Consider the following 72,089-nt stretch of genomic DNA (forward strand, 5'->3'; position numbering starts at 1 on the left):
ATTCAGATTTGATTGCTAGATGTTAGATTTCTACATTCAAGATCAATTTTTTGAATTTTTGCGCACCTGCAATTCTCCACTGGCCTAATTTTTAGAGTTTAAATCATTTTTATTGACATGGTTTAATATGGGTTTAGGAGAAAGATTTTTAAGAAAGTACTACTGTTTTGCTTCTTTCTGCCTTCTTCATTTCCTCTTTTTCTTCCTTTCTTCTTTTCCTGAACACACACACACACACACACCAAAAGAAAAAGAGTGCACTCAAATTTATAACAAGGTTTTAAAAGCTAACAGTTCCAGTATGACCCAGCACTTTGTCCAATACTGTGAATTTCATCTCAGACAGGTAGACCTAGATATCGCTAAGATGAAATTCAAATTGGCAAAGGATAGAATAACTATTACACTAGATGGACAACAGAATTAAGTTTAATTAACATGATATTAATTCCTAACATTGTTTTTTCCTATCTATCCTACTAATGAATGATAAAGTTTTCAACGATGCCAGATTGTTCACATTCTAAATGATGCAGAGAAAGTCACAGATAATCAGCAAGAGGGAACTTCTCAATAAAAATAATGCAGTCTTTCGACTACAATTTGCAAGACAGAGGTTGTGGGATGCCATTTTTTGCCTGCTGTCTGCACAACAGCAACACCCCAGAATAAAAACCAGAATGAGAGTCTAGTTTCTTTTCAGTACTGGCTGTTTAAAGTATATTACTGATAGATAGTAGATAAGAATGGTTATAAAGATAAGAAAAGCAAAAGAGTGAGGTTTGGTTTACGGATTAAAGCCACAGGAAAAAATTGTGCCTTGGACATAATATGTAACCAAAGCTTGCTTAAGTTCTCTTTCCTTTCACTGAAAGGAAGCCATTCAGGAAAGTTCAAGCATTTTCTTCAGAACACTTTTCTAATTTAATTCAGTAGAAAAACTCCAATTAACCTTAGGGCAACATGATCTGACCTCTTGCCTGGCCACTATGCTGAGCTTGTTTGTTTATTAATCTGGCAGATTTAAGATATTTCTGGATCCATTATATTAAGATAATTGTAATACTCACTTATATTAGAGAAAGGCAATTATACCTTTTTTGACGGTCACCATCCTTTCAGGCTTTAGTAAGGAAGATTAAGCTGCTTCCTGTACAGCTATTTGCATGGCTACCTGAGCATGGTACTTCTATTGTGTGCACATCACACTTCTTAAGCTATTCATCACTTTTTCTGAGTACAAAATTATTTAAAATGCACATATCAGTATCAATAAATGAAAGGAAGCAGATGTTTGATATGTCTCTCATTGCACTGACAGGCACCACACAGCACTAAGACCCCTACTGTGTTCTCCAGGAGCTCAGCTTTTGGGTATCCATAAACACAGTTTGATGGAAAGCCATACAAAAGAGTGGCATGGCCTTTGGCCTTTTTATGACGTGGTGGTTTTAGAAGGCTTTGTCTGAGGTAAACCATTGTACAACAGTCTCTTGAGTTAACTGGCACAAGCCTAATTTCCCTGACATCAATACAGATTTCAGATAAATCTTTTCCAGTTAGGTTAAATGAAAGAGAATATCTTTAAAGAGAGGGACTTGGGGGTTTGTTTAGTGTTTTGTTGTTGCTTGGTAGTTGTTGTTGTTTTTGTTTTTGTTTTGGTTTGAGTTTGAGGGTTTTTTTACGTATACAGTAATCAAAACAAGATATCTCAGATTGTGCCATTACTTAGAGACAGCTAGAAATTGATTTGGAAATTCTCTCTATAGATAGATGTTCTTAGGAAAACTTGCTTTAAAATAATAATTCGTAAGCATATCTTTTTTAAATGTATGTTCTGAGAAAAAGGTATTTCCCAAATACTGCCTCCATAACACTTTCTGAATTATAGCAGCACTCTCCATTTTTCTCTTTCTAATCCCTACTTAGAAAATAAATGCAGCCATGCTGTGTCAGGCCGAGGATCATCTAACTCAGTATGCTTTCTCTAGCAATATCTGTAAGCAAATAGCTAAGATGAAATACGAATAAAACAAGCATACATGATACTTCCAGAATTCTCTCAGCCTCCAAAGATTTTCAGTTCAGTGGATTTTCTGAACTGCCTCTGGTTTCCACATAATTAGTAGCTTTAAATGACATTATCTTCCTCAGAGTATTTTGTCTCAAGTCTATATAAGCTTTAATTTCAAGGACATCATCTGACAAAAAGTTTTACAAGTCTTCTGTCTTTTTTCTTCTTTTTGAGTTCAGATACTGCTAACTTCATCAAAAGTTAATTCTTTTTGAAAAAGTGAAAGAAATAATCTACCTTCTCCTTAATACTCACCATTTTGTAGACTTATTTTGTATCTCCCCCAAATCAGTTATTTTCTGGGCTTGATAACTGCTAGTTTGTTTACTCATTTCTTATACAAAAGGTAGTCTATATGCTAGTTAACTCTTCCTTGTCTTTCAAAATTTCCCTCCAACTATTTTCTGCAAGTCTTCCTGTTCAACTCACCTCCTCCTACAATGACTCACATCTCCATAATACCTCTTATTACACCTTCGTCCCATATTTTTTCAGCTACCATTCTAAATATAGCATGCATTTCCCTGCTCTAGTTTTTGTTCAGCTCTTTCTTTTCACAAGGACTCCCACTTTTCAGATTTTCTGCCATTACACTGCTGCCACACCCCTTCATCACATACTCATCTCACACTCCTACAAGCTGCCAGTACATTGCTTCCTACCTACTTCTTCTAGCATTTCTCTACTGTCTGGGCAGGGAGGGGTAGGAAATTGGAAGCTCTGTGAAACTCAGAAAGTTCTTGACTTGCAGTTCTTGAGCTGTAGGATCTGCAACTGCTGATATTTTTCTCTGCCACAAACTTGAAAAGGGTGGAGCAAGGGTAAAAGCATAGGTAGTGGGATTAATTTCACCAGACTTTAGACTTCTATCCAGACATCTACCATGAAGAAGTAGTTATTTGGACTTATTGTTTATAATCACTGCAGAGAAAATATAGATAGTCTACTTAAAATCTGTCTTGAAGATAGTGTCTGTAAGATTTTCTCCACAGCATATTTAAAGGAAGGAGACCCTAATTTCCCCCAGTTTCTCTATCATATCAGCAAAATTTAAAGGTGCTACAATGGACAAAATCTTACCTTGCTGAAGTAGGTTTGTGCACATAGGAAACAGCTCATGGTTCAGTGTCTGTGTCTCCTTGTTTGTCAGCCCTGACTGCACATTTGCTATAAGAGCCCAGACTATGACAAGCGATTTCTACCTTCTCACAGGCTCACTGTGGTAGTTGCCAGTTACTGTTGTTAGAAACAGCAGAACCAACAAAAGAAAGCTACGAGGTTTTCCAGTTGAGGAAGTAGGGAACATGCACAGAAACTATCACAATTATTTATTAAAAGAGTAAAATTTTATTTATTTTCCAGTGACCACTTTTCTCTTTGCTTCCATGCCATCTCATCATTAATTAATCACCATTGAAATTCTCAGTTATTTATTTCCTAGATGGCACACAAGGAAATATTAAGTGGTTTCCAAATAATTATACTGAAATTTACTGAGATTATATTGGCGGGTGCTTTTTTTTGTTGTTGTTTCTTTTCTTTCTTTTTTTCCCCCCCTCATTATACAGAGAAGTGATTTTGGACTTTGAGAGTTTAGAATCCTTCAAATACTTAGTAAAAGTAGATAGAATAAAATATATAATTCTCTAAGTGGACTGAAATGACATTTTCTCTCCTATAGCATTAACAATTAGAAGGTAATTGTGATATTTCTTTCTACTAAAGCAAATGAAGCAATGGTTCAAGTAGAACAGAGAAAGTGATTCTTCAATTCAAATGCTGCTGCTGTGTATTTCTGTACTAAAAATTCATTATCCACTCTTGCTAAAATGTTACTGCTTCATTAACAGAAAAATCTGGAAGGGCACAAGTAATGTTTGCTTTTGAAATATGCATGATCAAAACCAATTGTAATTAACTGGAACATGCAATATGTCCAGTTATATGATTATTGCTGAATATCTAGCTAATATTATGTACACTGTTACAAATAATTCATCAGACTTATTAATTTCATGAATTTAAATTCGTATTTTTGAGGAATTTGACTGTGTGGCAATGGTGTTAGGGCAGCTATAGGGATCTTAGAGATGAAGACTTTTGTATGCCTAAAGCTTTTTTGTGTTTTTGAACAGTATCAGTTGATCTATTTAAAAATATTATTTTTGTCCTAAAACCTTCTCTTTACCTTTCTCTGTACATAATATGCTGATTTCAGAAAAAGATTTTAGCGCACATTAGCTAAATTCACAGTAACATAATATCAAGGGGGTACATGATCTACCTGAGAGAAGTGTATATGACTGAGCTACCAAGCCAGAATTTTTCTCTTCAGTTACAGATATTTGAAATTCTATAGTAGTCATTTTCTAGAAGTCTAGGGTGGTCATGATAGCTGTCATATTGAACATATTCTGCCTCTCAAAAACCAAACCAAACCAAACCAAACCAAAACAACAAAACAACAAAAACAAAAAAACCCGAACCAAACAAAAACAAACAAACGAAAAAAACAAACACAAAAAACCCCCACAGCTTCTTAAAAAGCAGTGTCTAGATTGTGGAAACGTCCACAGCTACAAATGGCTTCTACTCAGTAGTCACTGACAGCCCTGCTGAGATGCTGGAAGGAAAGCTGTATCTTTTTTCCTGTGCTCACATCAAGATACAACTGAGATACTACTGTGTGTGGGAGTGAAGGTGGAGAGAAAGAAAACAAAAATGTCAGTGAAGAGATAAGGTGGAAAACCCCCACTGAGAAGCATGCCATGACAAACAAATGGAGGCAGACTGTGAAAAAAAAGTAACAGAAAAGCATACACCCTGCATTTTTCGGTGGAACTGCATTTCAGAAAGTCACAAAGCTATAACTGCTTTCTCACCTAACAAAAGCTATTTCTGAAAGACTAAGTGACTTATTTTCTCCGACCTCTCTTTTCTGTGCAAAAGACTACCATAAGGCAATAGCTATTAAACTGAAGCTGGAAGGTAACAAAAAATTCAGCCCACAACCATTTGAAATGAATGCATAAATCCAAGGTTATGACACCTCATTACTACTGTAACTTATATATTCATCTCCATATTTCTTTCTCCTTGTATTTTTCTGTTGTACTATGTGAATTTTATGCTCCTCATCAAATAACTGGATTTTTTAAAATCTAAATCAACTAGAATATTTTGGCTGTCTCCATAGTTGTTTCTAAATGTGTGACTCTGAACCTACTAGTAATACATTGTCTATAATGCAAAAGTCTTAAAGACTTGTAGTACAGAAATTCCACAGATCCATGCTGAATATTCATTAATTTAAGCAAATTTTCTTAATACCTGTCATAGTCAGTGGAGAGAAACAGAAGTCTCTTATGTACTGATCATTTGACCTGCTTAGAGATGTGGACAAGGATGAAATTATTTGTGCTGTAGAAGGACTTACTACACTGCATTTAATTAAAGGAAGCCTAACTGATTAGCCTTGCATGTAGACAAAAACAATGTGGTATAAACCCGACACTTTACCCTTTTTTGTACAAGAAAAATACAAATGCACTTCAGCCTCATTTGACAGAGATCAGGTAACAGCGAGAAGGGGTAGCCAGGAATGTCCCTTTTACTGAAGCTGCTTTGAAGGCAGTGCCACACCTCTCAGCCACAGACAATCATATGGTGGAGAGAGTCATACTTGCTGGAGGACACCCACTTGCCCCCAGCCATCTAGAAACTGTCTTAACCTTCAGTCCAACCTAAGCTCTTTGGATGGCATATGAACTTAGAACAAAATTGATGAAAACTCTTTCCATTTAAGTCAATTAGTATATTTCTCTTAAATTCACTCTTGTGACAGATTTGCATTCCATTCTGCTTTTTTTCCTTGCACTTCTTTCATACCTTTCACTGATTGATGTTTCACTACTTTCATTATACCAGTGTTCAGAAGTTGGTAACAATAAGAATAAACTCTCACTATCACAATGAGAAGTATATGTCAGTAAAGTATAGCAGTTAATTGCTGTTTGAAATCTCAGACATCTGTTTTCTTACAATTGTTTTACAATACCATATGGAAACAAAAACCACAGGATGGAAATTACTTATCCAAAATGGCAGGTAAAGTTGCAGAATAGGGAGGTATGTAAAATACTTGTATTTTAAATGGAGGTAAGTCATTGTCATGAAATCAGATGAGAAAAAAAACCCTTTAGGATCAAATCCTGGCATTGGCTTTGCATTCATGACCCACTGAACCACACAGGTAGCACTGTGGGAGCATCATCTGAGATCTTGCAATGTGCTATACACCAGTTTTACATACACAAAAAAAATTTATCCAAACCTATTTGCAATATTTCATAGCTATGAAGCATTTTTAAGACAAAAGAGGTTGAAAAGATAAGACTTCACAGATGTGCAAATATCAGCAAAAAGTTGCTGCAAAATCTATTGTTAGATTGATATGGATTAAGAATAGCTTCCATTCTCTTAACAGCATCTGAATCATTTGAGGCTGGATAGATTTGAACAGCTTTCAGTTTAAATAAAGATTTTACAAGGTATGTCAAAGCTTCTTACTGTCCTTAGTAATTTTCCTGAATAAATAACTGTAAATGTAATCTACAGGTACCTATTATAACCTTTATTTATGTCGTTGAATCATAGAAGAAAATACAGGCAGCAGAAATCCAGAATGGAATATCTCTTAAATATATCTGGTGGAATCACCTTTCAAGAAAAAGGAGGAATATATACTTCTAAATATACATTTGAGCAAGGCAATTAGTTTGACAATTTCTACTTTTTATTAAATTAAACAATCCTAGAAATGTAGCTCTAATTTTACGTATTCTTTTAGCTTGATCCTGTGCAATAAACATATGTTAAAACATATGTAAGTGTATATGTGTCTTTAAAACTTGTTTATGCAAAATTTACAAGCACTGTTTGCAGGTATGTACAATGATTATCTTAATTGTTCTACTCTTACAGCACATCTCAGGTAGGTCCAGTAAGAATTCTCATTGTTGGGCTTCAAATCACAAAATCTGTTTAGAATAATGTTTTCATAATACCATATGTCAATATATAGTCACCTCTTTTGAGAACTTGGTTTGTGGGCTAAATAAGGAAGAAAACTCATGGGGGAAGGAGAGGGGAACCCAAAGTGGTTGGTTTACAAAAGTGATTTGCTTTGGAAGCTAGAGATACACCTGGAGTGATGATAAATCACTACATACTCATGACTTGGTAACATGGCAAGCATGCTGACAGAGCTTGCACTTGATACACAGCAGTAATAATTAATATTCTCACTCTGAAGAGCCATACTAGAATCTTTCATTAAAAATAAGAAGAAAAAAACAGAAGCTGAACAGATTTACCTCACTGTGTCTCAATTGTAAAAGTGAGGATTAAGATGAATGAAATTAAATTGAATTTTGACTGACATAAATAGCAACAAAATTTTATGTACTAATAATCACCAAATCTTGTCGATTTTTTGATTCCCTAATTTGTTTTAAGGTTTACTACACACTGAATGAAGTTGATTTATGTTGGGCTAAATGAACTTTGAATGACTCTTCACAGGTTAGAATCTCACCCTGTACATCCAGATGATCCTGCCATATCTGCTAGAACCGCAGAAGGAAAAAATACACCTCCAAGCATTAGCTGCATGTAGTCCAGCAGTCAGCCTAATGGAAGTGAGGGGCCAGAAGGAGTTTATTAGGGGCAATATGCCAATAACTAGTTAACAGAAGCACACAGTAAATTTCAGCTTTTGTTTAAGAAAAAAGAAATAAAAGGAAAAAAAAAAACACACCATCACCACCACCACCACCACCACAACAACAACAACAACAAAAACAAACAAACAAACAAAGAAAAGGACAAAGCATTCAAAACATTACTTTTTTTACTTTTTTAGTAAGTAAAATCAAATGCTGAAAGTGTCCTGAAAGTAGACTACTTCTTTTAAAAATAGTGTAGCCCTACAGCATTTACTCTTTACTCTTCTCCTTATTGAAAGGCCCAATTCTCTGACAGGGAAGGAGAAAGCAGACAATCATTTCTTGCACAGATGGAAAGAAGCATTGGACACAGAATGATATTACTTTTCTTGTTTATCTCATATCTAATCTGAGACAGCTCTTTCGGCTTCCTCAGTGTAGGAAGACAAATCAACCTCTGAAAAGATCTATATCTTCCCATTTACTGTATAAGGTACCTCTTCAGTTAGCTCAGATTTGACACATAAACATTTCAGAAGAAGATTTGGTTGATCTGTAGGCTGACCTGTTGGACTTTGCTTTCCAAAGTCAGCTGGGTATCTGGGCTGTTAACATAAAAATTGGCATCATATGCCAGAGCCTCAGGGAAAAGGGAGTGGTAATGGGAGCAGCTCACAGTGAGAAAGATACATGGGAACTGGCAGAGAGAACTAGAATTATTTTTTTAAAAGACACAGCAGGAGTGAAGCAAAAAGAAACTTTTAGAAAAGCAGATTGTTTAGTATGTTAGAAATAGATATGGCTGCAATGAGGAGGCAAAGCTGTGCACAAAGTCTTCCCTCAGCACATCGAGTGTATGCTGAGAAATGGTAATATGCACAAGGTACATTCCTCAGCTTTCTAGTAAAAAGCTCCATATGGTAATTTTTCACTATTTTGACTACTTCCTGGGTCCCTGAGTTATATTTTAACTGCAGGTTCCACAAGATCTGGAGGGAGTTCACTCTCTGTAAGGCCTCTGTAGCCACTGACTGAAGACATTAGAAATTGCCTTGCAATATCACAGAGATAGTCAGTCATAAGGAAAGGAATTCCTATTCCATATGAAAATGGATGCTATTTCCTTGTGGATTTTCAACAACCCTTTTCAGATACTTCTTGCTTTAACTTGTACTTGTAACTTCTTTCATGCAAGAAGCTCAGTGGATACAAAATATTTTATGTGAAAGTTCCAAATAAGGAAGATGGAACAAACATGGGATAAATTACTTTTGTCAAAAAGGAAGATGGGACAAACATGGGATAAATTACTTTTCTCAACTCATTAGTGACAGAGAAGCAAGCCTTTAGGCTTTATCCTCCTCTTTCAGAAATAATCCAGCTTTTACTTCAGAGAGAGAATCCTCTCTCCTCTGAGAGGATTTCTAGAAAAGCCAGAATCAGCTATACCAGTCATGATGGGATATGTTATGCACACAACAGTAGACGGTGAGCTGTAGTTCAGCCATAGCATAACAGCAACTGGAACCACATAAAATTTAAATCAAATCCAGGGCAGAATTAAATTGTGCGCTATCCTTTTCCCATTTCCCTTGCAGTTACATTTTTTACACTATTGAAGTACAAGGGCGATTGAATTCTCCAAAGAACCTCTCAAGTTTGAGGCAGAAATCCATGAGGATCTTCCTCCTTCCCTCCTTACTTTCTTGATGTTCTGGTAGAATATCTTGACCAGGGCTATTCTCAAGTCACTATGTGAAACTAAAATACTGGCACAAGATACTTCAGATTTTCTGATGTCATATTTATTGATATTAGAGAAGGATCATTAACAAAAGATGAGTTATAGAAAAACTGAAACCATTGCTAAACAAAACATTTTAAAAAGAAAAGAATCATGGACACAATCCACAGCAGTGCTAATGACTGTAGTGATAGTGCTGACAGCAATGATTTAAGCAGATGGAGAATTAGTATTTCTGGAAGGTGAAAATGACCTTGGCAGGTAGAGATTTGGTAAGACCAGGTATCTTGGACATAATTCTTCTTGGTGATGACTGTGTCCAGTCAATCTATGACAAATGGATCATTATCAGTGATACTGGCACCTCCAAAAACATAGTAGAAAAAATCCTGTTCAGTCAAGAGACTGAACATATGTGAAATAATCTTCATGGTCCTTTAGGAATGCCTATTTTTTTCCATTGTTTCTTTCTATATATTTTATACCTATTATAACATCAAGGCTCTCTTCATCTACAGACTATTATAATGAGATTTTGAAAGGAAGAGGAGAACAGCAGATTAATGAAATGTAATAAAACAAGAAATCAAGAAGCTTATGTGACACCAGTGTGAGGTTTTGCCACTTATTTTATTAGCACTGGGATTTACTCAACACCACTACAGAGTATCTTCATTTACACCAATTACAAAGTGGCTAACAAAAAGTCTAAATCACCCTAATTCCCCTTGAGTAGCATTTTTAACTATTTTTAGGCCTAAAACACTGATGGAATGTCCATGAAAATGAACCCAGTCTTATGGATCATCAAAGTACTACCTGAGAAGAAAGACCAGGACTTCTGAGTCTTTCTCTATTGACTGTTCATATATTTTATACCTCCTAAGTTAAAACAGATCGTCAAGATCAGAAATCAGAAAATCAGAAGTCCTGTACTGTGCCTAAGTCCTACCTACAAGGTTAAGTTGCATTGCTGTTTTTAATCTGAGTCTTTTAATACTATCACTACAGTTGGGTACATGTCTAGGTTGGATGGGGCCCTGGGCAGCCTGATACAGTGGGTGGTATCTCTGCCCATGGCAGGGGGATTAGAACTAGATGATTTTAAGGTTCTTTCCAACTCAAACCTTTCCATGATTCTCTGATAATAATTCTTAACTTGTTGGAATAATACAAAAAGCATCTGATTTTTGTCCTACTGATCTGGTATTTGATATCTCCTTGGCAGCTGCTACAGCTCAGGGGAAAAAAAAGTTTGGCTTTTCTCATTTAGTCAGGCTTTTAAGACTTTCTGAGATATGGATCCAACTTCAACTCAAATGCTCTTCTGACCTGGGTTTGAGAACCATGTCAAACTCTCCCCATCTTTTCTGCCATAAAAGAAAATATGACTGCCTCTACCTTGCATTCTTTCATAACAGCAAAACAGGCGCTAACAATATGAACTGATTTAGTGGTGGTTTTGTGGCTGGACACTTGTACCAACAATATATTACAGTATTTTAAAATATCACTTATAGAGGAGTGGCTTTTCAGGAGTCTCAGACTTAATACGGTGATTTAAATATTGCTAAATTAGGGTCAAAACTACTTTGAGAGTTTTTTTCAGTATCAAATTTGCTCACTTCATAAATATAACATAATACAAAAAGTCTTTAGAAAGAAAAAATGCGAATGACATAAAAAGGAGTAATTCAATATCATGTTAACTCATTCTATATGATACCAGTTAATACTGCATCATGACAAAGACATGGTGTAAAGTATTCCCATATGATTTTATAACCATTAATACAAGAATTCCATATTTTATAATATCAACAAACCAGATGAACCTCATCCACTCGAAGTATGGAACAGTGAAGAGAACAAATGTCTTGTGAGGAGTGGAAATAGGAACAATGTGTCTGAGTTTAAACAGTGGAAACAAGTTGTGGACGTTGTGCATGAAGTAATTATTTCTGCAGTGGGGTTCTGCTGCTCCTGCATTTAGTTTATAAGCATGTCAGGGCGCACAATCCAGGCATTTCAGAAAAAAAAGTCTGATTTATTTGACATGTAGAGAAAGTCAGATTTGAACACAAAGAATCCTTTTAAAAAAACCTTTTGAAAATGGAGGTTTTATTAGGAGAATAAAAGACAGAAATATATTTCATTTAAAATATACAGTGTTTCTAGTCTGAAAATATTCTGTCTGCAAGCCTCAGATGGCTTTCTCAAAACAGTGTGATATCTGAAACATAATCAAGTGAATACCAAACCTTCTGAGAACAAATAATTGTACCAATACCCCAAATATTCTCCATATGTCAGTGATATTTTTCCCCCCACATGAGTATCTATTTAAAATTGGCATTCAAATAGAAAGACAAAAAGCATGGTGGGATGGAAATGAAAACAAATAAGCCCATACTAAATAAGAACACAAGTAGAGGAAACACCAAATGCTCACGTCGTTGTACCAAAGGCAGAAATTAAGAAACTGATAAAAGCACCAGCAATATTTTAGGCAGTATTCAGAACGGCAGGAGCCATTATGTTCCAGAACCTGGTCTTTTTTAAAACCTCAGTCAAAGCTTTACTAAAGTTTAAAGAAAATTTAGATAAGGAATGTATATTTGGATGCTGAATGTAAACCACAAAATAAATAAATAAATAGTAAAAAAATAAAATTGAATTAAATAAATAAATGAAAATCTGTAATTAGCTAAAAATTCTAGCTAATGGCAAATTAATGCTAATGACAATAAAATGTTGGGATGTCTCTGCATTATTCTGCCATTCTATTTAATGCACCATATTCTGTGTCTTGCCCGGAGTTTTGGATGAAATTTTCTCAATACAAACGGATTCAGGTACCTGAGGCAAGACATTGGTTAGCTGTTAGTAGTTTCCCACACTCATTCTTTCTGTATTACATCTTGTGAGTTGTATCAAAAGATATGCTGAACAGCACCACACTTTGATTTTAGAGTTTCACAGTTCTTCCCAGCCCTGTTTCTACCCTTTTGTGTCAGCCTGTGGCTCCTGTCACAGGCTGATCAAGATCCAGATAGTAGGCGTTCCTCCTCCTAAAAGTCCTGAAAGCTGTCAGTCTAACTGAGAAATTGCCACACCAAAGCCAACACAAATCCATTGGAAATAGCCTTGCAAAATGTATCCACTTTCTGAGGTTAATTTATTTAGAAAGCAAGACCTGAGAAGGCTTTTGCCTCGTACTTAGAAACAAATCTAATATTTAATACTGTCTATTGTATGCTCATTTTACATCACACAGCATTTGAATGAAAGAGGGGAACAATTTACAGACCAGTCATCAGAGCATGGTGTGCTGCAGCCTAATATAACATTTTTTAGTGTTCTCCTTTCACTAAAATAGCAGGCTGTTGGTCCTGAACAGAACATATTCAACAAGAAATCTTGAGTGTGTCCTCCTTGATGTCTGCCCAGGTATGTATCTTAACCCACACTGGTGATGAGGGCACTTAGGGTTGGGAGGAGAGCTACAGATTTTTGTATGGCCACTCTACATATACATAACAATCAGACTCTTTGATTGAGTGAGGATTAAGTGGATCTCCTTGAAGCTCTGAGCTACAAGTCATTGAAGGTTACTAAATATTTAAGAATCACTTCTAGAATAGTAAGTTCCTGAGTCAGAAATGCTTGGATGTTTAGACAAAATACACAGAAAAGATCCCTGATTTATTCTTGCGCTTTGACCTAAGTTCACTTATGGTCATCATCAGATGCAAAATATAATGTCAGTTGAATGATTTGTTTGGTTTTTCTTCTAGTATGATACACCACAGGCAAAATTTACAACACAGTTCTCCCACATATTAATTCACAGATGGGAGAAAACCGATTTTGGCCATTCTAGTGCCCTCCCAGTGGAGCTATATTGTTGTAAAGCTGTAAGAAAAGTTGTGTTGTGCTTGCCTCATTACCCTTGTAGCCGTTTGGCCAGTAGAGATGTACCCAGGTTTGCCAGGGGGCTGCTCTTGGTCAGCTTGCAAAGCACAGTCACTGCTGCTCTGGCTGAAACATACAGCTGGTGGCAGCACTACCACCGAGCACGCCTCAGCAGGAGAGCTCCAGCTACTTCCTGGGAAACATGACTGGAGTTGTGTGCCATGGAAGGAAGGATAGTAGGGCTGAAATGGCTGAGCCCTGCAGGGCATAAGTTTCGGACGTGTTTGCCCATGCAAATGCCAGGTGTGGTTGAAACTGCACATAACTCCACCAAGACTGCTAAGACACTCTTATGAACGTTGGAGGTGTTGGCATCGAGCAGTGTTTTGCTCTGAATTCACCTGAGTGCCTAACAGCACAGGTGGGTATTTTGACACCCTAAATTTGTGTGCTAGTGCTCTTTGTGATAATGCATCTCTGCAAAACTGGGACCTGCAAGTCAGGATTTCATTAACACTTCATTTCCCGAGTTCATCAGTCAAAAATTAAGAGGTTGAAAAGGCAGCAGTCCAGGATTAATGGGCAGTCTCACACTGAAGGCTTGCTTGAACAGGATCTTTCTAGAGCACACAGAATTAGTGGGGATACAGTGTTGAATTTACTTTGGTTTGATGCACACAGCCTTAATGAGGACCTCTGCTATACTGTGTCTGGATTTCTCTACACTCTGTTCTCCTCTTCCCGGGGACTATATCAATTGCATTTGGTGACTTGCATGGCAGGGACATGCTTTTAGAAAACCATTGATAATATAAAGAAGGAAAATAATACCACTCTGAAACTCATCTCTCATGAGCAAAAAGGAACAGGATATTCACACGTGTATTTCAGGGATATTTAGATAGAAACCTAAGTTTGAACTCAGCCCAAATTAAAAGAAGATTAATGTTTGCAGAAAAATTACCCTCCAAATCACTGTCTGGAGCTGACGAGTACATTGACCTGAATGGACAGGTTCCAGAGCCTTTTTTTTTTTTAAGATAATTATTTACTGGCTGTAGCAGTCTTGAAGAAAAAGAAAGAACTAAGTTCACTCATTTTCACCATTTCAAATATTTCAAATACAATGATCTCTCTCTCTCTAACTATTGTGTTATATTCTCCAATAGAATTTTAATTTTCCTTTTTTTTTCTGAAATTTTGTTACTACAATGTCAAAGTGAGCAAAATTCATGCAATTAACAAAAGAACCTCTACCTGAAAGTCAGTAGATTTTTAGGTTTGCTTACTCACTCAGCTGTAAGGGAACAAAGATGAGCAAAGATCTCTTGGTCAGAGTCTTAAGACTAGTCTAGACATTTTCTATTAATCAATACTAAATTAAAAAAAAAAAAAAACAAAACAACAAAACCAAAGAACCCAAACCAAACCAAAAAAACAAACAAATAAAACCCAAACCAAGAAATCTTCGAAACAGGGACTGGAACTGCTATGCAAGGGAAACTTTAAAGCAACTATAAAGACTGTTTAGGGTTCCAATGGGTGCACTATTTCACTGCTTGACAGAAGCTCATTTATTAAGTATATTTGTATTATCATTTCAAGTTACAGCATGTACATTCTCTCCAAGTCCTTTCTTTTAGAAGACCAGTCCTTTATTCCTTCAACATTCGTTTGCTATAACTAGTTTGCTACATATTGGAGTTAACTAAACTTCTTTGGAACTTCGTTTGTGACACACTGGTAAGGCCCAGATCCATATTGCAAATTTTTCCTTGTTTTCCCTCTTATTTTTCAACCTTACTATAGATATTCTGAAAACATTCAGGAATTTTGTGGGAGTGTGGTGGAGGAGTATAGTCTCTGAAGGGTCTCAAAGCTGTTGTAAACCCCTCTAACAACATAACAATGCAGGGTCTTGACTGTTGATGCCCCAAGAACATTCCTCAAAATTGTTCAAACAATGTGGTTTCTATAAGTAGGAATATGCTGCAATTGAGAAAACATCTTTCAAATACTGACAGTAACAATGCAAGATATATCACCTTGCACATTAAGAAGGTTTAAACGTGAAGGAGTATAACCTAAAAACATTTTGGTGTAACATGAGAGCCTCTGTGTGTAGCACAGGTCCTTTTCAAGATGTCACTTTTCTTTGAATGTGAAAGTATGACAGTGAGGTTCCCCACTTTGCACCCTCAAATACGTGATTTTTTTCTCTCTACGTACCTTGAGACATTTTGGTAAGCCTCTTATCCAAATACTAGTAAATTTTTGCAGCCATTTAGAGGTTCACCTTGTTCTGACTTAACTTTCAGTTGCCACAGCAATGGAGGATTGATTTCCTCAGAAATATTACATTTCCATTTCTCAAAATTCTTCATTATCTTCCTAGCCCATTGAGTAGCCATCCCCAATTGTCCTACCTGAATACAAGTAAATTTTCTACTTCCCACTGACACTTTAACTAGCATTGTGCTATCATTGGTTGCATACATCTGGATTTTTGATTAAGCTTTCCAACAGTGAAGAAAATTCTCACCAGCCAGGTCAAACTACTTGATGACTACACATCTCAAGTTACTGACCTGACCTGATGCTAACCTTCAGAAAAAAACCCCAACACTTTTCTCAGTCTCAGAAACCTCAATAAGGTGCAGATTGTTTATTTAAACGGAGAATTAAATGTATGAGTTAACTTCATCCAACTTGTATTAATCTTTTACAGTCTTCTGGTATATTATTAAGAAAGTAGCAGTAAAACAGTTTCCACAGTAGAAAGAAATAATAATTTAATGTGTCTTCTACACAAATAAACAAATATTAGGAACTGCTTGTTAAAGTCACCCTTGGTCTTTAACTGTGACGCTTACTAAAGAAAAAAATATAATCCAATTCAGGATATGGTGTCAAGGTTTTTGTAAAATTTTAACTTTTGTTGTTTCTATGTTCTTTTTATAACGTATTTTTTAATTGCTTGGAACAAACATATAGTCCAAACATCTTCAGAGCTATGCATATTTAATAAGTAATAGAAAAGTATATTACTGTGTATAGCTTGATGATTAAAAAGGAGATTTCTCTGTATAAACTGAGGAAAGGATTTTTCCAACTGAGTCTGAAGGAACAAAACTATGCATATTGTAATATCCATATTTTTCCCACAAGCAACTTTAGATTCATCAGCCAAACCAATTTCTTTTTTAAGGGAAAAGACACAAATATGTTCCTCAATTTGTTGTGTGCTACATTTACTCTATTTTTTTATTAATAATAATGTGTAAATTTTGAATAATATATATAAATTGGGTACTTACGAACATAGCGATCATGGGCAAAACAGCACTTACGACTAATCAGTAGTCTCTTTCCAGCATTTCACCATTTCACTGGGGAATGAGAGATTTCTTTCCAAGACAACCATTACAAAAGCATTCTGTTTTTTCAACTTGAAGTAAAATATACTGTTTTGTTTTCATAAGACAAGTTAGCACACTCCTAAAAAGAAAATAAAGCACTTGACATAATAAGCTTCAATCTTTCCTCTTTGGAAATAAAATCTTCCATTTTGTAGGGATTAGAATAACAAGTAGACAGTTGGCTGATGGTACAAACATACAATTTTCCATCATTCATATCAGAGTTCTCATTTAGTGTGAGTTTTAATGTCATTTAAATAATAAAGTGCTGCTGAAACTAAGGTCAGAGGGTCCATGAGGTGAATTGCTGTAACCTTCTCCATATTGCAAAACATTAAACAAAACCATAGCATTCGCTATTGATTCCTGAAAATTAAAACCTTACAGTCCTGAGAATACAAAGCTTTTATCTTACTCTGCATTTAATTCCACTGACTACTTTTGTGGTATTTGCTGATATGTTCCATGGTCTGAAAAATACCAAAAATGTCCCATCAGTAGGTAATAATACAGAAAGTTTTCTTATCAATTAATGATTTTGTATTTGAATCATAGAATTTCCCTTTAAACTACTGGTGTGTGCTTTTGAAGCAGACATGACCCAACATTTCAGAAAACACAAAGGCAAGCTGCCACTGCTTGATCCCCATGAGAACACTCTTTCTATAATGTACAGATACCTTGCTAGGATTGAAAATATTCCATATTTCCAGTTCCCCAAACTACTGGATTATCAGCTGTTCTGGACACAGACGTTGCTCTAAATCGCTGTGCTGGAACCCACTCAAGTTTCATGGATCTACTGAGAAGGACCACAAAAGAGTGAGTATATCCATCCAGATAAGGATAGTTAGGAAATGTGGTTTGAATCTACAAACCCCAGGGAGGACTTCCCACTTCATATATAACTGCTTTGATCAGTAGTAAATCTTTCGTTTTAAAGGTGACTCATTACACATCCAATTTCTCAAGCAAGTTTGCAAATGTCTACCTTCAGGATAGGATTTTAGTCTGTACAATCAGACTGAACAGAAGTATAAAAGATGACCTGGAAGTGGCCCTTTATGCTCAACAAAAGGATTTAATCTTTAGTATATAAGGCTTAACTCTTCTTGGAGCCTATCTTTGAAGGCAAATTCAATTCAGGGATGAATTGCAAAGTGTAACTGAAACTTGAATGAAACTTCAGATTAAAAAAAAAACCTCACTCCACTGTCCAACAAACAGTTCTTACATGGACATTCCTGAACATCTTACAGATAATAACTATAACTTGTTGTTCTATTTTTTTACAGAGCCTATGAAGAGATTGAATAATGTTACACTGGAGCACTGTTCCTATATTGCCAGATCAAAGGTATGCCTGAGTTCTTAGGTCAGGTTGTAAATCATGTACCAACTCAAGTTGCCCAATGTGAAATCAGTGCCTTTATGCATTTTTTATCCTCTGACCTAGTTTCACTATGTTGCTTTCTCCATCCTTACATCCAGTAGAGGGAACATAATATCTACATGAGACATCTACATGAGCATGTGTGACAACAGTTTTAAACTAGATAGCTGAGGAAACTCTGAGGAGTGCCCTCACAAGAGTAAGGATTGTCCTTTGACAGACAGTCAAAAGTAAAATTAGGTTTGAGAAAAATATATTTGACATACTTCCCTCAAGCATTCATGTTTTAAGTTCACTTATGCTACTGATAGCAAAATATGACATTCTTGCAAGTTGTTGTATGGCGCTGCTGCATATATCAGTGATGAGACTTGCCTAAATAAAATTCACAGAATCATAGAATCATAGCTATCCTCAGTTGGAAGGAGCCCATAAAGATCATCTAAGTCCAACTCCTGATCCTGCACAGCACCATCCCTAAGAGTCCCACCATGTGCCTGAGAGCATTGTGCAAACACTTCTTGAGCCCTGTCAGGCTGGTGCTGTGACCACTGCCCTGGGGAGCTGTTCCAGTGCCCAAACACTCTGTGAGTGAAGAATTTTTTTCTAATATGCAACATAAGCTTTCCTTGACACAGCTTCATATCATTCCTTCAGGTCTTGTCCTTGATCACCAGAGAGAATTCATCAGTGCCTGCCCCTGCACCTCCCCTTGTGAAGAAATTGTATAGACTGCTATGAGATCTCCCCTCAATCTCCTGCTACTTGCTTAAGTAAAATCACTCACTTATTTTTTGCAGCTCCAGGCACAAAGTTCGAGAGCTTTGCAAGCTGTTCCTGCACAATTCATGAGTAGGAACAATGGTAATATGTGTGTTGAATAAATTGTTTGCTGTAACTTATTTATCCAGTCCTTATTTAAGCCTAGCTACAGTACATTGTCAGCACTCTGGTAATAAATAGCTTCCCCAAATAAAAGGCTTTTGTTGGAGTCTCACCTGCTCTTGTTGCATATGCACACCTGGTAAGCTTCTAGACAAATACCCTAAATATTAAAAAAGAGAATGTGAAGTTCAGGTCAGCTGAATGAAAAAGCTTTAAAAGCCACTTCTTAAGAAAAACACATCTTAAAATATGAAATAATGTGTTACACAAAGCCAAATGAACATTCAGATAAACCCAACAGGAGTCTATCCTTTCTATAATTGGAACTAACACACACAGCTTTCCCATGAAAGTTAGCATGCTTTCTCGCCCTCATTTTTGGGGCTAGAATTGCAGGTCTGAATTTTTTTTTTCTGAATTTGTTCTCATAATCAAAACATCTGCAATTAAATGTTTTCATCTTCCCGATGCAGGAAGTTACACTCTGGGCTGCGTTCCTGAATTTCATTCTGTTCATTTTCTTATTTTAAAACAAAACATTTTGACTTCCCGTGCCACCTGTGGAGTTTTTAGTGCATATTTAACTGTTTTCAGATCTCTTTCCCACATTCAGAACAAGCTCAATCCATTTTCCTCCAGGTTAGCTGCTCAGTGAGAACTGGTTCCACAGCTTTACCTCTTCTGCAGGTAAGGGGAATACCCAGAAAGGGGAAAATTTGGTTAAAAAGTTCTTACCACTCTCCTCACTAAAATAAACACTAGCTAAAACTCCCTAATACAAAGATGAATTTGTAGGTTTATTAGCATATATGGTCTGCTTATAAAAATAGATTTTAACACCCTTTATAATGGCTAAGAATTTAGAAGAATAATTATATTTTAAAATATACTAAAATGTGTTTTGTGCCTTGCTTTATTTTCTTTGTTATTATTTTTAGGATAAATAATTTTCACCTAACCTGACTACCTATGGCTGGTTCTAAAGTCAATATTGCCATTTTAGATATAATTAAAAATTAAATAAATATACAGATATAACTTGCATATTTTCCTTAATTAGATCAAGATTAAAATAAAAAGTCTTTACTTCCATGTTTCTAGTCTATGGCTTCTTCTCTGACTTTCAAACTGCCAACCCAGTAATGGATGCATCTTAGGAAGCAATATACATATGTTTTTCATACACTTAACAGTCTCCACACTCACTTAAAATAAATAGCTTATGAAATAAATGCAGATAACCTTTTTCTTTCGTCATTACTTATTGTTATTTTGCCAGCTTTAAAGCAGGAATTGCAGGCAATTTAGTAAATATAGTAAAGAATAAATGTCTGAACTTGCTGTGTTTTGCATAGGTTTTGATTTCTTTTACTGAACTGCTGTTTTGTAACTGCTCACTGTGTGCTCTCTAAATGAATAACAGTCCAGCATCTCTCACAACAACTGAGTACTCTGTCCCTTTGTTTTTTTAAGTAGAAACATCCTCCAAATATCAAAGCCACATTCACTGAAGGCACTAACTTTTTTCTACAGCTATGTACATAACATATGGAAAAATTCTGAGTGCAATAAACTCCTTGCTGGGACATCCTGCGAGTGAGACTGTAGCTTCATTGCTGCACTGAGAACCTCCATAATTCGCCTGGGATTTCTTCGCCCTTGATTGTGCAGATCAAGGGCTTATTTGGATGACATGGCAGTTTCTCCTCTGACCCATATATCTAGATTTCCTCGCCATAAAATCCACAAAGGACTGGTAATCACCCAAGTCTCGTCCCAGTAGAAAACTGGGGTGCAGCCAGAAGGTGCATCTGGACCCAGCCCTCCTGTGTTCTGTCATCAAGACGTGACTAAGTCATTTAGTGTGGTCTGTGCCGGATAGACTACCATATGCTTCAGTTCCCTTGAACACATCTCTCTATTTTTAATGCCTGGAACATATATCCAGAGGGAATTCAAAGATTTTTGACATTTGTTCAGGATTTCTGGATGTCTGGCAACCTAATCAGAGCAGTAGTGGAGAAAATCTGGACATATCCACTCCACATGTGCGTATCAACTTTACAGTGCATTTGCAATGAGGCCAACCAATCCACTGTGCATGTGCTGCACAGATGGCCTGTGTGTACGCTGTAAATATGATGTAAAAATTACTGAGAAACACATGCACGGGGAGTCTGTAACTTCCTGGAAGCCTTAGGCTCACTGCATTTACCCTTAATATGTAAATGCATGGCAAACCTGTTTGGAAAATCCTTCTCAGCATGAAAGAGGGATATCCTGGAGTGGATGAGACATGGAGGTGAATAGAAGGGTCACACCTTTATACCAGATTCTGGACACGATTCTGGACTTTGTGCAGGCAAAGGATATTTAGCACACTGACAAACATCCAATACACCTCCCTGGTTAGCACATGGCACCACAACATCTCTCAGCTTTTGGACAAGCTCCAAAGGAGCTTCTGGTCTTGCTATGCTAAAATAGGTGAAGCAGGCAATGTGCAAGCATGACCAAGCTCAGACTACCCCATGGGCCATTTAACCTAGAGGGTTCTGCAAGTCACACCAAAACCAGCCTCCCTGTCAGCAAGCTTGCACTATCCTGCCTGAGAGAGAAGATTAATGCTCACAAATGTTAAAAATACTTAGCAACCAGGATTGAGGAAACCACCATCTGGGAGAGATCAGAGGCAAAATCATCACTTTGCTTTCACACACAGCAAACAAGCACCCACAGAGAACAACAGCTTGGGGAAAACAGGTATCATGAGAAAGAGGCACCCTTGGGCGATGCTCTGCAGCTCTGGGCTGCCACAGTCAGAGGTATGTGTAAAAGGAAGTAGAGGAGGAAGCAAGAAGGAGCTAAACCGAAAAGTTGAGAGTGCCTTGTTCTGGAAATAAACTGCAAACAGCTTCAAAGAGATCAGAAATATTGTACGAAGCAGTAGCACTAGGTAACTGTTAAATGGCCAGTTGGGAGTAATGTTATAGCCTCACAGGGGGGCAAGTTGTGTTAATCACAGGCTATTATCTAGCTGGCATTCAGGTCTAAAATAAGCCTCAAAATCAAGCAAGCCCAACTCATTAAATATTATTTAGCACTTCAAGTGCAGCAGGAAGAAAAGATATATCTTTCCCACTGTCGAGTTCAGGTTTACTAGCGTTCAATTCTTCCCTGAAAATCCTGAGAAAACAGACTATTTATTTCTTTGTTTTCATTACGGCCAGGAATCAGATACTTGTAAGGGAAATTCAGCTTTCTTGTGGCTTTTTTTCTCCTTTGGCTCTTAAATTTCTGGCCAATATTCATCTACAGAAAAGGGTCATCAGGTAAATCCTAAGACCTTAAAAGCAAGAAGGCAAAGGGAGATTTAAAAATAAGAAAAACAAGCAAACAAACATCCCAAAACAAAGCAAAAAAACAAACAAACAAACAAACAAACAAACAAAAAAAACCTCTCAAACTTATTTTTTGAAGTCTTTTTATTCACAGTTTTTTAAAAGTCATTTAAATTGCAGGAATGGCAATACTACAAACCATATTGTTTCATATGACCTAGGGAAGATAAAACAAAGAAGGTGGTTTATATTTAATGAAGGTATACAGGAATAAAATATTTAACTAAAGTCTACAATGTGTGCAAGTCAAGAAAACATGGCAATTTCTCAAACGAGTGTTTTCATCTGTAGTGTCCTTCCTTTGTCATGTTGTGTAAAGGATACAAAAATCTAGATGTTGAAAATCTTCTTTTGTTTGGTTTTCCCTCTTTAAGCCTAGGACACCTTGCCCAGCAGAGGAGGCAATACAATGGATATGTTTTATCTCCAAGGAAGGGCACAGAGCTGAGAAAATTGTTGTTGCAATGGCAGTTTACTGGACCCTTTGAGAATTAGAATAGTTTTCATCTAATCAAATTGAAACTAAATTTATCCAGGGGTTAAACAGTAAAAGATGTCATACTTGATTACAGAAACCAAATATATTGATCTAAATACATTTTGTATAAGTGTATATGCACAGATGTGCATGTATATTCAAAAGTACCTGTGCTCCAAATTATTTGCTGACTAAATGCATTGCTTGAAAAAGAAATTGAACAGGATTGGATTATTTTGCCACTACTTAAATTTAATGTTGCTTTGCTAATTCTCTTCTGGGTAAAGCTTGCTGCACATATTGTGACAATTGGATGATTTTATTTTACCCTAATTCTCTCATATGGTTTGTGGTTTTTTTTGTTTGTTTTTTTTTTTTGGGGGGGGGGGGGGAGGGTTGGTTTTTTGTTTTGTTTTGCTTTGCTTTTTGTTTGTTTGTTTGTTTGTTTTTTGGTTTTGTTTGTTTGTTTGATTGTTTGGTGGGGGGTTTTTTGAGGTTTTTGGGGGGGATTGTGGGAGGTTTTTTGAGGGAGGGGATGGGGGGATTGCTGTTTAGTTTGGGGGTTTTTAACACAACAGGGAATTTGGGTGTAATTTGCTTGTATGATTGCCAAAACTGTATCTGGAAAAAAAGATGTGTGCCAGGATTGTGATCCTATATTAACAAAATAGAATTGGAACTCATGGAGAAGGCAAGTGCCAAGACAAACTAATAATTATCAGTTTAATTAATCTCTCTTCACATTTTCACAGAGATATAACCATGAAGCAATATTACATTATTTTTATGAGCTGTGGATTACATTACAGAATCTCTTGTTTCAAGATCCAGATGAATTAAAGCTTCTCTGCTGGCTACTAAGATCTAAGCCTTTTCCTTTCTTTTCCCACCACCATCCTCTGCCACCACCATCCTTTGCCAGGATGCCTTCAGATCCACAGAAAATGTCTCAAAATAGTGAGTGATGGCTAAAAACCAAAAGGTTTGCCAGTTTTGTTTAATTATGACTCTAATAGTTCAGTTGCTTTTCCAAACATGATTAGGATATAGCCAAAGATCTTTTATATTGGTAAGCTTACAGTAACAGGCCTTTTGCAAGATTTCCAACAGTTACTTAAGAAACAGGCCTAAATCCAAGCCAGTGAAATCTGATGCTTGCATTTCACAGATTGGATTGGATTCTTATGGTCTTATTCTGTCCATGGTTAAAAAAAATTAAATTATCATAGCTTTAGAATTTTATATCTCTGCTCCTAATACTGGCCAATATAAGTGAGATTAAAAGTATACAAATTATTTTTATTGCACATAGGAAAAATAGAGTTTAGGCTAGATTAAAAAAATCAAATAAAATACATTTCTGTCTTTACTGGAGAGATTGCAAGTAAATAAAAGTCTGCAGTGAGGAGATAAGTACCATTACCTAAAGAAAACATGTTGTAATTTATTTAGAATTTATATGATATTTTGTGCAAATTTATTAACTGCTATGTAGCCTGTTTTCTCCTAAAATTTAAATAGGAGTACAGTTTTGTTTGTTTTTTTTTCTTCAAAGGACACTGAGAGACACATCATACTGTAAAATGATCCTGTGATGTGAGATGACAGTCATCAAAATTAAAAATTGAAATATTATAATTATTATTAAACACATATGTTCTATTGACATAGGCAGAGTGGATCTAAAAATCAATATATATTCAGAGTACCACAAGCTACAGTGTAATAAAATGTACAATTACTGATTATAAATCTACTTCTTTTTTTCATGAGTGAGGGAATAGAATCTTCCTTTTAAGTTTTCATAAAAACAATGAAATTCAGTGAGAAAAAAGTATACCCACTTCTAAAGAAGAGTTCAATTTCAACTTGAGCTAATATAAACAAGGAAATTTTCAATTGAAGCTGACTTCCAATATCAGTGCCCAACAGGATGCCTCCTGAAACACTTCCTTATTGTGCCCCTATTGTGTCTTGGAGGGCAGCTAGCCTGTGAATTTCCTTATTATTAGTTTATGTCCCACTGTTAATTCCCTTATTCTATTATGATGATTTTAGCTATTGCATTTAATTTCCTCTTTTCATGGTGCAGGAATGACCCCAGAAGGATAAACTACCCCCAGCCATGCAGACACACTGAGACTCAGTTATCCTCTGATGAGTTAATGTGGCATTGGCCTATTGACAGTTAACATGGAAAAGAGACATTCATTACAGCTCTGTTTCTATTTACTGACCCTTTCAAACCTTTTGAAGAAAAAGATCTGAAATATCTGAAATTTCTCACCCTCAGCAAGACATTTGCAGAAAAAAAAAATCACTTGGCCTTTTATGGCAGTATTTATTATCAGAAGGAAAAATGTTTATTTAAGTATTTTTTATAAAAACATTCTGCTTGCTTTTTTTTTTTTATTCAAACCCCAATCCAACTACTTTTGCTTTAAAACTCTCCACACAATTAAGTCTTTAGTTTATATTCACTTTAACAATGATGTGTGTTTTGGCTGAATTGGTTGGACAACCATATCGCCAGACCCTCACCAGCTCCCTTGACACGTTTCTGTGCACCTTGCACAGAACCAAAGATTAGAGTGCACATTTAGTCCTCTGTCATTACCATATCCAAGCTTTCAAGGGATTACCCCAGATGCTGTGCCAGCCTGTCATTAACAAAAGTGAATGGAATAGCAGTCAGTGATGGAGTAAAGTCCATGTCTTGAGGGAAAGGGATGCACAAGGCTGGACCAGGACACACCTCTCTGTGAAGAGGAAGGTTGTTTCTGTTCAGACAGGCCTGGCTCTTGTCTTACTTTGATGGTTCCTTGCTACTGCAATTGAGAGCCAGTTGAAAAGACTGATAAATAACACGTCTCAAATTATTTTTATGCTTTCCTAGGCAGACATCTCTTCTTTCAACACTCTGGTTGCTCAGTGAGAACTACATTCATGGGAATCTGAAGTATAGAAACCTACATATCACACAGAGTGTTCAGGTAAAAAACTTGAGATCGTGCAGGAGTCAACTTAGAATTGACAGGCTTGGAATGGGTAGTGACATAACATTTGAAAGTGCTTGAAACTGACACATAAAGAATTATCATTGCTCATGCTTGGGCATTTTCATCCATAATTACTGTGGATTCATAGTAGCAATGATGTGAGTTTAGCTTCAGGTGTAAGAGAATTTGCCCATCTTGTGCTACCACCTGCACTACCATAAGTATTTGAGGCTAGTAATCCTCCTTCACAGACAAAGTGGATTGTTTCTGTTATGCCTTTCTGTTTTATTTCAGTAAGTTATTTAAATATACAGTGCAAATGGGAGAATGAGTTTATAGCCTTGTAGTTATTTTTTTTTCTAGACAGGATCTGGGCATTGCTCCAATTAATATTTGATTTATTTTCTGCAAAGCATACGCTTTTAACAGAAGACTGTGAAAGAGACCTTCTCTATATAGACATTAGCTTAAAGGGGTTAAAGCATCTGTCAAATGAGATACTTAGATAGAAATCTTCATTCAGGCAAAGGAATAAAAATTTCAACATGAATATCTTTCATCCTGAATCTCAGGATTGCTGAAGGACTAGAGAGTCAGAGGGGCTCCATCAATGTCTCCATTTTCTTTCTTCTTTCAAAAAAAGAAGGCCACACTGAAATATGCAAAGACACATCTATGCATGTATAAAATGGCACCCAGCTGTAGCTCAAGTCTTCTGAATTTCCTATCAGCTACCTTGAGTTGCTTCATATTTCACTATGGATTTTATGATTTGGGTTTCAGGAGTTTGAATTGCAACATGCAGTGTGTATGGAGTAAGGTATAATTCCTGTAGGTAGCAGGATTTCTAAGTATTAGACATTCTAATATCAAAATCCTTTTGTGAATTTAGCCCAAAGGATTATTCTTATATTTAAGAGGTATAGACTCATGAAGGATGGATCCAGCTGAATATCTTAAAGGATTTAAATAACTACTGTTTATAAGTGGGCAAAGTGAATTCAAATTTCATCAATTTCTGCTAACTTCTCAATGTGCCAAGGCAGTATATTTTTGTGTTATGCAAATGTCAAAGTCAAGATCTCTTTCTGGAATCTGTGTTCGCTTACAGTCTTACATAGCAAACATAAGAAGTAATGTTGTGATGAAGTATTTTATGGCAGGGTAAAACACTTTTTCAGCAGAATACTTACAGAGAGCATGATGTTTCTAGTACGGGAAAGCTCCATTAAGATGAGTTAGCTGTGATGCATTTTAATCTCAATAAAACAAAATTAGCAATCTTTTCTCCAATATTTGATAGCATTTTGCTCACTTGAGATCTACATGTGGCCAAAACTTTTAATATAGTATTTGGTAGCTATTGCTCTCTTACATTCTTTGTCTTAGTACCCTAAGATACCTTGTAAGTATTCCTCCATATTAGCTTCCTTTTTCATTGAAAACTGCCATTTCAATTATAAAAATATTTCAACATGCATACAGTATCTCTCACCCAGTAATACTAATAATTACTTTGGAAAGGAACTTTACTCATGGCTACAACTGTAATTTAATATAATATAATAACTGAGGCATCTTCTGGACCTATGGAAAATTAATCTTCTCTGTGCTTGCAATCAATCTTATTATCTTCAATCCCTTCACTGTACAAGAAACTAGAATTATGTAGGAGCTAGAACATATAAGCATGCATATATGTGTGTATATACATGAACAATGTTGTAGACAGGTAAATAGAATATGCATACTGCATTATCTTCTTTTCTGGACTCACAGATAAGTATTTTAGTACAAAAGGAACAGGAGTTTTCTTTATTTAATGTCATTAGTATGTTGAAGACTAAGTACACATATATGTAAAGAATAATTTTCTACACGTTTCAGTACTTTTAAAGTCAGTCTGGTAAATAAAACACAATGGGGAGAGAAGTGAGATTGAGCACTATCAACCATTATATAACTTTCCCAAAAGCCTGGAATATATCTTGAGCAATTTAAGTAATTAGATTGAACACCATACATATATAATATAAATTCTAGCTAATGATAATGGAAAGAAAAAAGGAAATGCCAAATATTTGATGATTACTTCTCATTAGCTTTATTTTTTGTCTTGCAAGTAGCAAAACTGAATTCTGAGGATGAAGTATTAATGTAAGATAAATGCGGCTGGCATTAAATTTATATATATAGATATACACACACACACTATATATATATATATAAAATTAATCTTTTAAGAATGATAAATCACATTCTGACAATTTGTCACAAAATTCTAAGTGCCAGCATTCTAGCACAAAATGGAGAGAGAAACTGTTGTTTTCTAGATAATAGCTACAAATAAAAAGACTGATGTGAATGTAGTAAATTAAATCCCTTCAAAACTAAAATGTATTTTTTGAACAAGAAGAAGCTAACATTGTTTTGATAGTTACTACTTAGGTACGTCTTGCTCAGTGTACTTTTAGATTCATCCAAATAGCTTTTAAGTCACTGAAGGAAGGCCATTTATTCCTGCCTTGACAGTTGTATCTGATACTGGATGCTTGCTTTGTTGTACCTTAAAGTACAGCATGAAATACAGAGACATAAAACATTGCACAGGCATCACGAGAGAGTTAATTTATACTACAAACCATCTGCCTGCACAAGAAGATCAGAAGATTCACTCCATTCAATAAAAGTGTAGTTTTCTTCTTATGCTCCTCTCCAAATACCTTGATCTTCGTTCTTTCCTTCTTTTCTCAAAAAAAAACCAAACCAAAACAAAACAAACCAAAACAAAAAAAAACCCCAAACAAAGCAAAAGCAAAACAAAACAAAACAAAACAAAATACCGAACCAAACAATAGAACAAAAATAATAGTATAAACAAACAAACAAAGAAAAAAAACTTACATAAAATAAGTGATCCATGAAATGGATTGTCCATTCCAAAGCTGTACATGAATAAACATTTTGGCAGATTTATTTCCTGGCTTCAGCCCCCTACTGTATAATATTCCTTTATGGTGTGATCATGAAGACTTGTGAAACAACTTATCAGTAATACTTCAAAGGGCCAGAATCTGTGTGGCCCACTTCTATGCTTCCTCATATTATTGGCTGTGGATTTGCCAGGATGTACTACCAGACAGAAATCAGCCTCAAATCTAAAGCACTGCCTTAGCATGTAGCCTATATAGTCCCATGGGACTCTGAGTGTTAATGTGTCAGACATAGGGGAGAACAGTTAGAGATATTTAGGAGCATTTATTTAGACAACTCTTATTTCTGTGGATTTAAGCATGAATTAATATCTCTTCAAAATTAAGAGATTAAAAAAAAAGTGACAAAAAAAAAAAGTTATAAAAATTAAATTTCCCAAATCTTCATCTGAACACGCCAGGAAGCAAGGTACAAAAAAGGACCTGAGCAGAAAAAAGTTTATTATGGCATTTTATATTTACGCATGAAAAAATCATAGCACTGCAAGTCAGAAATTTTACTTGTTAATTCAGATGAAACCTGACAGCTCAGTGAAAACCCAAAGATGAATAAATGCTCCAAGATCAATACCTAACTCCATTATAGAGAGTTCACAGAGCTGCAGCTCAGCAGAGAGCTTTCTGTGTTCCCACACCTGCACAGCTTCTTGTCTCATGGATCACGCCAGCTTCAATATTGACTGCCTGCCTGCTCCTCTTCAGGGAGCACCCTCCCTTTCACTAAAATGCACCATAGGAACACCATAAAGTCACCATCCAGCTGCTGCAAAGAGAGGAGGTCCACCCTCTTACTGTGTCTGTTCCCTTCACCACAAATTGCAGATGAAACTTTGGGCAGCATGAAACGAACTTGCTAATGTGAAAGTTATAGAAACTTTGTGGAGCAAACTTAATAAATTGATTAAGCTTACACAAGGAAAGCCTTGGCAAAAGAGAAGGTGGCACTTGGTTATAGGTTGGATTCAATTATCTCGGTGGTCTTTCCCAACCTAATTGATTCTGAATGATTCTGTGATCTCTGCATGGTGTTTGAGGTACCTCAGGTCTGATAGGCTTTATCAGGTCATGCTCGACATCATCTTAGTGCTCTTACAGGGACATGTGTATCTGGGTATGCTGCAAATCTGTGTCAGTGAAATTTTCTGTCTCTGAAGACATGTCCTGAATTTTCTCCCAGATTTTTCAACTTAACAACTCTTTGATGCAGAGGAAACAAGTTAGAAAAAAGTAAAGTTCCTGTACTTTGGGAAAGTTTGACTATATATCTAGAATTTGTACCCCGAAGCAGAACATTTTTAGTGTTCTATAACAGCCTTGGGTGAGCAAATCAAGGTGTTTTCTGATTCCAGAAGTACAAACATATATGTTTATGGTTCAAATTTGCTGTGAGTGGAACTTACATGCAAATTCTTTTTACTTATTGATTCTTTAAAAACTCAAACTTTTTCTTCTGAAAATTGCCAAGTACCGTATAAGGCATAATAAAATGGAAAAACAAACAAAGTCCCCCAAACTAACAGGCTATTCTGATATTTTGTCGTCCTAAAAGAAATGGCTTAGACATTTTAGAACAGGATAACAGGCCTCCAACACAACAGTGCAATAGGCAAATGCCAGATGTGCACTAACAAATCCTAGATAAAATAAGTCTGTGAGTGACCTGACAAAATCCATGAAGCACCTCTCAGTACTGAAAGTCACTTCTTATGACACCTGGAGAAAAAGATCCTTTGTTTTATTTTCTGAAGGGATAAATGGCATATTCTTATTAGGCTTTTTTTCCCTTTGTTTTCAGTCCCTCAATTACGTTCATAACTACAGAAAATAATTATACAATGTAGTAAAGTCAATATTTTGAACCTTGGTGTTCATATGCTATTTTCTGGAAGGATTTTGGTTTTTTGGGGTTTTTTTTTGCAGATAGATGTTAGACCCTCTCATTTGTGCCTTAATTACGAGAAGCCGTGTTCTGCAAATACATAAACACATCATGGATTTGGTTCTTAGGGAGGTTTAGTGGATGCAGAACTCTCACATTCTTTTTTAGCACTGCACTGGGCCTACTGTAGCCTTTCAATAGACCTGGAATACATTAGCAGAACAAAGGGAGAGCTGGATCACACTGCATGCCATGGTATCTGTGTATGCACATCATAGAACTCTTAACCACCAAATAAATATTCAAACAGAAATGGTAAAGTTCAGCATAAGAATTTAGCTTTGTGGTGAATGTCTGAACTAATGGAAGACATAAACCTAAATCCTAACATTTACCATCAGAAGTCTCAGCTTGCCAAGAGCACAGAAGCTTCTGAGGTTTTTCCCCTCCAGAGACAATGCACATACTATGGCAAGAGTGGAATTAGCCCATAAATTTAGCATATATATATGTATATATGTGTATATATATATATATATATATATATATGTAAAGAGAACTGGGTCCTGGGACCACAGTTCTGGGCCTTATCTCATTATGCTGTGGTTGCATTGGCATCTGGCTGGTTTTCAACTGGACTGACTGCTTTGCTATGAGTGAGCCAGTTGGAAATTCACAGGAGCAAGTTAATCTAAGCATGTTCAACAGCTACAGGTCTTAAGGTGGCTGGTTCTTTGGACATCAAAGGTAAAAAAGCTAATTTGGCCTAGGAATAAAACATACATGAAAGAGTTTGGTAATACTCTTTGTGCATTTACATTTTGTGGGGGAATTTGTTTATTCTCTCATTACATTCTGAATTCAGATTCTGGGAGAAAGGCAATAATATTAAAACCACATAGGTCTTCCTAACTCACCAGTTGAACTGTTTTGCATGTTCTTGGAAATAAAAGATCTAATTCCGGTCTCTTTTTGCTGACTTCAACAAGAATAGAAATAAGGCCTAGGGTCATAGTTTCCTTGTTGACTTTTTCCTCATTTTTTTACATTTGAACTCAATTCGAGATAAACTTTGCCCTCTGGGGAAGCAATTACAGATAATATTAAAACCAACATAAATTAAAACCTGAACATATTTACAATGTCACCAGTTTATGAATTATGCTCACCGTGTGAAATGTTTTCTCTACTTAATTTTGGAAAGGTCACTGCTATGTATATGCTTATATATATATATATATATATATATATATATATATATATACACAAAGAGAAATAACAATACATCAAACAGAATCACTCTTCTTTGTAGAGTGATTTTTTTTTTATCTATACAGTACTGGTAATGAATAACGTCAGTCAGGAAATAAGTTTTCTTGGCACCCAATTTTCCTCGATCTTTGGATCCATTAGTGAAAAGTTGTTAAAGGCATCCTGGCTTTTTTCCTTAAGAAAGAACAAAATCATTTAATACCCAAAGTAATGTTTAAGCTTTGGAATAAATCTTCAAAACAAAACAAAAGGAAAAAAATCCACATTAAGGAACTACTTTTTTAAAATCTGAAGAAATTAACACATGGAGCAAATAAATAGACCTTGTTCATGTGGATGAAATTTCTTTTCCTAAAATGAACAAAACATATTAAGAAGAAAAAAATAAAGAAGTAAAAAGGTAGAAATGCTTAATTTTACTTAAAAGAAAACACAACTCCTGTGCCTGAAAAACTAGGACAGTGAACATGGGAAATCGAAGAATAGTAGAGAGCAGATATAAAAAAGATCTGGAGGTCATTCTTAGTCATCCCAAGTGCAAGATAGTTCCCTAAGGTATGCTTCTGAGAGTTTGGTCCAGTCTGATTTTAAATGAATCAGCTGATAACATTTTTACAACTCTTTAAGGAGAGCATTCCACTGTCAAATAAATATGCTTGTGAGTCTCAGGCACAGAAGTTATTCAGTCATTAGAATTAAAAACAGAGGCAAGGGGAAAATAAGCTGAATAAAATTTTATACCTAGTTTGGCTTGCCATCCAGATTTGATTAGAGTTAAGAAAACATAATGAATGTGCATGCAAGCTCTCAGCAGGATGCCTGGCAGGACCTAATTGAGGTTTCGGGGCTGAAGCAAGATAGTCCTATCAAAGAGTGTAAATTTTGAAAACCAGTGGATTTATATGTAGATATTTCTGAGAACATTTTCGTATATTTATACGTCCTTAGTCCCAGGAAAGAGGAAGTGCGTGTGACAGCAGTTCATCTCTCCCACAGAAGTCCAGAGACCTAATTTTTTATCCCATGAGAAAAATAAAGGTGTGCCTTTCACTTGGGTTAGGTAATACATAATCACTATGATATGAAATCAAATTGTAATTAAGGTTAATTGGTTCACAACTTTAAGATAAATTCATTGCATGCAGTAAATTCTAAGTTTCAGTTATACCATGTTGCCTCAACACTTGAAAGCCCAGGCCTTTTCCAGTGTTTTATGCAAGTCCACTCAAGATATTACACTTTTTTTTTCCTGGAGAAGTGAGTCTCAAATGTTTGACCTAGGCATCTTAGCAGCAAAAGTGGAGCTCTTGAACCTGTCTCCCACCAGTCCTGGTTGGGACTGTACCTCAGAGTGTTCCCATTTGTGTGTCAGTTTGTGGAGGCAAAGGAATAATCTCATCACAGTTGACATGGCATTTACCCAGCTAGAGGATGTGAAGGATTGAGGTGGTCATGAAATCATGGGAAAATCTGTAGTTAAGCAAGCAATGCCACACACCTGCCTCCTTGGGATCAAGAGGCTGGGTAGGTGACTGTCACAGGGTCTAGACTTCCCAGACTGTGTGCCTTGCCTGCGTGGAGTTCATAAAGGAAGGCTGAATCTTACCAGGTGTTTCAGATAGGTTGGGCAATGAATGCTTTCTGGGAGTGGCAATACTTGCATTTTCCACACTAACAAGCTGCAAAGGAAAGATCCAAAGGAGGGACAAGAGAGGCCACCATGGACATTTCTCCCTTCCAGGGTGATGCTATCCCACAGGTAGGGACTGGAGAGAACCCTTCAGCTGAGAAGATACCCCAAAAGGAGAGCCAGGGAGCCTCCACTAGAGCTCTCCCAGCTTTTTCTTGAAAACCTCCAAAGCCAGCCTAGGCTTAGATGATGCTGCCTTCTCCTATCTGGATCCACCCATGAGCAGCCAGCCCAAATCTCACCCTGCTGGCTGTGGGTTCCCCCACAGTAACAGCCTCCTCTGACACCCTTACCTAACAAAAAAGGCACAGTGAAAAATACATCTTGAGGCTGTTTTCTGCCATTCTAGAGGAATCATCCATTAGCTGTTTGGACAATAGAAAAATTGCCTGTATCACAGCTGTAGGGCTGTAAGTCTGGCCCAAAATATCAGTTTATTTTGTCTTTAGCATGTTTCTAGTTTGTCAGTGAAGACTGGTCTTACTCACAAGGGGGGAAAGCTATTTTTGTGCTGTTGCCAAGATACTACTGGCACTAGCAGACTGATCAGATAGCAGCTGTCAATAGCTGTGACAAACTAACACAATGATTCAAAGAAGGGAATTTAAATGATGTGTAACTGACATACCTCCCATGTGCAAATCTTCTGCTCCCGTCTGGAAAGTTAGGTAAGCCTGTCCCATTCCTTCGCAAAGCTCTCCATGACATTGAATATCATGGGAGTTGGCTGGATCAGGGAACAACCTAGAGCTATCATTCACAAACACCATCCCAGAGACTTACTTCATGCCCAGCATAGATTTCCATGGAAGTGCACAACACAACTTAAAGGCCACTATAAAAATGGGTTTCAGGAACACTATACTGCTACAGAGACTGATGGCACAAACAAGTTAAAATTGAAAGGTTCTGAGAGCATGAATGCAGAAACACAGAAGGGGTAGTCACACCTAGTGTAAACTATTTGCAGGTAAAGCTTAACAAACACAACTCAGAAACATTTCACAACAACCAGATTCTTTACCTTTATTGCCAGCTCTTTAACAGTAAAATCAAATAATGTCTTATGTCTTCTTCATAATTTCTTCTCGAATAGCAATTTTCTGTATAAAATGCTGCACTTTAAAATGTGTCCAATTTAAAAGGACGTAGTTTGGAAGAGGAGTCTGGATTTGCTTGATCTTTGCACAAAAGCTGAAGAATGAGCATTGGACAAATAATGCAATTTACATTCAGTAATGAAAATGTTTTTAACAGAATGTGTACACACTTTGCATTTATATGTCTGTAGCTTGGCATATACAGCATAAAGAAATAATTTACCAATGATACTAGCTGTTACATTAGGGATTCTGTGCCCACATAAAAATGTAAAATGTGTCTTCTGATTGTGAGCTGTATGCACTTAAAATGTAAAATCTCTGCCCAATAAAATTGCTTCAAAGTCACCTTGTAAAATGGAACGTACAAAATAACACTAAATGCTACATGGGTGGATTTTTAAACAGGGTTTTTTTTAATCTAGGTATAATGAGTGTTATATTTTTAAAACAGTCACGAAAAATGGAGCTCTGTTTTTCTATGTGTATGTATATAAGCCTCTGTGTGTATACATATATATGTATGTATGCATACATAGACCCACAAATCTACAGAATCTTGTAGTAGACAACATTAAGATCAGTATAATGATATTTCTGAAATATGTATCTTTTGCCTTCCTATAAGGCTACAGAAAATAGTAAACAAGATGTGACTCCTGTACTTTGTACCTTTTCAGTGACAAGGAAAAGGATACAGTATAAGCAAAGGAGAATAGAATTAGGCTCACAAAGCACCACTGTAAAATGCTGTCAAATGACCTAAACAAGGATCCTGCATGTCTCTGGGATGACAGTGACATTTGAACAAAGTCCTGCAGCTGAGAAGCACTCTTCCACCAAGTGGAGATTCCCTTAGACAAATCTAGATTTGAAAGGTTCTGAAGTTTCCAAAAAGTTCAAAACTCTTCAGGTGCTTCTTTTATATGTTTCTGGATAATCAAAATGTTTGCATCTATTTCCATATCAGTGCTAAAAATGGGCCAGAATCCTTAGGTAGCAATTTAAATATTTGATTAATGCAGAGATTTCCTTTAGGATGACTTTTCAGCTCTGTCATCTCTTCTACCTAATAAAACTAGGGAAAAGATGTGTTATTATACTGTATTACATGGTAAGGTTTTGGAAGGGGTGGGGGGGGCTGCACAGAGCTGCCTCCACATCCAGCACAGTCAGTTTCAAACTGCTCCAGGATGGACTTGCCACTGGCCAAAGCCAAGCCAAGGCTGAGCCCACTGGTAGGACCTCTGCCATAGCATATTTCAGAAAGGGTAAAAATTGCTGCAGAGCAGCTGGGAGAGAGGAATCAGAAAATGTGAGTGAAACAGCCCTGCAGACACCGAGCTCAGTGCAGGAGGAGAGGGAGAAAGTGCTCCAGGTTCTGGGGCAAAGATTCCCCTGCAGCCACTGGTGCAGACCATGGAGAATCAGGCTGCCCCCCTGCCATCCATGGAGATCTGCTGTGGAGCAGAGATCCACCTGCAGTCTGTGAAGGACCCCACAGCAGAACAGTTGAATATTTCCTCAAAGAGATACCAACTGTGGAGACCCCACTCAGGAGAAGACTAATGGCAGGAGCTGGGTCCAGTGAAGAAAAGCCAGCACGGGGGCAGGCTTTCTGGCAGGACCTGTCATCCAATGCAAGAGTCACACTGGAGCAGTCCATCCCTGAAGGACTGCCACCTATGGAAAGGACTCACACTGGAGCAGGTCTTGAAGGAGTGTATCCCATGAGGAAACCCCATGCTGAGACAGGGCAGGTATTTTAATTTTGTCCTTATCTCTCACTATCCTACTCTGTTAAAATTATTTGGCAATGAACTATATTATTTCTCCAAGCTGAGTTTGTTTCACCTGTGATTGAAATTATTAAGTGATTTCCCTATAATTACTTCAAGCCTCAAGTTTTTAATCATATTTCCTGTCCTGTCCTATTGAGAAAGGGAGTGATAGAATGAGTGGGTAGGCACCTGGCAACCAGTCAAGGTCATCCCACTGCAACTATTAAATTTATTAAAATTTCACAAAGTTCAAAAAATTGTACCTATTTCATACAGAAGGTGGAACAACAAACAACTACTGAATTATATGAATTCAGGAGCATTTGGTTTTGTTGCTTTACTGCTCCGCTTAAATGTGTAGTAAAATGCTGTTAGGGAATCACTAATGAAATCAACATCTGACATAGTGGAAAATTTACACTTGGATCAATTCCTAAGCAAATAGAAAACTTCTGATGGTGCCTCCTCAGAGAGTTTTTCAAAGAGCTGGGAACAAAAAAAAAATAATGCAGACAGCCATCAGATCAGAAATGACAGATTTGCTCTCCTAGCACTCATCCTGAAAAACAATTATTATTGCATTTAGTTTTGAACATGAAAAATATGTGATTGTTCATCATCTTAAGTTAACCATAAGCTTGGGTTTACAACGTTATTTAGCAGCAAACACTATTTCTTGATATCTTTTACTTCTTCTTGACAAGTATCAAAAGCAAGCATAATTACCAAAATTAAGCATCACAGAACAAAGTTGAATGTTATTTCTTAGAAACTGAAGGCAGATGAATAAAACCAGAAATCCTTATTTCTGTTATCTTGGATTGGGTCTTTTTATATTGCATTTCATTTTTAAAACAAGAAATTATCTCAGCAGAAGGTGTTTCTTAGGAAATAAGGATCAGCCAAAAGATTCAGAAATGGAAATTAATCTCCAAGACATTTACTAAAGTCTTTGTGGTATCTTTTGCTCATAATTATTTGCTCCTATTCCAGCATAGAAGCTTTTGGAAGACACCTGGAAGAAAATAAAGGAGACAGTTAGGACAAAAGACTTCAGAGTGAAGTAATAAAACTGAACAGAAGTAAATGCCTTCATTTTATGTAGGAGTTTAGAACTGGACATTCCAAAATTCTGATTCAGGCTCACATGTTTCAGGTGTGCCAGATACCACGTTTGCCATCAGTTTCACGCTGGGAAAATGTAACAATAATATTTACTCATCTTCTGTGGCTGTCAGAAGGAAATCCCATGTATTAAGTCTGAAGAACCAAAGGAAAGTGTCGTATTTTTCAGCTTTTAATACCATCCCACAGAGAGAGCTAGGATTCAGGTAGACAGGGAATTTTAGAAGCTTTAGTGACATAGGAAGAATAACTTCAAAAACTCCTGGGGAAGAATAGAAAACAAAAGTAATGTTGTAACCTAAATATATACAATAAGTCTCTCTGAACCTGTGGAGAACTGTACTTGAATATTAAGCTTAAACTTTACAGAATGAAACTGGTAAGAAGGAAGAACTTAATTTAGAAAGCATTGTAAATTCTCTGGCTGGCAAATACAGGAACAGTAGAACTACATAAAGAAAGAGAAGAAGAACAAATGCCACTCTGAAAGGATCGTGTCATGTCCCTGTGAGTAAAGCGGGTACTCAGCCTTGTCTGACAAAAGGCCTTGCAGCTGGACATCTCATATCTAACTGTCTTCATTACTGTACCACTCTGTAATCTTCTTTCTCATTGCACTGTCTGGTTTTGAGCATACCCTGAACCCCTCAGACTCACATCTAAACAGCAGCCTTTGTTATGATAAACTCAGCTTTTAACCATCATAATAAAAACCCTACAAATATCATATACACTATGCAACAAGGTGTCTGCACAGAGTCCTAGAATTACCTGAACTTCCCTTTGCAATTATTTTCTTCCCATCCTGTTGTTTCCTCCACTTGTGGTTCTAGCTCTTTATTGTTGTGCCATATCTGTCCCTCAGGCTAAAACCCCCTGAGCACAGAATAGAACCCTCTACGTTCCTAGCATATTTTGGGTGATACCACAATATAAACAGTAAACAAATAATGATATGCATATCTATTATTATACGCTTTTGCAAGCTGGGTGTTTGCGTGGTGGTATTTGGTTGAATCACATTAATTGAACTCATTGTTTTCACATGTACAGGTAGTTAGTGCTCTTGCCAAAATATCTTAGCCTTTGATGCTACTGTAATATTCTCTAACCGTGTTCTTGTATCACACCCTATGATGTCTTCTTGTTTTGAAGGGTGAGAGTTTATTTCCATTGAAATGAGCCATCCTCTGACGTTAATAGAGTGAAGTTTGGGATAACAAAGAAGAAATTGCCTAATGGTAGCCGGAGAATAAAAAAAAGAGAGACTTATGAATGACATCTTCCTACAGAAGAGGAAAAGATAAAGACCTGAAATAATAATAACAGTCAAATGACTATTCATTAATTGACCTGTCAGCAGTTTAAGACTTTCCAAGTCTTTCTATCAACAGATGGATAATTACACTGGTTGTTTTCCTCCATGCACACTTTGAAGTTCTGTTTAATTCCCTATGTACGCTTTAACACGCATCCGTAATTCACATAGGTGGGAGACTGATTATATTCCTCAGACCTTCCACTGAGGGAATCAGTCATGTGTATTGGCAATTCCTGTAAAAAATTGTGTTTGTGTGTTAGCAAATCATTAGCATAGACCTCACAGATGGACTGTGCAGTTGTACCCAGGAGCCAGCTGTACTCACCTGATATGGGAGAATATATACAAGGGCACGGATAGCAATAGTCACCCACAGGCTGATATTAGCTGAGAAGATGATTTGGAGAATTTTAGAGAAAACAACATTTTTTCATTATAGTTCCTGGAGAGATATCGTCTCTCTGCCATTTCCATTGCCTCATATACCTTTGTCTATGCTCCAGCTGCATATCCCTGTTTGCTGCACAACAGAAATTTACCAAGCTTCATATAGATGTGAGCTGGATTCTTAAATTAATAAAACAAATATTCTCAAATACTTCAGAAGAGAGGTCATATCATGTACAGTGTAAATAATATATAAGTAAACGTTGGTTACTGATCCACACCATGTATAAGGGATGGTGAGGAAAGTTACTGTTTTCTCATCTTCCTGGAGCAGTTATCAAAGCAGTCATTTAGAGTCCTAGTTTTCTTTCAAGGGTTTTTAAACAGATTAAGGAACAGATAACAGGAACTGCTCAAGTAAGAGTGTAGTAGTTTTTCATATTAGACCCTTAGAATATATTACATGTCTTGGTCCCTAAAAAGGATAAAGAAATCTGATTTAAGTTGGAGTGAAATGCCTCCTTTTGACTTATGAATTTTTAGAGATTTAAGTATGGCTTTAGGGATTTTTTTCTAATTTTCATTTTCAGCTTTTATGCATGGAATATAGACCAAAGGAGAACTTATTTAGCAGGAAAGTCATTCACCATCTACTTTATAAATTCTCAGTTATCTCAGTGATATGTGTCATAGGAATCAAAATAGTCTTTTCCTACCCATGGATCTGTGTAAGTACCATTAAAGTCATAGATAACATTCAGGTTATCACAGGAGTCTCACTCTAGGATTCAAAAACAAATAATGAGCAGAGAGGACAGTGGGGCCTGGTAGAAAAAATTATGGCATATTAAAGACATTAAAGTACCAGGGTTTTTATTTTGTTTTCTTTTTCTCTTGATTTAGAGAATCTAGAAAGACATTTAGAAGAAAAATCAGCTTTAATCATTATAGATGTATAGTCTCTTCCAGTCTTTATGATTCTGTGATAAGATCCTCTTGAGACTTCTCCAAGAAGAAAAGCCCCAGTTTTCCCTCACAGGAGAGATGGTTCAGTCCCTCAGTCATCTTCATGTCTCTTCACTTGAGTCTGCCCAGTATATCCATGGGGTTTCTTTTGCACTGATGAGCCCAGAACTGGACACTGTACTCTAGTTGTGGCCTCACCAGTGCTGAATAAGGTGAGGGACCACCTCCACTGACCTGTGATAGTGGACTGTTTAATGCAGCTTATTAGAATGTTTGCCTTTGCCACAAGGTTGCATTATTGGCTTATGTTTAACTGGTGACCACAACCACCACGCCCTTTTTCTGCCAATCTGCTTTCCAGCTGTTCAGCCCCCAGCACGTGGAGTTGTTCATTCTCAGGTGCAGGATGTGGCACTTCCCTTTGTTGAGAAACCTTCACAAGTTTTCTGTTGGCCTATTTCTCCAAGGTCCCTGTGTATGGCAGCACAGCTGCCCACAACCACCCGATCCATTCACTGTGGCACTAACAGGCAGTTTCTCTTCATATGATACAAACCCACCCTTTGTTAAATACTGCGAGGAAATGTTATTACCAAAATTTCTAGCCAATAAATGGAACAAGAAGATAAGTAGGAATCTAGTTCATCAAAGAAAGCTTCTTTTTCACGTCAGTAAATCTCATTTTCTCTGAACTCTTATTATCAATCAAGAAAAGTGGCAATGTTTCACAGTAAGGCAATTTAGTAGGAATTTATGAATGTTGGGAAGTGGCAAATTAGAGTAGATACTATCTTGTTCAGCCTGACTAGTTATACTGCCAGCTGAATATGACTATATTAATTATGGGTATTTTACTTTTTTTATCATAGTGTTTCATGCCTTTACGCAACATAAACTGTAATAATGGATTAAATGCAGCCTTGAAACCATGACTGCACAGGGTCTCATCTTGCCTCTTAACATAAGAAGCATGCTATCAACTCAATGAAAAGACCTTAACTCAATGAAAAGGCCTCCCTTAACGTGGGAGGTTAATTTGGAATTTATGATTGACTTCTAGTGTTGATGCCCATATTCTCAATTCTGAAGTGTGTAATTTGGAATAAAGACCCTTATTTTAAAGTCAGAGGATGTGATTCATTTCATTTAGCTTCAGACATCTACAGCTGAGATGTTTATAATCAAACGAGTCATCTTTACAGTCAAATAGGAAGATAGAGACTACCAGCAGATGTGATTTATATGTCTTAATTTAGATTTCTGCCTTTAGAATAAGATGAATCATATAACAGAAATTGATTATTAAAGGAAGTCTAAATAAACGATTCAGTGTGAATATCTAAAGTTCTGCAAGGTTAACCTGCTCAGGAGGTCAAATGCAGTTAATTTGCAAACACTGTTTTATATCCTAGCTCAGCCTGAATTAATTTTCCAAGTAGATCAGACCTAAATGAATAAGTGCCAGCTGCTATATCATTGCTTCCACTTTCTATTACCTTGGTTTCTCCAAAAATTTCATGTGTAAGTGCTGACAAATCCTAATCCTGCCAAACATCTGATAAGATCATTATCTTTCGTGGTAAGAGTTGCAAAGTTTCCACATACTGCATGTAGTCTTCTGCTTGCACGTCATTCCAGACCGTGCTTATCTCTCACAAAGAACACAGCCCTCAGTGGAAGGTTTTCCTGAGTAAAGAGTTCATACGATTTTTCAGCTAGCCCAGATGAAAACTGGTCATTTTCCCAAAAACTTTTACACAATACATATACACAGAAATCATTCTCTGATGCAGAACCTTATTCCCTCATTTTCCATTACAATTTATCTCACAGTTTGTCCCACTGATGTCCCACTATATGGAACACTAAAGGTGATAATATCTAACCTCATGCTTGATTTCTTTAGTGTAAGCACAATTTGCGGTATTTTACCGAATAGTGAAAAGGAAGCTTATCACAGAGCTCCTTACACACAGATACCCAAAAACTGTTCTGTGAACTGAAAGCTTGTGCTGGTAAGGGAGATGCAAAGTCCAGACCACTGAACTGTCTTTTTCAGGTAATTCAGCAAACCAGAAACTTGCATCAAGGAGAGGACATTTCAGGCACCAACTGGAACTCTTGCAAACATAATTTTGAAGATTACTAGGGAAATGGCTGAACAGAGTCAATATCCAGTGTGGTTTGCCTTGGGGTCATGAGGGCAACTCCTCCAGTCTGACTCATGGCAGGATTGCATTCCAGAAACAAGATTTTTGTATTGGGTGGTACTTTCAGGAGAGATGACTATTCAAAATTAATTGCTAATAAACTCTGTGTCCTTGCTTGGTTTCTTGTGAAACAAAAAGAAGCCATGCATATAGCTGTAAGATGTTGCTATAAAGATCATACCCTAACAGATTAGAGGGTTATTCCCTTGCTGATGGAGCCTCCTAATTTCTGAACACTAAAGTCAATAATATCAACTTGATATATCTTGATGTCTGAAGAAGCTTGCTATGAAAAAGGTTCCTTTATCCCCAAATCACTTCATCTGCCAGACTGAGGTTTCACTGGTGAAATATAAGTTAAATCAGGCAAGCCTTGGTGATGTTCCATTCTGCGCCTTGTTAACTAGTAAATTTGTAATTTAAAGGAAAAAGCACCAAGTAGAATTTTTACATTTCTCCAAATTCAATGTACAATTTTTAGCTCATTATATACTTGTGATCTCTCTCCTGAAAACAACAAAACTATCACACATTTACTTACAAAAAATGAATAGCAAATAGATTTTAACTCCATAGCTTCATTCTTCTATTGAATCCTAAGAAAGCATTTTCAAAAGACTGTCTGTCATTCAGGCTTTTGAATATCTTAATTTAAACCATTCCTAGACTCTTCTTGGCTGGTTTTCTGCTAGAGCAATAGCTACATGTAACTACGTATAATGTAATCACACTGAAAATGAGAGGTACGTTTAAAAGGGGCTAAACACATGAAATACTGAGTTGTTTTGAATTTAGGAGTAGAGCTGAAATATCAGCAAAATTTTCATTAAGATTGAGCAGTTGTAACTTCCTTCACATTGATAGAAAATGTTGTGCATCCCTTGTCTTCTGCTGTACAGGACTGGGGCTATTAATCCCTGGTCAAGTAAGGTTTTAGGGTCTACTTGACTCAGCCATGAAAAATCACTTTGTGTACATACTATAGGATATATTCCCAGTTTTGTTAAATAGAAAATCTTGATATTGGATATTTTGATTAGAAAGATCGGATGAGTTTTACAGTGCTTCAGTTTTGAAAAATTACTTTTTCCATGGTACAGTCCAGATTCAGTCCACAAATTTCAGTCAAGATCTTGTTAATGATAGTGATGGAATTGTCATCTGAGACTGATTTAAAAAAAAAAATTGTCACTTTAGCTAATGATCAAATGAAGATGTAAAAAATATTCAAGGGCAATAAAAAGATTTTTTTTTCCAATATTGGACTATAAATCTTATCACAAAAAAGACCTTCAAACACAATGTGGAAGATTGGCATCCACTGTGAAAGATAGAATAGTTAACGTAAATTAAACCTTTTATTGACAAATTTAATCTCAGATTACTATAAATGAGATATGTATGTTCATAAAAATAGATCATAATGCATTTCTCTAGTGTGGCTTCTCATGTTCCCATTAATTCAGGCACTGTTTTTGCTTCTCAGTGAACCATGGGTCTGAGACACCAGAGTGATTCCTGTAACAAACACAACCTTTTACTGTATTCTTGCTTAAAGAGAGTGTTTGTGATTTCCGCATGGATCATGGATTAAATGGTGGAGTTTTTTTCCTAAAATTTAGCTTCTGAAGCTTAGAAGTTGCCTAGAAATCTCAGGCAGACAGCTGAGAGGTCTGAAATTCTAGTGGAAAGAGGTTTTTTGAACTCAGGTTTCCCACTTTTGCAGTACACAAAGTGGTCTATGAAGAGCAATAGATTTGGGATTGTGCTGGCAAATTCACACCCTGGTTTTCTGGTTTCTTGATCTCCCTATTAATTCTGAAGGCTCTCTGGCTCCCCATTCAATAAACACTCAGATGCTTTGACTGCCAGGTTGTTGAGAGCAAATCTCCCTGGCTGACTGCTTTTCTAGATTATTTGCTACCTGAGCACTCAGCTTTCTTCAGTGGCAAGCCTTGAACCTGAAATGGCAGAGGAGGGGCTGATGCTATTAAATGCAAGAGAATAGGCACATATAGAGGTATAGCTCCAAAATTCTCTGTCAGGGAAAGAAACCGTACAGTGATGAAGGCAATCAGGCAAGCTGGCAGAAAGCCAGGGTACTTTTTCCCTATCAGAAATCTGCTGAGTTTTGACAAATGGGTTTTTTTTGACATCAACACGTTTCGATTCAGTGAATCTGAACTTCTTAACTTAAAACATGTCCCACCAGAAAATGTCCAATCATTTCTGGAAGAGAGATAACAATTTAACTTATTAATAGAATTTAAGCTTTGTGGATTTAATTTTAAAACCAAGCTACTCTTCTATAAAAATTAAATATTTATGAGTCATAACAGTTTTGCTTAGTTTTCTTTCTCAGGGAAGGGGAACTGAACTCAACAGTCCTGTTCTAATTCATTGCCCAGCAGTACTGTGAATTCCCCTCAAGAGTAAGTATAACCCTTAAAGATGCATTACTATCTACAGGTTTAGGTCTACAGATGTATTACTATTTACAGGTTTTCTTATCTGTTGGAGAACCATGAAATAGTTTTACATGTGTTATGCATCTTGCACTCTGTAAATGTTAATAACAGTCTTTCCTCATTTAGCAGGATTTCTGCTTTTCCCGTTTGTTTAGAGTTTTGTTTTTTTAGTTGGTTTGTTTGGGGTTTTTTGGGAGGGGGAATGGGATTGGGTTAGGATCTTCATTTGTTTGTGTTAGTAGTATTAATGCCTGCAGCAGATTCTCCAGATTCGTGACTGGGGGAATTTTTGAGGAAATAAGAGAAAGATATTTTTAGCGGTTATACATGCATACTTTGGTTTTATTGATAAAAGAGAACACCAAAAGAATCTACCAGAAATGTTAAATGTTTGCTATTAGCTTTCACACTCTTGCCATGCTTGTATTTACACTGCGACCTGAAGTTATACAAACCACTTCAGGCTGTGATCTTCTCTGATCACAAAGGCTAAATAGGATCAGAGCTACCCAGTGTTTAGCTGAAGGAAGTCTAAGGAAAAACCCAGGCAGCAGGGAGTGGGATGGAGGAGGCATCTTTGCTTCAGAGTGGCGCCTGTTGCTGCCAGAGGCAGCATGTATCGACAGCACCAGGCCAAACAGTCCTGTGTAATTAAGCCCCACTCAGAGCAGAAGCAGAAGATCTAGATGGAAACATTCCTAGATGAAGCGGTACAAACAGACTGTATTCCCAATTGGTTTTGTTATTCCATTTATCTGCTTTTCTACCTTCTGTAAAACTAGTCCCTTATGCCTGATCCAAAGCTCCTGTGATCTATGCATATCCTCTGTTTTCTGTTGGGATATTTTTACAATTACATTTGCCAGTGTCTAAGGTGAGTAAATTCTTTTGAATACAGTGCACAGCCATTCCAGTCTGCATAGATTTCATTTTCGTTCGCTGCTATTCAATACCGAGAAATCTGATGCAGCCCCACAGGTTTAAGTACAATCCAAATTAAACTCGATCATATCTCACAAGCTCTTCATTATTCCTGAAGAAATCTCTCATGTACAATTAGAGCAGCTGTTCTAATCACGTTTTAATGCCTTTTGCGGATGTTTTTGTGAAACCTTTCCCCTGCTATTTTCTACTCACTATCCTGCGTTACAGCTGTTGACCTCTGAGCATATGAGCAGTTTGAGACACCATACATATTGGACATTTTTTAAATTTTTTAATTAGTTTTACACAATCAAAAAAATTGCCCTTATCAAGAACACTTGTGTACTTGATATGATCCAATACAAAAAAAAAATGTTTGAAATGCTTATTCAAATCCTTGTAACTTGTTCTTCATTCTGAGGATCTTATTGTATATTAACAATTTTACCACATTTTTTCTTGAGCCATCATCTTCATCTACAAAACCATCAGCAAACAGCTCGTCACCTTTCCCCATTTTTACAGTTTTTACAGCTGCATTGTACAGGTGACTCACAGTCTTGTGAAATAATCAGAATTTTCTTTTTATATATTTGCAAATAATTAGCAATTCATTGTAAAAATACTTTTAATAATCCCACGATATCTCACCACTCACTTTTTGTGCTATTAAGTGCATTTTATCACTTCATTCATTAAGGGCATACACCACTTCAGTTGTTCATGATTCCTCTGGACTTTGTGTCATAAATAAATTTCATTAGCACTCTCTCACGAATTAAGGTATTTGAGAATACTGATCCTCTGGTCCATCCTGGAGGAATGTCCCTCCCATCTTAGACTTTCTGCTTCATCATTGCCTCTTGTTACAATCTTTATAGTAAGATTTATACTTACAGTTAATTTACAGACGTCATCCACTCCATCTTCTGCAAGTGGGATTTTATTAAGAATTTCACCAAAGTCTTTCAGCAACCTCATGTAAATTAAACCATCTGCCTCTGGACCAGATGATGCCAGGGGTCCTTTCCGTCCATAACTACTTCTATGGTTCTTTATATAGATTGGCAAGATCTATTTTATTTCTCCCCCTCTAAAAGGAAAAAAAGAGGTCATTTAGTACACAAAGTTAGCCTAACATGGTCTTGCTAAATAAATTTCAAATTTGTCCAATATTTTTGTTTACCTCCATGTCTTGCCTTGAAAATGACAGGTATCCTGGTACATATGCTGTGATTCTTGTTTTATCTGTGTTATGTTGAATTGCATCCCACAGACCAAGCTTGAGTTAAATGCATTTCTCTTTCTCTGAAAACTAAAGTTACTTGAGTAACTAACATTTTTTCAGTATTCTGAATCATTGGAATACTTTTACTTAATGATCATTCATCGTGATTAGATTCATCTGTCATCTTTATTAATCTGTGTTGGGTTTTTTTGTTTTGATTCTTTGTTTCTTTTTTTTTAAATACGGTTACTTTAGCTTGGTTTTGCCAAGGTTTTTCTCTGAGGTTTAAATTCTTGAAATGTTTTCACTCTCTTAAGCTCAAGATCTCTTTGAAATCTGGCATTTTCTTAATGGGAATTGAAGAGTAGAAAAGAAAAAAGTTGTGTCTTCATCTTTTTATTTACTTATATGTGTTGAATTCTTTCTACTCTTTTCAGGCATGTTTCACTTAAATTATATCTATATTCACTGCATTTTTCAATTTTTTTTCAAATGGGGGCATAAGACATAAAAGCAGCATCTGATTCCTCAGTAGCACATTCAGAGATCTGCAGTCATTGTATTATTTGGATGAATTGCTGTGAGGGTTACACTTGAAGGATACTGCCACTGTTCTATTTCTCAACCCTACTTTTACTGCAGTACCACTTGCCCTTGAACAGATTTACAAATTCCTACACGTTCCTATTTTTCATCATGTAAATGAGCAGTAAGTCAAGTGAGATTCAAACAGCTCTCTCATGAAAGGATAACTACTTAATAGGACAAGGTAAAATTAATTTTAGAAGTACATTCCTGACATATTGTAGGTTGACTGGCCCATTGAACAATTATCTTTTCAGTGGTTTCTCTTAGGACAGTAATTTCAGTCCTAAGTACTGAAAAGGATGGGCTGTGCCAATAAGCCTTAATATGAGAGGGAATTTTCCCTGCCTCAGGTTCTGATCGGAATGCAAGATATATTCACAGTGACAGCTATACATTTACTGAACATGTTTCAAACGAGTTGCTGGAAGCAGAGCAAACAGTTTTATCCAGTCTGCAAACCTTTCAGCTTACCAATAAAGCTTCTGTTTGAAAATTATGTGTTTGAAAATGTTTGTAATAAATGCATCTGTACATGCACTGCAATCAATATTTTCTTAAAAATGGGGTAAACGAAAATTGTTGTGGTATACAAGCTATGTATTTCTTTCTAAATTTAGTATTGATGTTTGTTTATGTAACTTTAGCTTTGAGCTTTCTTGCTGTTATTAGTTCAGTATCTTGCTAAATCATTGCTATCACGAGCATTTTTCACGCTTAAATAGAAGTTATTCTTTTTTTATTCTGTCTTCTTTTTAAGAAATTCTCTTATTATTTACAGGCAATTCTCTACATAGATTAGACGGAGCTTCAAAGCTGTGTATTTTAAGAAAAGACATTGTACTGAAACCAGGTTTCATCTAAAAATTTGGTTTGTGTTCTTTTTGTCCAGCAGACGTTTCAATCCCATTATTTTCACTTTTACTCATCTTACTTCAGTTTCACACTCACAAAACATTTATAAACAAAGTATATATAATAATTTATATATTAAATATATAATTATTTATAAATAAAATATAAAATTGTTTTGAATGTAGTTCTCTAAACCATTCTCAAGAACTTGCAGGTCTTTTTAGCTTAACCCCCACAAATATTTGGATACATCTATAGGGCTTAGAGTTACATTGGTATACGGAGAGGTGGAGCTTTTTGCATTTATGATGCTCCTTTTTAATGGAGTTTCATCTATTAGGACTTCATCTCACAGGAAAATTCTTGGGGTATTTTCACTCAGGCAATAAAAGAGCACACTTCCATTAACAATAGTATTGCTCAGTAACACAAGGGCAAGAAAGAGGACCCAGGAACTACAACCAATTACCCTTAACTCATGCTCAGTTCCTGGGAAAGTTATAGAGCAAATGTTCCTGGAAACCACCTCCAAACACATAGAAGACAAGGAGGTGGCTTAGAACAGTCAGAAGGACTTTAAGAAGGGTAAATCAGGCCTGACCAACCCTGTTGCCTTCTAAAATGACTTGATTAGTGTTTTGGACAGGGGAAGAGAAGTGGCGGTCACATGCCTCAATTTAGTAAAGTCTTAGACACTGTGTTCCACAGCATGCCTATGGCCACACCACTACTATCTGGTCTCATTAAGTGAATGAATCAGGCATGTGGAAAATTCACTGGACTACCAGTCTCTAGGGATTGTGATCAGTGACACAGGTCCAGCATGTAACTGGAAACAAGTGGCATCTTTCAGAGATCAATACTAGAGGCTATTCTGTCAACAGTACTTGACAGTGCAGGGAAGTCCAGTTAGATACCACAAAAAATGTTTTCACTGTGAGGATGGTCTAACACTACAACAGTTTTTTGCCAAAAAGGTTGTGGAATTCCTATCCTTGGCTTTAAGGTTCTTAAGCTAACAAATCTTATTGGACCTGCTTTGAGCAGAGAGTTGGATTCAACCTCCAGAGTTCTCTTAATACATAAACTATTCAGTGATTCTACAATTTAAGAGATGTTCAAATGTTTCTTCTTAGTTGGTCTAACGAGCAATTTTTTTTCAGGGCACCAGATTTAATATAACTTAAAGAAATCTGTCTAAAGGGACTGAAGTTCTTTCAAAAATACTATCTAAATACAGTGCACATGCAAATCAAGTCTGAAGATATGTGTTTTCAGATTTACAAATGGTGACAAATCTGCCATTCCACCTCGAGAAAGTGTGCTGTTGTGCACCTCCTTTCAATATTACATATGACTAAACTACTGGTGAATAGCGAGCTATTCAAACATATGTAAAACTCCTCAATTAAATCTGGTTCTTGACAATTATAACATCTTTACAGAAATACTTTCAAGTCAGCTTTATTCTCCTGACACAGGGCTTTTGCTGGTACGACTGACCTCCAGGCCCTCTTAATGCAGCTAGACAGTGAAAAACAATTTGAACTTTTGCCTTGTAGGGCCAAGCTTAATCTGATAAAAATCTCTGCAATTACAGGATTCATCAGAAATAAAATCCACAGAAAAATTAAAGAAGACTTAATAAAGATACAGATTAGTAAATTGATTAACTCTGCAAAGTTATTTGTTCAAAAGCCTTCTTTCTTAAGTAATACTTAACATTTTGCACTACTGGGTCTTGAAGCATATTTTCAAGTACTCAGAATATATTTTGTAGACAAACAGTCTACAAAATTCAACCTGGGACCAATTTAACCTAATGCAAATGAATACATTGACTAATGTAATATTTGCACCACTACATCAGTAGAAAATAGAGTCCCTGTACTATTTTTGATCTTTTTTCTATTAGCTACATAATTTCAAAAAGATGTCTGAAGTTTATAATTCTCTTTATCCTTTTTTTTTTTCTTTTGTTGTTGTTGTTGTTGTTGTTTTGTTTTTATACTATCATTAGTGTCCTGAATGAAAATACAATCTTTTACTGGTTTACTCAGTTTTCATTTGGCAATCACATTTCAGAAAAATTGTACAAGCCCTGGTCATTCCTGCAGGAAAGAAAAAGGGCCTGGAATATTTAATTCATTCTTCTTCCTCATGCTTATACCTTATATCATAGAGCCTTCAAATCACTTGGTTTTCTAAGTTTCAAAATTAGTACATGCTAATCACACACTCACCCAATGTGAAATTACCCCGGATTTGCAAAAGAGCTATCATGCCTTGCTTCACTGTTTATTTCATAAGAGCATCCTTTCCTAGAAAAGCATTATGATTTTACCAGATTTTTATTTTTGAGTAGCAACCAATAGTTTTTGAAGCAGTTAACCAATAGTATTTGAAGCATGTTTCCTCTGTGCATTTTGATGTGACCAAGATTCCTCTGAGCTTCTTCTTTTAGTTGAAAACCCAAATTCCCTATAACTTCAGATACTGGAATTGTTGCAAGTGATTTTTACAATGGCTTTGATTCCCAAAGGTACTGTAAATAGTGAAGAAATTGACTAAAGTAGTTTTATTTCAAGAACAGCAAGTTGTGAAAGGACAACAGGCTCACAACTGATTACTATTTGATTCAAGTAAATTAAAAAGTCTTTCTGTAACATAGCCATGTACAGCAGATATAAATTTCAACATTTGCGACATTTCTATTTAGCATCTTGAGATTAAAAATTATTTAGTAAAGTGTAATGATTAAAGTAGAATACAAGAATTCAAGAACATTTAATATCACTGTTCTCAAAAGGGCATGTTTTAGAAATTTTGATCATACTGCAATCTGCTCAAAGCTGTTAAAGTATGGATAATTTCGTTCAATTTTCCAGTAGGTTTCTGCCTTGAATAAGTAAATAGTGGGTAATGGTTTGTGTCAAAGTCCTTGTAACACTCCATTAAACATAAAGCATGACAATCTGATCAGATGTCTCTTTTATAGTCAGAAACTGACTTGTGACTTTGGGAGTTACTCAGCTGCATCAGGTCACATCAGAAGTCTAGTCTTTTCATCTTCTAAAAATCCCTTATGGCTTTACATCTGACAAATTTTGAATCATAGCATCATGACCTCACTTTTAAAACTGCATTTGATATAGTCCAAGCACTGTTACTGAATGGAAAGTAGAACACTCTTCTGCTGTAGACTATATAAAAGGAAACCCTCTCTCTTTTTTTTGTCTTTTTTTTTAAAATGCTTTCTATTAAATCATATTCTTAAGCTTCCAAGTATTTCACTTACATGAAAAGAAATTAGAGTCCAGCTAAAAATACACACAAAACCAAGGGAATCCAGAGTTAGAAGAGAATCATTTGTCCATTCAAACATTAGTATTTCATGAAGAAAAATGTTAAAAAGCAAACAATCACTCATTTAAATAAGTTAGAATAGAGATTCCAGACAAATATAGAGTTAGCGATCCTCTGTGTTGAGCATAGATATCAGTAGACTCTGCCTATGTAAGTCTTTGTTACATTTAAAGTAACGTCAAAAATGTAAAACATTATGATTTCCCAAATGAAACAGTCATTTTTCAGAAATCCTTTGACCATTTCCTGCTTTCCTGCAGGGTAATCTCACCTGTCTGAAATTCTGAGAAAAGGGAAGGTTAGGACATAGTAAGTGAGGGAAAAAGTAAAGATTCAAAGGATAGAAGACAGAAAAACATCAAGGGAAGATGGAGCAAAAAACCAGCTTGTTCCCAATGTTCACCAGAGTGGGAGATCAATGGAACCTCTCTAAAGTAAAAGGATCAGTCTCAGTGAATTGAGAAGAGAACCACTGGGGACAATAAAACGACACTTTCTACTTTCCAAATTACTTCCCAAACCCAAATGTGTGGCTTTGCACCTTTGACATATTGAAGTTTTACAGTTTTTAGCCAAACCTTAGCTTTTTCCCTGCCACAGGGAGGGACTTAAATCATATCCCCTTCCTAATATTACAGAAGATATGGTCTGTCATTCCTGGAACACTGAAATTGTGAAAACAATTTGATGGAATTATAAAAAGCATTTCCATAAAATCACATTTAAATGTCTAATTTTATACAATAACATATGGCTGATCTATGGTCAGCTCACCTAATAAACTATGCCACCTCTGACTCAAAGCCATTCCTTCTCGTATTCTTGGAAAAGTCCTGTTACAAAACCAAAAAATGAATTATATGAAAAAGAAGTTATGTCCATCTATTAGTATTATCTGTATTATATTAGAGTGGACTGGATGATAGTCTTTCTGGAAAGACCCTAATCCTATCTTATAAAGAAGCTTTTGTATGGACTTGCTAGTGAAATAACACTTCCTTTCCTATAATTCCCTAAGATGACAATGGATTTTTTGGGTAACATTCTCTAAAGTTTTGTTGCTGAAATATAATTTCAGTGTTATCACTGCTACTTTTTCTGCAATGGTAAGTATAGATTATATTTCAATATTGTGTTTAATTTGAAACTATAACTTGCAAGTTGTTCCATCATAATCTGTCTTTTTCCATGAAGCTTGTCTTTCTGGAATACCCATGTACAGGAGTGTGTTTTCCTTCACCTCTGCCTTGTGTGGCAGAGTTAGGGGAAAGTGTTAATTTTCTTCACAACAGCTATATGGGGCAGTGTTTTCAATATGAATGTTTTTTGTTACTACTGGGAAGAACTTACACAGAGCCAAGGCTTTTTCTGCTTTTCCTACTGCCATGCTGAAAAGGAGGCTGAAGGAACATGGGCATGGGAGGTTGGAAGGAGTCACAGCCAGGACAGGTGACCCAAGATGACCAAAAGGATATTCTAGACCACATGGCATCATGCTCAGTGTATAAAGTGAGAATACAAAGGAGAAGGGAGCAGGCATGTTTGGAGTGTGTGATTGTGCATCCTCCCTCACCCCCTCACCCCCACCCCACCCTGCCTTCGGGTGAAAGAGTGATAGAATTCCTCTTCCCAAGTCACCAATGTGTGTGATGGGGCTCTGCTCTTCTGGGGATGGCTGAACACCTGCCAGCCCTTCAGAAGCAGTGAGTTAATTCCTTGGTTTGCTTTGCTTTCATGTGTGGCTTTTGCTTTCTCTATTAAATTGTCTGTATCTCAACCCACAAGTTCTCTACCTTTTACCCTTCTGATTCTCTCCCTGGTCCCACTGTTAGGGGAGCAAGTGAACAACTGTGTGGGGCTTGGTTGATGGCTGGGCTTAAACCACGACAACCATACAAAGCAGAGTATTGGTATAGAAAATAACACATTTTAATCAATTAGAAGGAATAATAATAACTTCCAGTTAATCAGTCTCTTAAATCCCTTCTATAGAATAAGAGCCATTAGTAATATTAAACTTCATGAAGGAAAACACTATCTTTTTTCCTGGTGGAATGGGAAAATGTATTTAAAGTACGGTTCATGCTCCTGACATAAAGCCTCTGATATGAACTGAAAAATTAAAGGAAGTTTAGTCTAAATTAGAGCCTTTTAAAATATCCACAAAATAATAACCTATTGTTCTCATGGGATTTCAAACTCTTATGCTTAATATCCAATAGATTGGCAAAAGCAAACCCTAGACCAAATATTTGGTGTAACTTGAGTTTTGCCCATTATTCTTTCTTCTTGCTGGCTGAAAAAAAATCTTGATGTAATTGTACCCTGGAGAAAAACAGTTTCTTACAAAGCACAAAGCCAGGTGCAGGAGAGCTTTTATTACAAACAAACATCCTTGAACTAAGGCCTGTGACCTGTTTAGGACTGTTTAGGGTTTAACTAGTTGAAAAATAGATACCAAAACACTGAGATATCTACTGTGTTTAATATTCAATTAATTGTTCTAATAAGCATCAAAGAAAGGCATTTTATATAATTCTCAACAGACTTTTTTGTTAGTACAGTCATAGAGAAACAAATTTTTTTAAAAAGGAAAATAACATTTTGCATTACAGAAATAAAATATTTATAAATCTTTTGAGACAAGCATTTTAATATGAACTAGCACAATTAACTCTTGGGCAATGTTTTCTTATTAACATCATACTGTGAGGGGAGTTGTCTTAGAAAGTTTATTTACATTTTGTTTAACAAGGGAAGAAATATAGATAGTTTTCACCAGAATTCAGAAAACTCCTTGAATTAAATAATTTTAAATGCAAACAGGATGGATTTGAAAAGGGAAATTCTAAACACTTTGGGGATTTTATATTGATTTCATAAAAAAAGAGTCTTTGACCCCTCTCTAGAAGTGAACACAATCACTGTCCCATTGCACAGTCCTCTTTATGTTTCACAATGCCTCACTTGCACAGAAGATAATTTCATCATTTATACTTTGAAATCAAGAAGAAACTCCATGAACCATGCACTCCTCTCTATGACCTTCTGTCATCACAGTAGGATGATCAGAAGAGAAAATATTTGCTAGTAAACAAAAAAAAAAGTTGCAGTGAAAAAGTCATAGAAAATTAACAACTAAGTTTCATCGTTGACAATTTTTTGCAGATATTTTCTTTGCAATATTTTCTTTATATTGTCAAATTTTAGGCTTTTACTATAAACCATAGCCAAGTTCAGCATTCTTCGTTCTCAACTCTATGTTTAAATGAATTCACTACAGGTCATAATTACATTTGGGTTTAAAAGAACTCTGGTGTTGACTGCAGGTGGCAAGGTTTTGGTTGTGAGGGCTGGAGAGGTGACTTCTGTCAGTCAGTCAGAAGAGCTAGCTAAGCATCTCCCAGATGGACCCACTACTGGATACAGCTGAGCCCATTATAACATATTTAAGAAAGGGCAAAAAATGTGGTGTGGCAGCTGTTAGAGGAGTGAGAAATGTATGGCAAAAACAGCCCTCAGACACCGAGGTCAGTGTAGAAGGAGGGGAGGGAGTTTCTCCAGGGGCCAGAGCAGAAATTCTCCTGTAGCCTGTGGGCAAGACCAGGGTGAGTCAGGCTGTGCCCATGGAGCACCACAGTGGAGCTGACACCCACCTGCAGCCTGTGCAGGAATCTTCATTGAAGCAGGTGGATGTGATTTGAAGCTGCAGGTTGAGAAGGAACAATGCTGGCACTGACTTGTTTCAGGCACTAGGGCCCATGGAGAACAGCCCATATTGGAGCAGGTTTTCTGGCGTGATCTGTGACCTTTTCAAAGCAGGAAGAACAGTGCCCCATTGAAAGGACCCATGGTGGAGAACTGTGTTAAGGACTGTATCCTGTGGAAGGGACTCCATGCTGGAACAGGGGGACAGCATGAGAAGGAGGAGGACTAGAAATGAAGTGTCCTGAATTGACTACAACTCCCTTTCCCCATCGTCTTTTGTCTCTTGAGGGGAAGAGACAGAAGTGAAAGCAGGAATGAAGATGAACCCGAGGAGAAGAATGGGATGCTAAGAAGAGGCTTTTAGTTTTGTTATTATTTCTAACTATCCACTCTGTTATTAACCTGCAAAGAAAAAATGAATTTCCCAAAGTCAAGCCTGTTTTCTGTGACAGGAATTAATGAATAGTCTCCCTGTTGTTATCTCAGCCCCTGAGCATACCTGTAACATTTTCATCTCCTGTCCTGCTGAGGAGGAGACTTGAACCAGATGGGCACCAGGTGGCCAGCCAAGGTTCACACATCACAGTCCTGTGTTGTACCCAGTGTTGGCAAACCAGACCCAGTACAACTGTGTGAATAAAATATAAGCAATTTAATGGGGTTGGATATCTGAAGTTCATTGATAACTGGTAGGATGAGCAATTTTTAGTAACAGCAAATTTTCACATAGATGATAAATGGAATAGTCTTAACAAAGAACTTACACCAAAAAGAAGAGAACTGTGCCCTTTATAAAAGCTAGATACACCCCATTATGAATCTGAACAGCTATGGGAGGTCTTTCTGTACATAAGACCCTCCTTCTCTGAAATGCTGATGAAGAATCTTTGTGGACAAGAAAATTAAATGTTAGTGACTTTGACTCATCATCAGATAAAAAAACAAATTAGTTATTTTAGGACTTGAAGCAAAAGATATTTGAGAATCACTCACCAGGCCAGGGCAGACAGAGTCTAGAGACCAGGAATAAGGAATATCAAGGACATAGAAGCATGGACACAGCAGTCATTTTCTCAAAACCTGCTTCTGGAAGCTCTGGGCTGCTTGTGAGCTTGAAGTGCTTGAAGAGCAAAGTCTGGAAAGCGATCAGATCGATCCTCTTAATGATTTTTTTTTTCTTTTCTCCGAGGCATTTTACTTGTGGAAGGAAAAGGAAGGAAAGACAGGGGGACTTGGGTCATGATGACCTATTAAAGGTCTGTCATTTGTGTGCATGAACACAAAGAAACAGTCCTTAAAACTCAATAAGGAATCAGCAAATGAAACAGAAAAGGGAGGTGACAAAGTCATGATCAGCACACAGAGCCCCAGCAAAACTTTGGAATGGGTAAAATGAGAGTTTTTCTCTGTGATGTAATTACCAGCTGAGTTACGTTCACACAGGACACATTTCCGCATTTTCTGTATTATCTACTGATCTCCAAGGCTGGACTGCAATAATTTAAGAATCACTATTCTAATATATCCACTTGCAGGATTAGAGCATATATATTCTATCCTTTATACTTATTTTGAGGAAAGAATTGACATTTTTAGGATTATAGCCCATCTTAACAACTTAACTAATAATTCACAGAATTCACTAAAACATTGTGTTTATAAGTACCTAGACTTTGACAAGTTACTAAATCTGGGTGATTGACAAAGGGGTTTAGCAGTGTTTTCTGTGTTTGAGCTGAAGAGAAAAAATTATGATCTACAAGATTCAATTTTCAATTCAGTATTGCATTTTAATACAGGTAAGACTGGCCCTGGCATACTTTGCTAATAAACTTCTTTGACTTCCTTAAAATAAAGAAATGGAAGAAGTCCTATTAAAGTGGCCTGAAATTACTGAATTATAGGAAGGAATAACATGCACTCCAAAGCCAGTATATAAGCACCTCAAAATTTCTGGATAAAAGCCAAAAATTTATGTGCACCTTAGCACCTCATCCAGCAGAATGTGTTTATCAGTTGAGTATTCCATCATTTGTTTTGTGTATCGCCACATTTCCCTTCCATAATTGTTTACTGAGATTTATCTTACATAGTAATTTAGTCTTTAGTTAGGTTTACTGTTTGTTTCAATATTTATTTAATTTAGAATAATAACCAATAGAACAAAATTGTTGCCTGAGACCATGTCCCCATGCCAATAGCATGCAAAATTGTCTAGTAAATTAAAGTAACCAACAAGAGCAGTCAAGCTCCATAGTGTCATTTCAAATTAATCTTTGTAAGAAAATCAGGATTTATATTATTGACAACAATAGCTGTGATACTTATTTTTTCCTTAGCAAAATGCAAAAGTGACAGCACATAAACTCAAATACCAATTAATACAGACAGCAGAAAACATCTTTTGAGAGAAAGATGAAACAGCTTTCTGTTGCTTATTCGTGGTGCACTGTAGGAGCAATAGAGTAATGTACATGCCCATTATATTGTCTAAGACACAAATATGTGCTCAGTAGCAGGAAGTTCCTGCCCAGCTGATAAGAAAGGAGGACTACTCTACACTATTAAAAAAAAAAAAAAAAAAAAAAAGAAAGAAAAAGGTTAAAATTGGGTTATTACTCAGCCTACTTTAGTTTTGAAAAGTCTATTTTATTTTTAACCCTTAGAGAAATTATTCCAAGCAGATTTGAAATTTAGAATGATTAACCTTTTCTATAGTTTAAGAATTAATGGTCTATTTAAAAGTTTATTATTAGAAAAGATGATAGTTCTTTTATTTGTTCTATCTGAAACATATTTTTGAACTATTTAAAAAAATTATGCATGTATATTAAAAAAATATATAATTTTAAATCATTTTTATTAATCCCCTGTTAAAAATAGAACAATTCAGCAAAGTTAATAAAGTCAGAACAATGATAAGTATATATTAAGAGGCTTTTAGGTTTGGGATACATTTCATTTAATGAAATTGCCACTATGAGTGTCAGTAGTAAATTAATTATAAATAAAATATATATTCCCTATGTGACCTGGTGGTTGGAATTCAGCTCCAGGGATCAGACCAAATTAATTTGAAACTGTTATTTCAATATAAAGCAATAATCTACAACAGATCACCACACACAAAGTGTGAAAAATCTTTGCTATGCGCTAAAGAATGCCAGCAATCAGAAAGACGAGGGGCAGATTTATTTGCTGTCTTCAGCAAAGTCAGAGAAATACCTGAAGTAATATATATTAGACCTCAAAACATTTTATGGGCTGAAGGGAAGTTAAAGTGGGACTACGAGTGTAAATCACACATGGAATTGTGGCGGAATTAATGAAGTAGGGCAATTGCTTTTTTCAGTTATAACTTTTAGTGTTCTTCATTTTGCAGTTTGTACTGATTTAGAATCCAGAGACATTGTCAGAATGGAAGAAAATTGCTTTACAGGATTGCTTCTGACTGTGGAAGTGTCTGTCTTAGGTTGAACTTTACTCTGGGTGTATTCAGTGGGGTTTTGGAAAGAGTGTGTCATACAGAAGAGATAAAATACAGGGTTTCAGATTTTCTTTTTGTAACTGTGCAGGTGATAAAACATATGGTTCCTCCTATTTGCAGAATTTTATCATTACAATTTGTATAATGGTCTGTAATCTAATCAGAGTAACCAGAGTAAATGTCAAATAATCACTTTGTTCCCCACCTATACACCTACTTTAAAAACATTACTTGCCTTTGGAATAATAGCTGCAGTTACATACACAGCTAGAAACTCTTGGGTAACTATGGAACATTAAGGAGACTTGAAACATGACTTCCACCGGGCTATATCATGCTAATAACCACAAGGTTACTCATTCTGACTGAGGAATATGAGACTCTGTGTTCAGAGAGATTGAATCATCAGGGAGTTCTAAGATTTTTATTGTCACACCATATTTCGATCATCTACCCATCTGCTTGTTCAAGAACGAAAGTATGGGAGTCTCTGGGGAAGCACCACTACCTACTGTCCCAGTTTACTTCTACACTTTTCTTTTTCCTCAGGTATCAGTGTTGAAGGTCAAAGTGGCAGTTTTAAAGGCCCATGGCATACTGAAAAGGCTCTTTCTTGTTTTATTTTTTCGGTTCACTTAGTAGAACTTTAGTAAAATTTCCTGGCTCACTCAAAACCTTTAAAAGCTCAGTGCCTATAGCCCAAAACCACTGAAAATGAACAATAGACACAAACACTATATTTAGTATGAAAAATAGCATTCATACTACACTTCCTTCTCATTCTTTTTAAATACCAGCAGAGGTGATTTTGAGGAGGAATGCTTGATACCTTACCTTAGACATGCTTAGAATGCTTACGTTAGACAGATCTAAGATCTAAGATACATTAAGTGGATCACAGGATTTGTACCATGTTTTTAAGAGCATTCTCCTCCATTACAGATGCTTCATGGGATTTGGGGACTTTTGACTTTAAGGATCACATTCATGAGTCAGTATGTTCTGTGATCCCAGTAATGAGAATGGTTCTACATAATTCTTGGATATTTTTGTTCATTTATTCCTACACAGTATTTTTACAAAGCACAATCAACTACAAGCTCCTCTATTTGTCTGCCAACATATTTGGAAGAGTTTCCATGTTTTAAACAATACCTAAGCCTTATGCCCTACTTAAAGTGAGAAGAAAAGTAAGTACTCGGATTGAAAAATTTATTTCTTAGAAGACTGTATTGACCTGTATTAATATGGGTGTTTCTAGAACAGGGAACTGTAAAGAGCTCTGATTTGCCCTGTAATACTTAGGGTGTGGAAACAAGGTGTAGAAGGACTTTTAGCCTGTGTAGGAACATATCCATGCAGTCTGACCAGTGATAGCTGCAATATGAAATGTTTATCTCCAGACTTGCTTATGAAAAGCAAGCATCTATGATCAGCTAAATGAAAAAGTGTTTGGTGGGGGAGTTAGAAGCAGTGACTTGTCACTGCTTGTCAATAAACGAGCAATGAGCTTCTGCCTCTGAGGAACAATCTAAGATGACTGCAAGGAGATAACAGGTATGAAATATCTCATCTCCCTTGCCTGTTATCATTGATCTGAGATTGCTTGCTAGAGCCTGAGTGAAGGCTGTGCCTGACCTAATTGGCATTTAAACACGTACCTGCTCCCTGGCCGAACCCTGTGTCTTGCCCTTGCCTGCCCAAGCCAAGCTCAGTTCACTCCAGGCTCCTTTCAGTGAAGCCATGTGTCACTTTACTGCCACCTCAGTTGTTTCACAGGGGCCTGGGGTGTCTCTCAGGCTCTTGTTACAGGACAAGCTGTGTTTTACATTCCTTTGTAATTTGTCTCACACCTCACCCCCAGGTCATAAGACTAACATTGCTTCTTACAAGAGAGAAAAATTTTGTTTGGCCATACTCAAACCATACATAGCAGTTTTCCCATCACGGCAAAACAGTTACAAATCATACAGAAACTGCTGAAAACTTTTCTCTGTCCCTTCATTAACTAAACTAATCCCAAAACAGGCTGTGTAAAACAAATGCTTTCTATATTCAGCCAAACACAAACAATATGCACAGAACAGGGCTGAAATAGCTTGCACAAGGTTTTTTTCTAGATTTATGCTTTGCTTGCAAGCATGTGTGGACTTCTCTTTGCCCAGTTGCAACCAGATATACGTAGCAGCAAACAGAAGGTACTGATGCACTGTCTCAGCACCTTTTCTTTGAGACTGGGGAGCTGCATATTTTTAGGGTCATGACTAAAGCCAGACAGCCTGGGTGAACACATCACAGAAACCAGGACATGCTATTCAACACAGCCTCTTTTTGTTTCTATCCCCCTCTTTAGAAATAATATTCAACTGTAAGGTGTCCCTTCTGCCCAAAGTTCTGCCCCCAGCCTCACTGCCCTAGAAAACAAATCACCAGCTTCTTTATAGTAAGTGAGATAATATTATCTAAAGTCTGTTCACCTACATATTTCTGAAGGGTTTTTGAAAAAAAAACCAAAAAAACAGTTTGTCATTTATCCCCTGCTTTAGTATTTTTTTTTATTTTCTTTCATTTTCCCCACAGAAATTTCCTTTGATTTTATTCCACACTACCTGCAGAATGGTAAGAAATAGACAAATTAATGAGCATGTTATATTTATACAACACATTGGTGAGAAATCATTCTTTTTCCACATCTTCTTCACCTTAGTGAAATAGCTGAGCTACTTGGTAACTATCCTAGAAAGTTTGGTTACAAATTCTATTTTTAATGGTATATTTTTTGCATCTAAAAGTAAAATATTTCTCGGAGTACTCTCATTTTAACTATTTTCATAATGTAATAGACATTAGCTTCTAAATGTCAGCTTCCCAGATCAAAGTTTCCTATTCTATCCTGTGGCTTTATTGCCCCAAACCATCCTTTCAATAAGCCTATGTTTTGTTCCATCTAGTTGTAACTTGATATCTCCAGGTAAAATAAAGCCTCAGAATTTGTTGGCCCTTTCCTGATGTCTTCATTCTTCCACAGGGATTTTCTTTCAAGGTCACATACAAGGATGGATGGATGGATAGCAAGTGTCTATACTACTTCTTTTGACTTTTGACTCTGTTTCCCCAAACTCAAGTACATCACATTGCATAACACACTCATCCCTAGTTTCTCACTAATGATATACAGTAGGTTATCTTTCATGCTCACAGAGAACTTATTCCAGGTTGACTAATGTACCTGCTGCTTTACTTGTGGAAATGGGTGGAGGTCCTGCTTGCTCTGAGCTATGTCAGCTTACAGGCACTGGGATCATGACCTGAGGAAAATTACTTTCATTTTTGTCTGTAACAGAGGGAAAGGATGTTAACCTTCCCTCCCTTTGTGTTTTCCTATACCTTGTGTATTTTTACTGATACTCTCAGCTGCATTCCTACAGCCAGCTGTCTGTGTTTTTAGTGAGGATAGGAACTGTTTTCTGGCTCATGTTATAATATGACTTCCAAGCAAAATATCAAAAGGTATGTCCTTTGATATCTTCATTGACAGTATTCCGGATCTTAACTGGGTGTGTGCAGAAATATGCTCTTCAGACAGCAGACATGGCTTTATGTTTGAAACTTTCAACTATATTTGATACCCTACCAGAATCTGACATTTTATTTGCCAATATGAGATCATACCAAACTTCCAGAAGCCATGGTACCATGATCCTCTTAAATGTCTCTCTCCCATGCACCCTGCTTTGCCTTCATGACAAGATGTTCTGAAAATACCTACACGAAACACTAGAATAAGCAGTAATTTTTAGATATTTGATAAGAAGAGTGGTCTATCCAAAAGTCATAAAACTCAGAGGAACGAGTAGTGTACCTTTCTGTCAGATTTATCACATGGTTAACTGCATTAATTGGAAACCCAAGAGCCATTCTCGCTGGAAACACAGTGGGTCACTTGTCTAGTCTTCACAACACTCTCCTAAATATCAGTTGGCAAATTCTTCCCAGCTAAAGCTTCGTGTGACTGTTTCTGAAAGTATTCTTCCCTTCATCTCCTTGCATGTGCTTCTTGAGTAATTCACAAATGTTTTCTGACATGAACCTAATCTGTTCACCTTCCTTGGGAACTTATGAACCCTCTTTTCAGACTAAATCAATATCCCTCTACTTTCAAACATGCTCTTTTCTAGGGCTTTCTGAGGTGATCTTAACAAAAATGAAGAGGCACATATTTTATGTTAGCTCATTTTTAAGTGCTTAATTATCATAGAATAACCCATAAAACCTCAATCCATCAGTTTCAATCCTTCTTGTCATGTCATATTTTCAACTCAATCTTACTTAGGCACGTGAAAGTCCGGTACTGGTCCAATCATCTTAACTGACCTGAACATGCAGCTTTAATCTTGTTCCCATATAAATCCAAAACTCATGAATGAGATTTCCTTGTATCAGAGACCATGGGATTCTGAATGCAGTCAACGTGTTCTGAGCATGCTTAATGCTAAAAGCAGAGGGAAAAAAGGAAAATTCATTCCTTTCCAATTCAACATGTTTCTTGTGTTAAAACCCTACAGTCAAAGCACTCACCAGGAAAAAGAAGAGAGTTTACCACTCAGTTTTACCTCTTACATTTAGTGATCAAGGCTATACATAAAAGTTTCATCTGAGATCAGGTCAAACAGCTCCTATAATAGCCATAGAACTGGTCATTCAGGCTTACAGAGTTCAAAAGGATCAGATAGACAGAAGACATGAACCAGATTGAGCAACCTGTGAAAAGGGTATTCACAAGAAGTTTGTGGGGGAAAAAAAGATGAACAGATGTGCATGAGATCTAATTCCAAAGACAGAGCATGCTGGAACAAATAATTTTCAGGTAAAATACATTCAGAATCCTCCATTCCATCAGTCTGCCAATGCAACATTGTATAGTATTTATACAGGATTTACTGTAGCCCATTTGACATTCATTTTTGCAGCTTCATGTTTCTTGATTATAGCACATTCTGTTTGTTCTGTTTCTTCTTCGCTTGGTTGACAAGCATCAGATACTGGATCCAGCTCTTTTTGTTCTGCTCTCTGCAATTTCTATTTTAAAGATGTTTCAAACTCATCCAAATACATTTTTATAAGGGAAATTTCTGAAGTGAATAAGATTATTCTGATATTCTTTGTGGCCGTGTAAGTTTTTTACATGTCCATAAGATATATACCATCTTCCCAAGACATCTAAAGGAGCAGTAGATGGGGTCCACGTATATGTCCTGACATTTCCTCAAGCCCTACCACTCCAGTGAAGAATAGATATAGACTGGGCAAGGGTGTATCAAACGCAATACTGATACTCAGGACTCGATTGTCTTGTAAAGGAATATCTTGACTCATTTCCCTTCAATAATTGGTGTAGGAAAATTAAGTTTACCTGCTTTTAAAAATATGATATACAGTTCTACACCTTATCAGCTAAATAAAGCCCAAGGGTATGAATACCTTAATCAACAACTTTTAGGTTCAAGATGCAGTCTTTATATCTTTATCAACTGGATAATTTTAGAAATATGTTTATAATAATTTCTATTGCATGATCTTTTCTCTGCTTCTCCTTTCCCAAGCAACCTGACAACCTTTTCCCTGACTTTCTCTTTAGCTGACATTATTTTCAATATTGTTGTAAGTCATTGTAAAATGTCACTGCCAGAATCCTGCAACCATCACCAACAGTCATAGGCATAGTCAGACATATTTTAAACACCTTCATGTATTGATCTAAGTTGGTGAATCTGCTTCCTTTGTCACTGTCAAATGTGAAATCCTGCTGTTTGAAGAGGTATGTATAAGAAACGAGTCAATGTCAAATAACAACTCAAGTTAAAAGCCGATAAAAAAATGCATATGGAAAAAACTATATCAAAATGTGAACTGCTTGTCAGCTGCATAGCAAAAGCCTGGAGAAGACAAAATTCAAGATTTTCTTTAGAAGTCATGACACCCTTCAACTTCAATCCTGTAACATCACTGTTTCAACATTGGTCAACAAGGGTTTAAATTTATAAATCTTTCTGGAAGGAGAAAGAAGAAAAAAAATATTTTACAAAAGAAATATCTACAGTGGCTCTGAAAGATACCTTATTCCCCCAAACCATTAAAAATGTCAAGTTCCCTCTCCCTCCTATGTTTATATAATTTACTTATCAGAGTTACACGTCAAAATACTGCAGTACACAGTTTTCCTTGTAGCATCTCCAGATCAAACGGGAAAGTGATGTAATTCTTTAAACTGTGTAAAAAAGAGGCAACTTAGTAAGATATTAAAAAATAGCTGGAGTCTATTCGGAGACTTTTTTACTTCTTAATAAGTTTCTTAAATGCATTGGGGGAACAGGGAACTGCCTCCTGCAGTAAAAGGGACGGTCAGCCATAGAGAAAATAAAACAGAGGATGGAGGGAGGCAGAGAGGAAAAAGGAGAAGGAGAAGGAGAAGGAGAAGGAGAAGGAGAAGGAGAAGGAGAAGGAGAAGGAGAAGGAGAAGGAGAAGGAGAAGGAGAAGGAGAAGGAGAAGGAGAAGGAGAAGGAGAAGGAGAAGGAGAAGGAGAAGGAGAAGGAGAAGGAAAGGAAAGGAAAGGAAAGGAAAGGAAAGGAAAGGAAAGGAAAGGAAAGGAAAGGAAAGGAAAGGAAAGGAAAGGAAAGGAAAGGAAAGGAAAGGAAAGGAAAGGAAAGGAAAGGAAAGGAAAGGAAAGGAAAGGAAAGGAAAGGAAAGGAAAGGAAAGGAAAGGAAAGGAAAGGAAAGGAAAGGAAAGGAAAGGAAAGGAAAGGAAAGGAAAGGAAAGGAAAGGAAAGGAAAGGAAAGGAAAGGATATGCAATATGAAGAATAGAGATATCTATCTGCTGCCCTTGTTTTTGATATAGATATATTAGGCAAAGGAAGGAAAAGCTGGATGAATATGTGAAAGCGTAGAGCTGCAGGGAGGGAAGTCTAAGAATCAAGCAGCCATCATTAATCTCCTGAAAGCAAGATTTTCACATGCAGCAGCATAAAGACTTCCTGTGAATATTGAACTTTCTTACATAATACAAAAAAGGGCTAAGGCAGCATAAAGTGAACACAATTATATTACCCTGGATATTATCAGAAATTAATACAATACCATTTCAAAGAGATTTATGACAGTGGTATAGCTTTACAGTGGTTAAATAAAGACCTTTTTGCACAAAACTGGCTGTCACCTCTGGTAAGTGGAAACACATGCATTTTCATTCCACTGCATATAACAGAGGCATTTTATCCTGAAATTTAAAAAGCATACCAAATACATCAGTAATCAACCTGCATCTAGGGCTGCATATAGATCTAGGGCAGGTGTGGAAGCTTATGTGGAATCATATAGGCATGTGAATACATCCCATTTCAGCTGTAACTTAAAATTTTATGGAGTCACGTAACTCAAGTTACTCATGATCAACTCTTCACCATATTTCTCTGCATTCCTGACTCACATTACTGAATAGCACCTCCAACCTCTCTTACTTGCCTCCCTACCCCCACTCTCAGCCTCACGAGGTTTTTTTTGTGTGGTACAATGCCGAGTATAAAGAAATAAAACTATAGACAAGATCAATACAGTATATAGAAAACAAACGATTTTGATTTGCTCATTTGCTCCCCTCTGTAATAAGAGTAATCTACAGTAAAGCTCTCCAAAATTTCCTCAAAAAGGTTTCTGATGCAAGACACTAGATGGTGTCTTGTCTTTGGTTGAAAGGAGAATTTTACTATTGGCAGTGGGCAAGTGACAAGTCTCCCAGTCATCTAATCTGTCATGCTGTGTATCTTCACTTCCCTGTCTTTATCCTGAAGCCCTAAAGTAGGAGGAAGCCAGACAGACTTATTCAGACTCAGTCAGACAGAATTTGAAGCATTAATTTTATTTCTAGTTTTATTCCTGAATGTGACTTTGGATAGGTTGTTGTGGTCAGGAGTGAGGGGCTGTTTAATCCACCAGACTAGCAGAATTATATTCTGTGCTTAGTTTAGTTTAACTTTTTATGTCTGTTCAGTAACCACAGGATGTATTTTTCTGCCTATTTCTTCAATGGCTGCATCAAATCTATTCGCTTCAGAAACAGTGTTCTTTTGATAGAAAACCTCTTAGATACAAGATGACAATCGCTGTCATTAAAATTTTCACAATTTAAAAGCTATAAATGTTCAAATAACAATTCCTCTAGCATTCAGCAGATAAAAACTGTGCTTTGATTTACTTCTTAACACATTATTGAAGTCATCTCTTTGAAAGCTTTACAGCATGATTATTTCCCAGCAGCAGAGTATGCAGAACCTAATTGAAACAATTAAGGTGACATCTAACAGCTTCAGTTGCATTTTGAGCATATCAGTTTTTATTAATATATTTCCATATGAACAACATTAAAATGTACATAATTCTGTCACCCTTTGGATAAATTGCAATCTTAGAGAAAAATGTAAAATTCTTCTTCAAAACGTTTGAATGTGGTTAGGGAAAAAGAACTGCCTGTGCCTATTTATTAAATAACCACTACCACATCCTTCAAAAGAAACACATTTATCCAGGACATGAAATGCTGCCTCTTGGTTGTGTATCATTTCTGATAGTGGCTATCTGTTATAATGGAAAAAGCATCAGTGATGCATCAGGATCTATCTGGCAAGGCACTGCAAGGTTCTCAATCACTTGGTCTCTGCAAGGTGACAGATGTTGCAGTTCATGCTTTTTTTCTACAGAAACTTCAATGCACTGAAAATGTCAAGTTACAGCAGCAGCAAGATCTCCATCTATTTATTCCAAACTGAATATAAAACAAAAGTCACAGCACAGAATTGACTGCCTCTGATGCATTAGATGTGTTTCTCTCATTCTGAAATTCTATCAGTGCCTCTATTTCTTTTTAAGTAATGCAGCAGCATTTCAATCAAGATCAGAATCACTGTGTGGGTCCCACAAACCTGTGCCAGTTGAAAAGTTTCCATCATGAATCAGCCTGTATTGCCTCCCCTTCTGGCTACAGCCAGTGCAGAAAGCTTTCTCTGGCATGGTGCAATGAGGTTACACCCAGCCCTCCCTGCTGTCCAGCCTGCTCTGTTCTCAGTGCCGTCCCTCTTACTCTCTGGGCTTCAGAGATAAGTTAAGACACGTGTTCAGCAAAAGAGTGAGGCAAACAATGAGAGGGAAAAAGAAAAAAAAAAAAAAAAGAGCCTGTTGGTGGTTCAGAATAGGAAACACTGTTATTTAGATTATTCTGGTCACTGTTATCTGATTTCAAGCCATTTTAAGTTTTAGAGATAGCAACATAAGCAGAAGACAAGTTTCAATTTGTAATTTAAATATAGAAACAGGAGGCTAGGCAGGGAGGACTGCTGTTCAATATATCATGCTTGGTATATGCTGTGAATTTCCGGTTTTTCTCCAGTGACATCTCCCTGAAAATACACATTAAAAATGTGAAGCTTCTTTGTTTTTCCTTCAAGTTGTCCGCTGTTACTTACGGAAAGCCCTTTGTTTTCCTTTTCATTAACTGGCTGATATTGCTTTTCCTTTCTCTCAAAACGTCATTATAAAGTTTTTTGAAACAAGAGGTTTTCCTCCCTCCCTCCCACCCCCCAAATTATTAATACATTGCAGTGCTCTCATTTAGAGGCCAGAACAGTTTTTTTGCAGTCTCAAGAGCTGTATAAAAAGAGACTGTAAATCAACATTAATGATACATTTGTAGCCAGCCCTTGGTATATGAGATTATATTCTAGGAGTTAATTTTCCTTTAAAATAATGTATTTAAAGCTGCTACAATCCCTAAGGTGTTCACTGTGTTCACATGTTTTGTATTCATTCAACCCCCCCAAAACAACCCACTAAGAGAAACTACTCAACATTGTGATATTTCACTTTATGTTACGTGAGTGAGAAAAGGAGTACCAATTTAAAGCAAGATCATTATAAACACCAGCCCTAAATATTTTCACCTCCTTTCTTAAATTTAAGAGGTGGAGAGGGGGAGGGGAATTTGCACTGCAAAAGTTACACAATCCATCGTGGGTCGTTGTATCTTATCAAAAAAACAACTGAATGAGAAGAGCATGTCGCTGACACAGTGAGACACCTCAAATAGCCCTTATACAGGTTCAAAAAAGTGGGATATATCCGAAGCAGACATTATGAATTCATCCCACAGTCCATTGCATGGTGCCTGCAGCCTGCACCGTGGGAAGGATGCTGCCTGATGTGCACAACTCAAGTCAAAATATTGCAGACAATTGTAATGCCATTTTTTTTTAAATTATGTCAGCCTGCCCTCTTGTACATACAGGAGTCTCCCCTACCTCACCCTAACCACACAATACAGTGAGAAATGGCTTTGACTTAATTAATCTTTCCCAATGAGTGTTATGTGAGAATGGGATAAGCCCAAATCAAAGCAGAACACTTCAAGAGAATGGCTTCAAATAATTTTCTTTTAATAAAGCAACAAAATATAAATTAATTTGTAATGAAATACGACAGAAAACTTAAACTGTTATGATCAGCCAGGGAGACAATTTTTATGAAGATTGCCAAATTTTTTTTCTTAACTATTACTTTTGAAAATGTTCAATTCTAAAAGTTTTGTATAATGTTTTCTTTTAATATTACACACAGAAAATTTTCTCCATGTGAAAACATTTAGTATCTTAATTTAGTTTTCCTTCAGATAGGCAATTACTTCTAAAAACTTTGTATTTTAAAAAACTCAATTGTTTTCCAGATATTTTTGATGCATTTCACATTTGAAAAAAAATCTTAGTTTTGGCAACAAAAAGTGCTCTGCAAATTGTATATTTAAAGCCTGTTTACAAAGTATGACTAACGTCTTCCCTTCATAAGTGGAGGAAAGGATGTCACCTGGAAAGAAGGAATAGCTTATGTCAATATAGCCATGGTGAATGAAATTTGAAAATAATTATGGTGTTAATGGGTCATATTTTTGTAACAGACATTTTCAACAACATTAACTACAATGAATTTTATCAAATAATTCCAGAGTTTCACATTATTTTTAAATAGCAAGGAAATTCTTCGTATATGTGTTCATGTATTTGGAAAGACAAAAGCTTTATCAGCAATTTTAAATTTTTTAAGAACTTACTAGCTTAGTAGCTTTTTCACTTGAGTCTCTCTGGAATCTTAAATCAATTTATAAAATGAAAAATGGAGCTGCAGAGGCAGCATTAAGAATCACTACCTAATTCTGACACTGCATGAATTTTCATACAATTTGTAAAGGTGTGAGTCAATATAAAATGTTGTGAATGACTTCAGTGAATCACACGCTGTGTGTCCTCTGAGAAAATGATGAGATGAAGTAGTTGGTACAAGAAGACATTGGAAAATCCACTGAACATTCACTTCACAAAGACTTATGGTTCCTTTTGCATCCTCATAGTCACAAAGAGCAGACCAAGCAGCCTTGTAATGTTTACTTAGCAAAATGCAACACCGTTGTGACAAAAATAAATATACAAGGGCATACTTTTCCAAAAGTCTGAACCCACTAAATTACCCATATTGTCTGGAGTTGCAAGCAGAAGAAAAAGCATAAACAGTACCTTATAAGGTAGGATTTGAGCATATCCCAACACAAACAAAAGGATTATGTTTTGGACTCAGGATAGGTGCCCAGGCCACTTTTCTGTATTGAACAGAAGCTGCTTAGGCAAGGATCCAGACAGACCAGATCAGGCCAAGAAAAGCTTTCAGTTAGTTTTGTTTTATTTACCTACTCAGATTCTACTCTACAGTTTGAAATAAAAGGGTGCACAGGTGTATTATACCTGTTCAATGAAATATCATGCCCCCAGTCATTCATTGTAATGCAGAATGTTTCTCTCACTACAAAATCCCCAGAGGCATCTGCAGATTGTAGCTGCACACAGCTCTCTAGGTCAGCTAACATTCCTGTTCGCTTTTATAAGGTTTGGCAAGTCAAGAGCAAAGCTCAGGCTTTTCAGATGAGGTACTGACATGGTATTTTGTCTTGTGTGGACAAAAAAGAGTATACCATTAAGATGAGTAATTGCCATTACCTGAGTAAGACTTTCATACACAAATCAGGCAGAGTAGCCAAGCTTCAATTGGAAACTAATAAACCCTCAAGCTGTTCCTGTATTCCTCCAAAACTCCCACCAGAGTTTTTTAAGAACTCCGATGACTTCTTGCAATCTGCCTACTATAGCAAAGGAAAGAAACTGAACAGGAAGATGGAAACACAAGCTTAAACTGAAGCTGGAGCCAGAGGTGCAGTCCTAGTGAGCACAGTGCACAGAGGAGAGGACGAGTTGAGCAGGGTGAGGGCAGGGTAAGCTCTCTGAAAGCTGTTTGTAACACAGCCTCTGCGAGATGTGGATGCGAGATGTGGATTGGTGAGACAGTTCACATCAGCTGAACCTAGAAGACGAATTCAGTGACCTAAAAACAGGCACCTACCACAAAAGTAAATATAAAGTGCCATGACTGCTCTCCAAAAGACCAGTCAATAGCTGGTCTTTTCTGTTTGCCACATCTTCCAGCCCTATGTGGAAATCTTGGGTGTCCTACAGCATCAAACATCTGCATCTTGGACACTGACGTTCCTGCCATGTTTTACAGCAATGTTTTGAAGTTATACTCATTTTGACATGCTTTGTAAATATTTGAACAGCTTGTTTTAG

The 72,089-nt window shown here is 36.6% G+C and overlaps 1 long non-coding RNA gene across 1 annotated transcript; it reads right to left on the bottom strand.

Annotated features, from left to right (window-relative positions):
- Positions 1-34,885: 34,885 nt before the first annotated feature.
- Positions 34,886-57,549, bottom strand: LOC148224872 (uncharacterized). Its single transcript, XR_015801594.1, has 4 exons — positions 56,886-57,549; positions 56,392-56,520; positions 47,048-47,243; positions 34,886-37,764 (listed from the first exon to the last, which is right to left on the bottom strand). It is a non-coding gene; the product is annotated as an uncharacterized LOC148224872 (long non-coding RNA).
- Positions 57,550-72,089: the final 14,540 nt, after the last annotated feature.

The sequence above is a fragment of the Sturnus vulgaris genome, chromosome 2 (assembly GCF_052056855.1).
Source record: "Sturnus vulgaris isolate bStuVul1 chromosome 2, bStuVul1.hap1, whole genome shotgun sequence".
Taxonomy (NCBI): Eukaryota; Metazoa; Chordata; class Aves; order Passeriformes; family Sturnidae; genus Sturnus; species Sturnus vulgaris.